Source organism: Cydia fagiglandana, chromosome 8 (genome assembly GCF_963556715.1).
Source record: "Cydia fagiglandana chromosome 8, ilCydFagi1.1, whole genome shotgun sequence".
NCBI classification, from domain to species: domain Eukaryota; kingdom Metazoa; phylum Arthropoda; class Insecta; order Lepidoptera; family Tortricidae; genus Cydia; species Cydia fagiglandana.
Window position 1 is genome coordinate 12874547 of NC_085939.1, and position 72089 is coordinate 12946635.

General features: G+C 36.7%; 3 protein-coding genes across 4 annotated transcripts; 2 read left to right on the forward strand and 1 right to left on the reverse strand.

Moving 5' to 3' along the window:
• Window positions 1-21419: 21419 nt before the first annotated feature.
• On the forward strand, window positions 21420-34591 carry LOC134666832 (uncharacterized G-patch domain protein DDB_G0278987-like). The gene is made up of 6 exons (XM_063524149.1): window positions 21420-21498; window positions 21736-21832; window positions 23430-23469; window positions 25175-25273; window positions 33596-33724; window positions 34365-34591. The coding sequence occupies exons 2-6, from the start codon at window positions 21759-21761 to the stop codon at window positions 34404-34406; spliced, it is 384 nt and encodes a 127-aa protein (XP_063380219.1). The 5' UTR covers window positions 21420-21498; window positions 21736-21758; the 3' UTR covers window positions 34407-34591.
• A 12268-nt stretch (window positions 34592-46859) lies between these two features.
• LOC134666671 (growth-blocking peptide, long form-like) lies at window positions 46860-47573 on the forward strand. The gene has a single exon (XM_063523898.1). It carries the CDS (start codon window positions 47073-47075, stop codon window positions 47553-47555), a length of 483 nt encoding a protein of 160 aa, XP_063379968.1. The 5' UTR covers window positions 46860-47072; the 3' UTR covers window positions 47556-47573.
• Window positions 47574-49392: 1819 nt separating this feature from the next.
• LOC134666796 (basic proline-rich protein-like) lies at window positions 49393-64688 on the reverse strand. Of its 2 annotated transcripts, none has more exons than XM_063524093.1 (2): window positions 64432-64545; window positions 49393-50138 (listed from the first exon to the last, which is right to left on the reverse strand). In XM_063524093.1, the coding sequence occupies exon 2, from the start codon at window positions 50007-50009 to the stop codon at window positions 49599-49601; it is 411 nt and encodes a 136-aa protein (XP_063380163.1). In that variant the 5' UTR covers window positions 50010-50138; window positions 64432-64545; the 3' UTR covers window positions 49393-49598. The 2 variants fall into 2 exon arrangements, with proteins under 2 accessions (XP_063380163.1, XP_063380162.1); XM_063524092.1 differs by lacking the exon at window positions 49393-50138 and adding an exon at window positions 50885-52152 and having other exon boundaries at window positions 64432-64688.
• Window positions 64689-72089: the final 7401 nt, after the last annotated feature.

Genomic DNA, 72089 nt, shown 5'->3' on the forward strand with positions numbered 1-72089 from the left:
TTCCTACAAGTTTCAAGTGTCGCACTGAAAAACTAGTTGTCTTGGGACTACAGCTATTACGTTCTACTAGAAAATAACTGCGTACCTTTTTTACTAACCGCCTGAGGTAAGTGGCAGACCTAGGTATCCTTACATATTATATTCAAACCGTTCCGTGGAAACACCTCCCGAGTTTAAATATAGATTACTACACGGCGATGAATGCGCTTTGTGATTGCATTATTACTGCCTTTCCCCCGAGCGCCGTTTCAGTTCTAAGTACGCATAAAAACGTAGGCAATCAACGAGCCAGATGTTTTTCCGGGGTCATAAACGGGCAAAGCGTAAACTGTCAATTAAGTTCGAATTTCAACACCTTCACAATACCGATACGTGTGTGCTCGTACTGTAAAACTGAACCTTACTTGACCAAGTTTTAACAATGTTTTCGGTCTTAGCACTCTTAGCGTACTTTGGGATTTAAGGCATAGAGGGGTAGGAAAGCCAAAGCATGAGAAAATCTCGATATCCTTCGGCTTCCGCTTGTTTAGTTCCGCTTCTAACTAGTCGAAATATAAGTAGGTAATGTTTGACTATTCACTACTTACCTACATTACTTACTCACTCACTGTAATATATATAATATAAATTGTCTGCTATCAATTGCTTTGTGTGTGTTGGTAGCTATAAAATCTTAACTTGTTTTAATATTGGCATTAGTCGCCGCAGTGCTTGGGCTTGATTAAATATTTAGATATTACTTACGTACCATGTACGAGCAGCATTAAGTCCGCTTCATTCGCTATTTTCATTGGGTCATTTAAAATTATTCCCTATCTGTTTGTTTCCTTTCACACTGTATATTTCTCGATGTTTTTTGATGTCACGGGCTTGTGAACAGTTTGTGTAAATACTTAATCCCCTTTTGATATCGTCTATTTATTTCGGGCCCTCTAAAGCACCGATAAAATGTAATGACATTGGGAACGAACTTAAGAGTTTTTTCGTTTGCGGTGTCTCCTATATATTTTTGCCGACCCTGAGGTCTATTCAGATAGAAATTTAGTTTTATTTATTTGTAAGAGGTACATATGAGCTGTTAGCTTTCAAAACCGACATCTATCTAATAGTTACTATTGTTAAATGTATCCTTTGTGAGGTGGAAATAAATACATTTTATTTTATTTTATTTGTTGAATGAATATGAAATATGAAAGAGGCTTAGGACCCCGACAGAGCCCTTAAGTAAGAATAAGAAGATGATGGTAATCTAAAATAATGCTGAACCTATAAAACCGTGAACTAGGTATGAAATTTAATAATTTAATAAATTGGTGATATTCTAATGATTTAATAATAATTTTATTGTGTCTGAGGGATTTTCTTAGTCTCTTTGTACTAAGTCTAACTTAATTAAGTGAAGTAAAAATTAAAACAACAGATTTTCAGCGTTTTGATTGGAGATAAGGTTAATTATTAATTACTAGAAGGCTCGCACAAAACAGTGATTAAAATGGATTCGGCTCGAGACAATCAGATCGCGCTTAATCGAGCCCGCGGCTGTTATTTCTGTTTGTTTACTTTTCAACTAATCTCCCTGATAAAGGTACCCATACACGTTCAGGTTTCAAATTCATAGCTAACACAGGAAATAAAGTAAATTAAGAGTGACACTTGAAAATGAGAGATTTGTCGGACATGTTGGGGAAGCGAATCAAGCGAACTGCCATCTAGTATCTGGGATGTAAAAACAAGGATTACGTATCAGCTTATACTACTTATACGAGTAGTATCCGGGAGCAGATGCCTCAGCCCGCGAGGAAAAAGGGAATTGTGCTAACGATACTCCGCGGAAGATACAAACAAAGTAAGAAATATTTATGGAGGTTTTTCCGAACGGGATCCCCCAGGATACCGGCGCGACGGCGTGCCTCGAAAATACGGGAAAAACACGTTTCAAATCCCGCGTCACGCATAACTCTTAATACGGGGATTAAACATTAGCTTACAAAAATCTTGGGTGCCAAGCTAACAAGCAATTACAATACACCGTCAAACCGAAAAAGTCGTTGAGTCGTCGCGTCCATATTAGCGAACGCGTGAAATTATGTACCAATACTTACAGCCGTTGTGTGGCTTTCACTTAATTCAATAAACCTCCTTGGAGAATAACTTTCTATAGATTCTACTCTAAATTTGTTCGTTGCTCCTAAAACTTATATATTAAAATCAGCCCCGATGAGGTACTTACCTTTTCGTTTTTTTTGCGTTCACCTGGGCCTCGTAAATTTTCCTCACGACCATAAAATGCATTAGTAAAGAAAGTCTGTTTTGAATAATGCCGAGATCGTGTGCTTTTATCTGACTATGTAAGTATTTCAGTCACTTAAGTCGGTTACTTGTATTTTAAAAGTAGGGACATTTACCCTATACCTATGCTTTAGAATAATGTGATATCACCCAAAATAGGTAGGTAATTCATATGATAAACATTGAGATAATAAAAAAAAATACGCCAGAAACCACGCCTAGCATGCTTACGAGTATATAGGTATGTAGTCAAAACAACCTTGGACATAAATATATTGGCAAATACATTATTTTTATTTTATTTCTTTATTTTTTATTGGAGTAGCAGATACTCTAACGGTAGGTAGAGTTAGACCAAAAAAATCTGCAATGATTTTGATAGCAATCGCAGTGCAAGTGTTAATATCATAGAAGTTTCAAATATCATAGAAATTTGACGTTTAATATAACACCTGCACTGCGTGTACTATCAAAATCGTTGCAGACTTGTTTTGGTCTATGTTAATATCATTTTTCTTCCTTAGTTTTAAACAGAAAATAAAATAGAAGGTTTCGTGTTTGAGATTGGAGCCAGTTGTCTCATAATTGAAGCAGAAGGGCATACCCCGGTGGGTCAGCATGAGTAATGCTAATTAAGTAATGGATCCTCGGGGAGAAGTCGCGAAGGGCCTTAATTAATTAATGACCACTCATGCCTTTCAATAACTTTGATATGACGAGTTTTAAGAGGAAAGGGGACGATCGATTCTCCATACAAACGTTATCCTCCCTGGATATTTTTGTACAGTATTTTATGTATTTTAGTCATAGTTAAAACATAAAATTCGGGCCGTTTGATTATTGTCGTTTTTAGGGTTCCGTACCCAAAGGGTAAAACGGGACCCTATTACTAAGACTTCGCTGTCCGTCCGTCTGTCCGTCTGTCTATCTGTCTGTCTGTCACCAGGCTGTATCTCACGAACCGTGATAGTTAGTTGAAATTTTCACAGATGATGTATTTCTGTTGCCGCTATAACAACAAATACTAAAAACAGAATAAAATAAAGATTTAAGTGGGGCTCCCATACAACAAACGTGATTTTTGACCAAAGTTAAGCAACGTCGGGCGTGGTCAGTACTTGGATGGGTGACCGTTTTTTTTTTCTTTTTCTTCCGTTTTTTTTTGCATTATGGTACGGAACCCTTCGTGCGCGAGTCCGACTCGCACTTGCCCGGTTTTTTGTTTATTATTAATATATAGAAGTTAGGAGCGAAAAACAGGTTTCATATAATTTTTTTAACCCAAAAAAAGCAAACGGTAGCTATGATTAAAATACATCAAATTATGTAAAAATATTTTCAATAATGTTAATATCCAGAGAGGAAATTGGGGACTACGTTTGTATGGAGACGGTTTCGGGACGATTATCCCCTTTCATCTTAAGTCCACATAAACATTCGGGCAAGGTGTTTGCTTCAAATGCAAAGATTAACTGATAGCCGAGGGTTGATTTTGTGAATAGAGTAACTTTTCACAGTAGTTATGAGTACCTAACAACCCGATCCGAACCTTATACAGCCTGATTCAAACTTTAAGATACGTCAAATATTACAACTACATTGATACGACATTGATTAGATATGTCAGTGTCAAAAATGACGTTTTTGTTTGAAGAAATGTCACTTTTGTCCGTATCGTATCTAGTCGTAATATTTGACGTATCCACATAATAAAATTAAATAACAGTACTAGGTACAGAAGACTCACTCTCTAACAAAACGCGTCTGTTACGATCAGCACAGATATGGCCGCTAGGTGGCGACAGCGCCACGCGCGGCTTATGGCTTGCCCCAAAATTGGGGTGCGAACGGATGTACTTTTAGCTACCTGTAGCAAAGCGATGAAATTGCGGAGTGAGCTACGCCTGACGTATCTTAAAGAATATCGGGCAGTAATAAATATATTGCAGCGCGAAATTAATGTAGGTACAAAATTGTGGATTGGGAGACCAGACCATAATAGAGTCTGACCAAGAAAAGTCTGCAGCGGATTTGATAGCCCACGCAGTGTAAGTGTTATGTATACGACATAATTTCAGAAAATTTTGGCTTTTAAAATAACACGTGCACTGCGTGGGCTATCAAATCCGCTGCAGACTTTTCTTGGTCTGACTTTATATCATTTCTTTTTGAGTAATGTATATTTTCTATATTTTTATTTTTGTACACAGGTGAGTAAATACAGTCACTTGCAATAATTTCTAAAAGTGCACAATTCAATCAGGTTTCGATGTTATGATTAACTAATAGAACATGAAATAATATATACTTTTGTATAAAAACGTTTATTAGCTCAACAAACAGTTTTCACCGTGCAAACAGACAATGGCAGCGTCTGTCGCCGGTCGATGCCGTCACCGCTGTTTACTCGCAGTCTTTACGGCCCAGTAATTACTACAATTAGTTAACTGCCATCCCTCCTTTATAACGCCTTGGTATATTTCTTTGTTTAGTTACGTAGCCCGTAGGCACGTAAAAAGTTCGGCTAATACTTATAAAGGTAACGTTCGGATTGAGACTACAGCTGCAGTTTTGCGGCGTGACATAGCTACCGACTGCACTGGTGCCGCAAATGTCAAAATCGATGTTGCCATTGCAGCTTTTTGTAGTCGGCAGCAATGTTGCGCTGCAATGCTGCAGCAGTAATGCTGGTGCAGTTTGAATCCGAAAGGTACCTTAAAACTTTAGGTTAAATCCGATTAAACAGGTTAGGCAACAACTGAACACGAATGGTATTGAATTTATACAAATAAAAATGCAATTATTGCTCGAAATATCGGTTGCAAAGGACTTATATACATAAAATATACATACATTTTCAAATCAACTAAAGACTCATAAAACCATGTGAGCTATAGGTATACCTGGACAAGTAGGTAGACAGTGTGATCCTACTCTCATATTATTTCACCAAGTTACGGGCGTATTCGAACAATGATTCTAAGTTATCACAGCGATACGATACCGACCTGTTAGTGTCAAAAGTGACATTTCTTCAACCAAAAAGTCACTTTTGACACTGACTGATCGGTATCGTATCGCTGTGACATTTTAGAAGCATTGTTCGAATACGGTCGACATTTAATCGCTTGTAACTCGGACACAAATGAAGTCTGCTTAGGTACCTATCTGTTAGTTTTTTTTTTAAATTACTATTTACCATCGTTTGTTTGGTTTGTATGAATTTATATCCATATCAAGTTACCTTCAGCTTTTTAGCATTAATTGTCACTGATCAAAGCCGCGGAGAAAAACATATATGTAGATACAAAAGGACACGGTGCTAATACACTTAAATAAGGGAATCCTAAAAAAGATGCGCCTTATAAAAATATCCAAGCTCGATAGAATTTTATTACGGATCGCTTCTGAAAATATTGAAGAAGTTAAGATTGAGGAAGTGACGACATTGTTATTATCGCCTCGTCTCTATCCTGCAAGTGCCCTGAAACAATCTTTGCTCTGCTCCAATCGGATGTCGGGCAGTAAAATCTCTTGTTATGATTTCCATCGACGATTTTCGTTTTTCTTATTATTGACTATTTTCAAAGATTCCTTTCTTCCCCTAGATATAAAACGCCAGACCTTATGTCGTAATGTTTATTACAAGATTGTATTATTGCTTAGATGAAGAAAACGTAGCGTGGGTTCTATAAGAAAATTGAAGGCTTTCAGAAGTCTAGCTAACGAGTAAATCTAATATATTACTGTACTGTACATTATATTAGCGTTCTTATGCCCACTCGCCCTGTTAACTAAACAACGTTTCGAAGTAAAATTTCATTTTTTATTTAAACAGCACTCCATACCGAAACAAAATATTCAGAGCAAAACAATTGGCCGTACTTTAAACACGGCTCCTCGCAACTCAAGAGGGCGGATGCGGAAATTTTAGCTTTTCACAGTGAATTTTTTGTCGTTCTTACTCCTAAAACAAAGCGTAATGACCCACACGGCACGCATTTGTTCGGGAACAATCCGAATAGGCCATTTTTCATCTCGAACAATTGAGGGCGGCACTCCGACACAATTGGCAGAGTATTTTGTCAAGCATTTGTCGTACGAGCCTCAAGTGCACAATATAAATAACAAGTGCACTCTGTACTTCGCGTGTTATTTGAGAGAAAAACAGAACGTTGTGGGAAACAAAGTTTTAATAGTTATGTTACACACAATTTTAGTAGGTATTTACACGGTTGTAGATTATATTCCTAAGGTACGCCCTCCCGTTGCATGCCTCAATCATAAAATTTAAATTCATAATTATTTTAAGGGAGGTTAAATAAATGACCTATAAAAATTAGACGTAGGACCTTATTTATGCAACTTTTAGCTACCTACGGGTAAAGTTCATATAAGTTTTGTGGTACTTACACTATACGTATACCTACGCAATATGCGAATGTTTAGCTATTGTGAACTGTGTATTGAATGAATATGTTGTAAGGATGCATGGAATATTTTTTGTTGGTTTACTTACGTTATTTTATTCTCTTCTCTCCATATTTTCGCCAAAATATATTAAAGTAAACTGTACCAACGGGAAACGGCATAATTGCTTATTCAATAAGTACTTTCATGTATGTCTAGCCGCTAGACGTAGGGAATGTTTTGTGCTGTTCGTCCCAACATGAATATTCAGGGATCGAATAAAATGGTTTTGCTTGTATACAAGTGGCTTGTTGATGGCTCGGATGAATAGCATAACAGGCAATATTCATATCTTTCCTTATTTTGTACTAAAATTTTGATACTTTAGTAATAAAAATCTAACTGGATGTGGATAATATTTGTCAAAATATAATTATGTTTTGGAAATGTGTGTCAATAAGTTATATACCTATAGTATTTAGCTATAGATTTTATCAAAACAAGACTTTTCGTGATTTGATACAAAATACAATAGTGACCCTAAGGATATTTCGAAAGTGTTGGTTTCAATTATGCACCAATTATCATTGCAACTCACCGATAATTAATTACATTTTAGGTAATCTTTACTTTCTTGCTATTGCTTGCTATTGCATGCAATTTGGCCTTGTGTTTGCTCGTGTGTAGACTAATCAAGAAATTTCTGGAATGAAGCTCTCACCGATGTCAATAAAAATCTGGGCCATGATTTTCATGGCGGTTGTGGCAGTGCGTTGGAATTTTTCGTTTTATTTTATGATGGCGCGCTCTGTCGCGGAGAAATATTGGCTCAGCGAAATAGCTCGTAAAGAAAGCCGTTTTCTTTCCACGGGGCTACGCACCGGCGGCCGCATCACGTGTCGCCGTTTGTCTGCTACATGTTTTATCCTAAGGTCCGTCATACAAGAAAACTTGGCAGTTGAGTTTGAAATCAAAAGTGTAGGGAAATTTGGATTAATTTCTTTCGTTTTAAAATCGAACGAAACAAGAGAAATGCAACTTTGATTCAAAAAATCCAACAAGTAGAATCTTGGGCCTAAGGACGTTAGGTGACATTAGGTTAGTGAGTGTGTGTTTTCCCTAGTAACCTAGTTCGCGGAATATGTTCGCGAAAGCTCTTCTCGGAAATGTTCTTGCTCTTTTGATTTACTTCACCCTCCTTTGTGGAATACCTATGTTTTATATAGTTGCTTTCTTTTTTTGGACCTACTGTAACTTTACTCTCGTTGCGAATTTCCTTTTTTTTGCACTTGTATCGTAACTTTCCAATAGGCAACGGCAATGTAACGCAACGGCGTTATATGCGCTGCTATTGAAATCAAAGTTGCTGTGGGTAAAAAATTATGTTTTCACGACACCAGCTCGGAAAGGCTTAATTTGCACTTCAAAAACTGATAGCAAAGTTGCATTTTATTCATATGTGAGGCAAAGTAATCAAATGCAAATTTTGAGTTGTTTTCTTATGTTTGCTGGTAGGATTGACTTTTATGATGATTTTGGATGATAAATAAATATTTAATAACATTCATTTGGATTTGATTAGGTTTGATTTTGTTTGATATTTTACATTTAATATTTGCTTCGGGTTGGTGTGGTGAAAAATTTTGTGTTTCACTCGGGAGCAAATTTTGTTTAACCCTCGTGCTTTGAAACCCTCGCAACGCTCAAAATTCCATTTTTCGAACCACTCGCTACGCTCGTGGTTCAATTTTGGAATCTTTCCCTTGCTCGGGTATCAATATTAGCACGAGCGGTTAAACAATAACTTTGCCCCCTTGTAAAACAATAGTACATTACTACAGAGGCCGGGACAAAAGGGGTTGCCGGCCGAAGACATATAGACGGCCGAGCGAAGCGAGGCCGGATAGGTCTGAGCGCGGGCAACCCCATTTCCCGCCGAGGTATGTATAGTGCTTTTCTCAAACATGCAATGAAATAAATAAAATAAAAAATCCACGAAACCCAAGTTTTATTTATAGAAAAAACTAAAAGTAAACTACACCCAAAATATAACCAACACGTACCTATATCATTATCACGCGTATGTTTTACACGAGTCGTGTATTTTTACTACCCGTATATTTTCATATATCATTGATTTTTTCGCCTTGTATCCGTCTGACTGTCGTTTTCGTCACATACGTTTACATAGTCTTTCATGTTGATATCATGTTCCACATACATCTTTGCTTTATGCATGGAGTAAATAAGTATAATTTCCAAAGTGTTGACGAATTTGTAGTTACATTCATTTAAAATATGCCACAAAACAGTTTCTAATAAACTGTAAGCCATTTTTCTTCGTTTCTCAAATAATAAAATTGCCATAAGCAACCATATACATACTTCGTCTTTGACTTGGCGGTAGAGGCAGCAAGTTATTTAAAATCAATTCTGCTTACGCTACGATTACAATTAATATTAATTTCATTATTTCGTCGGAACTCATATTAAAGTACAAAAATCAACAACGCACCATAAATCCAATAAAACAGAATTAAAATTTTTCATCTTTACCTCCATAACAATTTAAAAAAAATAACTACGCGTGTTTGAGTAGACCTTTTTACCGCTAACGTTTAGATGAAATATTTTAAATGTTTTTATTTGTGTAGTTAAATTTATAATTTAACACTATAGAATTTGGTTAATAATGTATTATTTATTAAGTTCATGTTGATTTCATACAAATAAAACTGCAAATTATAGCAAACATTGGTTTTTGTTTTTTTTTTATTGGCGTAGTGGCAGAGTGTCATTACGAACCATAAAGCAAATACTGCCTCTAGTTTTTTTTAATGGATGAATGCCACGATGCTGTGTCACAAATATCTATGAAATGAAAATTAAAAAAGAGGACTTTGCCGGCCTAGGCCTGTTGTATGAAATTCCATTAACGACCTTTTGTCCTAGCCGCACCTGAAACGTCATACTTCGCAGCCTATTATAAGGAACATAACATCAATATTTCATTGCATGTTTGAGAAAATAACTATTATATATGTAAACAATTCTATCGCCAAAAAACTATAATGCAGTTAGTCAAAGCTGTGTGCTAATTGTTTACGTATAAAAAGAGGTAGTGTTGCGAATATTAAAATTCCTAATATTTACTCGACTAAGAATATTAAGGTCTTATTCATTTGCATCTGTTGAAATCATCAATCAGACAACATATCACATCTGGTGTCAGAGAGAAGCGTGAGAAGCGCTCCTCAGGGAAATGCAATGTGATGTGATTGTTGAATTTTCGCAAATGGTCGGTTCGTCGTCGTGACAGCGGGGGATTTGGGACTTTACTTAAGCTCTACTATACATTGCTTATTTTACAATTGTTATCTACTTTCTTAATCTACAGGTTGTTCTGTATGGCTCAAACAAAGGCCCAATCTAATAAAGTTAATACGTTTCACAGTTCACGGTACGGAACCATTAATTTTCTCTGAGCATAATTATTATGAGAGCTAAAACGTAGCTCTTATTCCTCTGTCATTTGATTTGCGTGTCACATATTTTTGGCCTTCGAAAAGTACTTACCTTATTGTACTAGCAGTATTACAGTCTAGTCTAGCGGTTAATATTATGCAACTACTTTTTAACCGACTTCCAAATCCCAAAGGAGGAGGTTATCAATTCGGTTGTATGTTTTTTATTTTTTTTATTTTATTTTTTATGTTTGTTACTCCATATCTCCGTCATTACTGGACCGATTTTGAAAATTCTTTTTTTGATTGAATGTATATGCATACAGATTGGTCCCGTTTCTATCAAAACCCAGTTCTGATGATGGGTTCCATGAGGAATCGAGGGAAGTCCTCAAATCTTAAAGGCATACATATAGTGATTTTTGGGTTTTTATCATCAAATCAAGCATATACATCCAAAAAAGTGACATTTGATGAAGTGGAACTGCTGATGATGACCAGAACGGAACTCCTCAACGACGCATAGTTCACGGTTGGCGATTTGTCCTCTTCGTTATGTTTGTTAAGCAAGTTCAGTTTTTAAGCTACATTTTTGTCAAGCTCGAGTTCTGATGATGGGATCCATGAGGAATCGAGAGAACTCCTCAAATCTTAAAGGCATGCGTATAGAGATTTTTGTATTTACATCAGAAAATTAAGCATTTTCATTAAAAACTGTCACATTTGATGAAATGGAACTGCTGATGATGACCAGAGCAGAACTCTTCAACGACGCATAGTTCACGTTTCGAGATTTTTCCTCTTCGTTATGTTTGTTAAGCAAGTTAAGTTTTTAATGCACATTTTTGTCAAGCTCGAGTTCTGATGATGGGATCCATAAGAAATCGAGGGAACTCCTCAAATATTGAAGGCATGCGTATAGAGATTTTTGTGTTTACATCAGGAAATTAAGCATTTTCATTAAAAACTGTCGCATTTGATGAAGTGGAACTGCTGATGATGATCAGAACAGAACTCTTCAACGACGCATAGTTCACGTTTGGCGATTTTTCCTCTTCGTTATGTTTATTAAGCAAGTTAAGTTTTTAAGCCACATTTTTGTCAAGCTCGAGTTCTCATGATGGGAACCATAAGGAATCGAGGGAACTCCTCAAATATTAAAGGCATACGCATAGATTTTTTTGTATTTTCATCATAAAATCAAGCATTTACTTTAAAAACTGTCACATTTGATGAAATGGAACTGCTGATGATGACCAGAATAGAACTCTTCAACAACGCATAGTACACATTTGGTGATTACGAATTTCGATTTTGACTTGGACTGGGTCCCGGACTCGGACCCAGAACCGGACTCATACCCGGATCCGGTTCGGACCCGGACCCGGACCTGGACTCAGACCCGGGCTCGGACCCGGACTCGGACCCGGACTCAGACCCGGACTCGGACCCGAACTCGGACCCGGACCTTGACCCGGAAAACCACTATGATACCTTAACTAAATAAACCACTTTGATTACCTACCATAAAATATGTAAGTATATAAGTATGATGATGCCAATCTTACTAGCCCCTCCCGCTTAAACCCCCGTACACCGCAACGCATGCGCCGTTAAGTGGGTTAGGTTAGGTTTGAACTGCGATCCTCACAGAACCGAACTGCTATCAGAGAAGTGGGTTAGGTTAGGCTAGAACTACGACCCTTACAGAAGCGAAATGCTAGTAGAAAAGTGGGTGGTTTTACCTCCTTTTCTACATAGTAGGTATACCATCTACAATAATCTTTCACCGGCCCCCATAGAAGTCGGTTTTTTTTTCTTAAAAATTATTTATTAACCGACTTCCAAATCTCAAAGAAGGAGGTTATCAATTCGGTTGTATGTTTTTTTTTTATTTTTTTTATGTTGTCGGGGTGACTCCATAACTCCGTCATTACTGGACCGATTTTGAAAATTCTATTTTTGATTGAATGTATATGCATACAGATTGGTCCCGTTTTTGTCAAAATCCAGTTCTGATGATGAGATCCATGAGGAATCGAGGGAACTCCTCAAATCTTAAAGGCATACACATAGTGATTTTTGTTTTTTTATCAACGAATCAAGCATATACATCCAAAAAAGTGACATTTGATGAAGTGGAACTGCTGATGATGATCAGAACAGAACTCTTCAACGACGCATAGTTCACGGTTGGCGATTTGTCCTCGTCGTTATGTTTGTTAAGCAAGTTAAGTTTTTAAGCCTCATTTTTGTCAAGCTCGAGTTCTGATGATGGGATCCATGAGGAATCAAGGGAACTCCTCAAATCTTAAAGGCATGCATAGAGATTTTTGTATTTACATCAGAAAATCAAGCATTTTCATTAAAAACTGTTGCATTTGATGAAGTGGAACTGCTGATGATGATCAGAACAGAACTCTTAAACGACGCATAGTTCACGTTTGGTGATTTTTCCTTTTCGTTATGTTCGTTAAGCAAGTTAAGTTTTTAAGCCACATTTTTGTCAAGCTCGAGTTCTGATGATGGGATCCATAAGGAATCGAGTCCTCAAAAATTAAAGGCATACGTATAGATTTTTTTGTATTTTCATCATAAAATCGAGCATTTACATTAAAAACTGTCGCATTTGATGAAGTGGAACTGCTGATGATGACCAGAACAGAACTCTTCAATGACGCATGGTACACGTTTGGTGATTACGAATTTCGATTTTGACTTGGACTGGGACCCGGACTCGGACTCATACCCGGATCCGGTTCGGACCCGGATCCGATTCGGACCCGGACCTGGACTCGGATCCGGATTCGGACCCGGACTCGGAACCGGACTCTGACCCGGACTCGGACCCGGACCCGGACCCGGACTCGGACCCGGACTCGGACCCGGACCTTGACCCAGAAAACCACTATGATACCTTAACTAAATAAACAACTATGATTACCTACCATAAAATTAATGTAGGTATAAAGTACGATGATGCCAATCTTACTAGCCCCTCCCGCTTAAACCCCCGTACACCGCACGGCATGCGCCATTAAGTGGGTTAGGTTAGGTTTGAACTGCGATCCTCACAGAACCGAACAAGGATTAGGTTAGGTTAGAACTGCGAGCCTTACAGAAACGAAATGCTACTTGAAAAGTGGGTTTGATTAGGTTCGAACTGCGATCCGCACAGAACCGAACTGCTATCTGAGGAGTGGGTTAGGTTAGGCTAGAACTACGACCCTCATGGCTCCTCTTCACGATGGGCCAACGCCGGCCACTCCAAGGGACGCATTTATGCGTTAGAGGGAGCAAGTGATAGTGCATGGCTGCGTCCCTTGGAGTGGCCGGCGTTGGCCCATCCTGTAGAGGAGCCATTATACAGAAGCGAAATGCTAGTAAAAAAGTGGGTGGTTTTACCTCCTTTTCTACATAGTGTACCATCTACAATAATCTTTCATCGGCCCCCATGGAAGTCGGTTTTTTTTTCTTAAAAATTATGTATGTCGTTAACAGCAGGCACTTCTACCGTAAACTGTATCTAAGTACCTATAATTTCTAAAGACTTCGATAAAACTCAACCACATCCTGAACCTTATCTCTCTAGTCACGTATGTATGTATGGCCGCTGGATTTTTGTTACTCATCCACTAACCTGACCGGCCTGTCCACTTAGCTTGAATAATGATCTGCGATGAAATGGATGTGAGTGAGCCCGCGAACTGGTCCGCAAAATCTGCACCTCGCAAACCCAACATATACCTACCTAACCTTTTTGAATTGTATTCACATAGATAATAATAAACTACGAAATAAAATAACACCAATGGCTCAGTTCGCTAAAGGCGAAAAGGTATGTATTACAGCAAACACAGAAACATTGTCTGTAGACCATTAAGTTAATGTTTCTACTGACCTGAGAAATGACCCTCGTGCCCGCTAGACACGCTCTCATAAATTAACACCTACCTAATGATTACATATTGCTCAGCTTATTATCTGTTAGATGGTTATAGACATAGGTAGGTAATAATTATAACCAACCAATACGTATACACTAGCTGCAGTCAGGAGTAGAAATAGGTAAGCGGGCCAGATATTCAGAATGATCTAAAAAAACTAAACCCAAAAATATTTATTTACATGAATAATATAAGATAAAAGTTAGAATAGAAGATGAACGCGGGTTTTATAGTTTGTAAATGCCGACCTTCGCTTTGTAGGTACGAACTCCTCCAAACTTTTCCGCGTATTCTGAAATTAATGTAAAACTTACGCCTTGTGGTACTAAATTTATAAAAAAGCATTTACACGTAAAATTATATTATGCACGCTGTTTTGCTGGTCACTATTCAATCCGCAACACCTATGAAACACGCCTCTCCGCGTCTCCCTCGCAATTCGAAAATTATTTGTACCGTAAAACGGGGTGAGTAGGTTTTGGCGGGGAGAGGTGGGTTATGAATGGGGAGATAAGGTTTGAGAGGGGGGTGAGAATAAATTTAAGGCTACTGCTACAAAAATAATGTATTCCAATTTAAAATGGAGCTATAGTAATACGCATAATAAAAAAAATCGAACCAACAATCTTCCAAAATCACCTTTGTATGAAAAACCCTCTCACCCCAAATACGAGGCACTACAGGGTGAGGTGGGTTTTCCTCTTTATCGTCAAAGTTATGAAATGGAACTACCCAAAATAAAATACAAACGTCCGAACCACTTATCATATACACCATTCAGTTTTCACATGTAAAAATAAATTTTTTATCGAGGTTTGAAAGTCAAATTTCACCCAACTCACCCCATTTTACGGTATTTGAAATCGGAAATCTGCCGCTGGGCACCCCGTATAACTCACCTAGTTAGTGTAGGTCGATAGATTGATTTGATTAATAATCTATACTCGTAATAACGTTAGTCGGGAATTGAAGCGTAAAAAATAAAGCTTTCATCCATAACTGGCATCACAGAAAAGTTTCATTACAGTTCACACCGTGTAATTTTACTGCTCGTAACTACACGAAACTGTACTTGTACATACGTAAACCAATATCATTACGGGCTTTGCACGTTAGTGGCCACTAACTACAAATATTAACCCAGATTTTACATGAGTATTCGTGTTCCATTTTCTCTGCACTTACCTGCCTTTTAAATAACTTGCTCGCGTTTTTCCATTTGAACAAACACGGGAATTTGTAATGTGAAACTAATTTTGGTACCTGATGTAGATTTAATGTTAATCAGGTTCAGATTGTTCAGAATCTATACATATGATCTAGCAAAACTTATCCCCAATATTCCTATCGGAATTGTCGTTTTAGAATCCAAATTGACCCTAATCTAGACGAACATTACTACTTTATCGCTAACTTTGTGATATCACGGCCGACCTTTAAAATTTTCAATAATGATAGGCGACATGACTATATATCTATTGTGAGTGATATAGGTGCCACTTTCTTAAAAATAAATTGTGCTATTTTTAACCTATTTGTACAGACTTAAAGTGACATTCCATTTCCAACTGCAGCTGCAATACTGTTCATTTTCTATGGAAATTGACAATGACAGCGACGCGTTTCCATAGTAAAATGAACAGTATTGCAGCTGCAGTTGGAAATGGAATGTCACTCTTAATCGAATCATAACTTAATACACATTAACACACATTCGCAGTTTAATTCTTCAATTACCGAAACTTCGTTAAAAACATTCCCCAGAAGAAGCTATGTAGGTCCTAGAAAACTAGCGCGACACAATTTCGCAAATTGAATTACATCGGACGTTGTTTAACTATTAACTTAATTGACTGCCTTTTACATTTTCATTTTTATAGTTAAAGAACTAAAGTTTATTCTCGGCTTTGCTTACTTTTCCTAACAGCGCAGTTCTGAAGTTCAATTAAAATAGTAGCAGTCGATTTATAGTTTGAATTGATACCGTCGGATTTAGTTGACGGAGGAGGTTTATTCGTTTACGTGAACTTTGAGATTGGCTGTAACAAGGCAGGGAGAGGCGGGGAGCGCGCCGGTGATTTCTACTCTTAAAATCCAATTTAAATGCATTCCTCTGTGCCACAGGAGGCCACGTCGATACGCTCTGGAGGCCAATTAACTTATTCATCCTTAACATTTCATTGCTCAACTAGACTAGCTATATCTATACTACTTTTTTCCACAATACAACAGAACTTAATAATTACTCAAATCGGACTACGGGGCTAGCAACACCTAATCCACAAAAGAGATAGGTACAGAAGTCAATCACATGTATGTACTTTACTTTTCATACCTACGCTCGGCGGTCGCTCTAGGGTTGCAATTGTTGCGCACTATGACTTATGCACAAAAAAAAACTATCGTGGTAGTGGCACTCGTATCCATCGTATCGTATCTCGTATCTAGTTGTTTGATTTATTGTTGAGGATGAAACGGGAAGAATGGAAATATAAATTAATAATAACATTAATAACTCAATTAGGTATTTGAATTTTAATGTCATTGTTATATTACAAATTTGCCACAGAAAATATTTTGCGATGATTTCGAGATTGGCAAAATGCACGATTATTATATTTTAAAGTGTAATTAATTCGCATTCTCATGTACGATGTAATAAATTCGCATACGCATTCTCTCTGAAACCACTGGTAGCTTAAAAAACGACAATTCACCGGTTAATGTTGAATTTAAACAACCGTCCACTGTACAGTTATAATAACTTTTTATTTTGTTTCTCCATTATTGCACACAAAGTTCACAGACGCGTGTCTCAAGCGGATGGCACTCGCGCTCGCACTGGTCCCAACTGGTCCGAGATATCGTGTCCGTGAGCAGTGTCTATGTGTGCGTTGCTTGAGCGCGCTTTGTATGTAGATTGATTTCTGTACCTATCTCTTTTGTGCCTAATCGGTGAACATACGTAAAAACATACTCGTAGCCCATTGGAATCGAAGTTTTGTAGATTTTCGGACTGAACCCAGATATTACATAGACAGGTACCTAAATGATTTTTTGGCGTAAACATAATTCGAAAATAAGTATGCTCGTTTTCTTCATTACATGATAATGAGCCACGTCCATGCCTGTGAAAAGAAAAACTGTTCCTACCTTTCCGAAGTTCGGAGAAAGTCATTTAAAATGCAATTTAAGCGCCCTAATAGAAACGTTCGCACTAAGAATTGTTGCCAAGTGTAATGGGTTCAGGTGAAATTAACGCAGAAAAATAGGAAAAGTTAGAACGAGTTTCCCGCCAAGGTTTTTTGCCTCGACGAAGTAGCGCTGTGATTGTAAACTGGTGAATTTATAATGCTATTTTCGAACTCTGTTCATCGAGAAGTTTTAAACCAGTTGGTAATTTCATTCGCGGGTAATGCGTTCAGCACTTATTGGAGGTAAACTCCCGTAGGAAAGTTGCCGGAAAACGATAATACGAGTAATTTATGCTGCTAATAATTTGCTCTTTAATTGATTACCCATTGGTAACGTTGCGGACGGATCTCCATGGTAACGTTACGGCCACGTTTTCTTATGACGTTATCACGCAAAATTATCGTCCGTAAACCTACTTTACAGACAACCATATTTTTTTGATATTTTTTCTGTCATGACTTCGGTACCACTTTTTACAAAATTTTTTTAGTTTCATTTATTGCACTTGTAAAATTTCAATAAGCAGACAATTAGGGCCTGTTCTTGTTTGTTTGTATTGGTGCGCGCTAACAAACTCAATGCTGCCGCAGTAGGTAGTGCTGCTGTCGTTGGAAATGGACTGTCACCTTAAGTACCTATACCTAACTCTGATGCAGTAGCGAACCGCATACTGTCATCACATCATCACAAACATCACAAATCGTCACTTATTTTTGCCGCGGATCTCTTATGTAGGTAAGTATTAAGGATGCCAAGATGGGAGGGCAACCCAAAAAAAACATACCACATAGATTAAAAAATCTGGCATCATTTTATAAATAACCTCTATCAAGACTGTGTTCGTTATAATCGCATCAGACGCCTTTGAACTTTGAATTAAAAAATATATTTGCAAAGTATCTTCACCAATATTCTTTCTTGACCCTATTCATTCGAAAAGGATGCGATGAGTCAGCCAGATTTGGAGGATATCTGTGCGCTCTGTGGATTACTTTGCAAGTCTTTTATAGGAGGAGGCCAGTATCATCACTACTTAGGGATATTAAAATCCCTTCTATTTGTGTAAGAAGCTTGTTTTCTCGCTGACAGAGAGGGTGGAGCGTTTATCGAATAGGTACTTAATCCAGATAAAGCAGAATGAATTGCTGTGTTAGTAATATATCCCCTACAGTTGCAGTGAGTTCCGAAATTTAAGTAGGAACTCTAGTTTGTCAGGAAACATAATAGTGTTTGTGTAGTTTTTGGAAAGTCAAGTTTGGTATTATTACGTTCCTACTTACATCGCCGTGTGCCTGCTACACTGCCACATCTCAAAAAACCTTTTTTTCGAGAAATCGCGTCTCAAAGTTGTGAGAGTATAGTCCAGGGTGTTTAATGGGATCTTACTCCTTTAGTTTTAGGTCTATGAATTTAAAATTTAGCTTTTTTTACTCGGAATGATATAACCCTCCTTATGACCACGCCACTTTTTAAAAGAAATGTATATTTTTTAAGATACAAGGTCCGAAAGACAGGTATTTAGTGTTGTGGCCGTATTGCAGAAACGTTTTTTTAAGATTTTGAGATGCGGCCAAATTTAAACACAAAATTATTGGATAAAGGTTACCATGTAAATATAAATAAAAACACCAAAATAGTTAAAATCCCTTTATTTTTACCCTACTACGGCAACGCAAAAGGAGGGTTATGATTTTGACCGGTATGTATGTGGGTATGTATGTATGTATGTATGTTCATTTGTTCCCTCATAACTTCTAAAGTACACATTATAATTTGACAAACGATATGTCATTCGAATTATCTTAATCGTCCGCTGGTTATAGGCTATATGAAGTCACAAAAAAATGAACAAGGTGCCCCTCTAGAGGTCATAAAGTCACGAACGAAAAAAATAAAAATAAGTAATGATTACGTGATGTATATCATTTAAAAGAGCTCAATTAGCACATTTCAAATATATAAATATTGTTAGCTTTTGCACCCGGCTTTGCTTGCATGCACCCGATGAAACATTAATTTATCGGGTAGGTAATTCGAACTACGAATCTACAAGCGCTCAGTACGGTTACCATCAGTTTGTCACTGACATAAACGCCGTCGAGAACGTAATTTACTTTCTATACATCCCGTTTACACTAATATGCGAGTGCGAGCGAGATGTATAGAAAGTAAATTACGTTCTCGACGGCGTTTATGTCAGTGACAAACTGATGGTAACCGTACTGGATTCTATCCGCGTATTACCCGACTACGGCGATACAAGAAGGTATTTGCAAAATAAATTTGTTTGGCCGCTATGAACATAGTGTGTTTTTAATGACCTGCAATATTTTATAACGTGAATAGGTATAAAAGTCCAGATCAGCCAAAATGTATGAAACAGCCGTACAAGAGACGTACGAAGCTCGCTGTACGCGTTCCAAAGCCGGGCGCCTTCGGCGCCCTCATACTAGAAGAGTCGGGCGTAGCCCGACGTACGTGGCGCGCTGCAAGCGGTCCAAAGCCAGGCGACTTCGACTTTCTCATACTAAAAGTGTCGACATACGTGACACGCTGGACGCTTACCAAATCCGGGCAAATGCATGAAACAGCCGTACAAGAGACGTACGGGCACGCTGTACGTGTTCCAAAGCCGGGCGCCTTCGGCGCCCTCATACTCAACGCGTCGGGCGTAGCCCGTCGTCGTACGAGGCTCGCTGTATGCGTTCAAAGCCGGGCGCCTTGGGCGCTCTTATACTAAAAGAGTCGGGCGTAGCCCGACGTACGAAGCTCGCTGTACGCGATCCAAAGCCAGGCGCCGAAGGCGCCCTCATACCAAAAGAGTCGGGCGTAGCCCGACGTACGAAGCTCGCTCTACGCGTTCCAAAGCCGGGCGCCTTTGGCGCCCTCATACTAAAAGAGTCAGGCGTAGCCAGACGTACAAGACACGCTCTACGCGTTCCAAAGACGGGCGCCTTCGGCGCCCTCATATTAATAGTCGGGCGTAGCCCGACGTAGGAGGCGCACTCTACACGTTCTAAAGCTGGGCGCCGAAAGCGCCTCCATGCCAAAGGATGGCGCAGCCCGATATATGTGGCGCTCTGCGTGCATTTCTGTACTGGAGATGCCCTCGTAAAAGTAATATAAAGTGGCTTCAAATAGTTAGTAACGAAGTCATGACCCCAAAATTAATTAAATAAAAAATTAGTTCAAAAACTAAAACCCGACTACTGAAAATCGCGCTCTAAAAGTATGAAACAAGATAGAATTCTTATCTGAAGTTATCAAACAGGAAATATTATAATTTTTTTAATAAAAAAATACAACGTAATATAATTTACTACATTATTTATATTTTTACAGAGATTCAGAGGATAGCTGTGGTCGTATGCCACTTTACCTTAAAGTTTATAATCGTGGCATACGACCATGCACGGCGATCCTTTGAATATCTCTGTAAATATATCAAAAATGTAGTAAATTTTATTACGCTAATTATTATTTTCTAGGACGCAACTCAAAAGCTTAATTGAAAACGTGTGCTATATAGCCACAACTCAAAAGTGGCTGTATTGCAGGGAATTGTCTGACAATTTTGGTCAAATTCATAAGGCCACTTGTGAGAAAAAGGCTCTTAAAGACCTTTTTTGCTATGGCTCTCGAAATAAGGTCGTAAATTGAACAATTTTGAATACGAATCTGCAATAATCCAGAAAAGCAAAAATTTTGAATTGTGGCCGTATAGCAGGCACACGGCGACATATTCGGAATTATAACCGACTCGATGCCTAAATTGTTTATTACAGTAGGTACATATGGCGCTACTTTACCGCACTAGTGCGATAATTAGCACATTACGTAACTATTTCGAAAATTTAAATTGCCATGCACAATGCATGTAATGTTCTATTATGTCGTTCAATGTATTGACCATGAGTTAGACATTTAATAACTATTAATATGTATTAACCACCAACCAATTAACCAGCGACGTGCACTATAAATCAATTGATACGTTGTCAATAAAAGCGACACTATTCTGAACTTATTTTAATGTTGATTCAAATTATTATCATACTGACCTTATTGTTGGATAACCAAAGTTATGTAAATTATTGAGATGTGCTCCAATTCTTGTATCTCACGGGCATTGGAGTCAGTGCAAATATTTGATTCGGACCACGCAGACATTGTATAACGGTTGCTGCATTTAGGTAAGTTTCAATAAAACTTTAAACTTTTGGCAAACTAACTTTAAGACCGACTTAGGTATACAAAACATTACTTGAACTTTTTTAAAGCATTATATTTTACATAAATCTGTGTCCAGCACACCTTCCTATATTTTGACTGCTTTTGTGATTTTATAAGGCAAGTATTATATGTTTATATTATTAAATACCTTGTAACTAAAATAATAAACATTATAAGGAAACCTTTGTCTATTTCAGAAACCTGCTGTAGAAAAATAACCATGAATAAAACTATTGTTATATTATTGGCCGTTCTGGCTGTAGTCGCCTTTGCTGACGCTAGAGCAACATGCAAGTAAGATCGCTTATTTTATTTATTCAGTGTACAAAGTGTGTGATTATAATCACCATTCAATCACCAATTAAATCAAAAACCAATTGAAATTTTATTACGTTCAAAAATATAGTACGTAGTACTTACAACATATATTTTATTATTTATTAATTAAATATACGTGGGTGTACAAGCTATTATTTATTCTGTGGTACCTACAAGCTCTTTGGTGTGGTCGCAAGGATTACGGACAGAACTAAATAAAACAAAATGGAGAAGTAAAAAGCACAACTGCCGTATTCGAACTTCAAGATATTCACAAGAGACGACACATACTAGATCCATTCTAGATACTTTATAGCTTAGATATCAACTACCTAGTTCGCTTTTGCAGCGCAATTCGGGCAACCAATGTCACTTTTACGTTAGATAAAATAGATCTCTAAGTCTATCCTGTGGAAATCGTTCAAGAGTATCTCCAGAATCGCGCAAATGTCAAATTTGACAGGTTAGATCTTAAACATATCGTTTTCGTATCTTGGTGATGTCTATTTCAAAATCCGAATCGGGCCCCTAGTCTACTAAGTCCTACTTAAACACCTACATAAAGTACCACTTTTTGAGCAACAATAAAAATATTTTTACTTTATTGTTCGGAAAAGTGGCAATAGATGGTATACCTAAAGCTTGATTGGAAAGTAGGCCTTAAGGATGACTCACGCTAGACCAGGCCGGGCCCGGGCCGAGGCGTCCGACACGTAATTTTCTATGACGGCTGATCGGTGATCACGTGGTGGTTTCCATAGAAAACGAAGCGCCGAAAGCTCCGGCCGCAGCCCGGCCCTATCTAGCGTGACTCATCCTTTATTTGTGCACCTAAACCCACAGCCCAACAATGTCTTTTTGTAATACACTATAACACTATTAACTATTATAATAGTTGTATTGCACCTTTACAAGTTTATATTCACTTATCGATGGACATTTATTCATTTATGGTATGGTTAAATCAAATGGTATGGTCAAAATATTAGTTTTTAATTACAATACAATACAATACAATACAATTAGCCTTTAATCACTGACTCCGTTATAGATTTGTTTTGTTTCTTTATCATTGATTTTTAATTTTAATTAGTCAGGTTGTCAGGGTCTAACAAAGGCCTCCCCTAAAGCTTCTAAAGCTCTTAAGCTTTAATTAAAAAACTGGGCAAAAATTATGTTGTAATTTTTGTAATTCGTTGAGACGATAAGTCCAATTACGGATTAATTGTAAAAACGAAAAACTGACGGGTCTGCTAACTAACTTTTTCATGAATTGTTCACTTTTTAGCCTCTGCAACTAATGTAAGTACTATTTTCCCCCCACTTTGCTTTTTTTTCTTGTTTGTTAGTCAATCAAATTGCGTAATTGATATATAGGTACATATATCGACCTATACGTACTCGTATACGTATATAAAACCATCAATGGCTTCTTAGATATGACATAGGTAGTTAATAAAAACTAATTAAGACCTCGATAATTGACATCATCCCCCATTTTAAAATCATTTTTATAAATCATTTACTCGTATCCATATTAAACTTAAAAAAAATATATATTGTTTTATTTCAGAGGCAGCAGTCACCATTCGCGATGCGATGATGACGAACAGGTATATACTTTACTTCTGTATTAAATCTACTGAAAAAGGTTCACGCAGCTTAGATGTAAAAGAGCATAAGTGTTACGTGGAGCTTACACCCTTTTATACACTAGAGCCACATAATTTATCTTAACAATTACGCAGAGTACCAATAAGTCATAGATACATACTCTGTCTAGACTAGAACGTAGATTGGCATGTCATTTTTTAATTTTCCTTAGGTACTTACCTACGTTCTGATCGATTTCGGTACATGCGTTTCATCGTAATTAGTGATTTGCATAAAAACTAATTAAATTTAAGCCTGACCAGTAATATATGATCATTGTTAAGAGGGCGCTACTATTTTCATGTACCTATAGGGTGACAGGTTCAGTATAGTATGAGAAAATTAGTTCCAGTGAAATTCCGCAACATGGCGTTTGATCATTTATGGTCACGCTTTACATTTCACGACAATTATTTATCCACCAATGTCATAATTGGAATTATAGCTTAATTCTTGTTTAATTTATAGACGTAATTAAGTGTTGATGTCGCAGTTAGTATTTTGTTTACAAAGTTTGTTATTCACGTTATCAGCACTGACACGATTGGGAATGAATGGCAAGGCTTAAAGGTTATTGTTAAATGTTATTAGTTGTCAACCAATGATAACAAATTTAGATCAGAGCAAGGGTGAAGGAAAAGTGAGGACAACCTTTAAGCAATCACATGCATTAAGGATGTTAAGGATGACTCACGCTAGACCAGGCCGGGCCCGGGCCGAGGCGTCCGACATGTCATTTTCTATGACGGCTGATCGGTGATCACGTGGCGCTTTCTATAGAAAACGAAGCGCCGGAAGCTCCGGCCCGATCTAATGGCTCCTCTACACGATGGGCCAACGCTGGCCACTCCAAGGCACGCGGACGCATTTATGCGTTAGAGGGAGCAAGTCTCATTCTACCATGCGGCTGCGTTCCTTGGAGTGGCCGGCGCTGGCCCATCGTGTAGAGGAGCCATAACGTGAGTCAACCTTCAGTTGTATTTTACTCAGAATATATTTGGTTTGTACGTCAAAGACAAATACCTATACATAGCTGCGGGTTCTACGAAGCTCACCTGCTAGGCAAATTTTGTGTCATGAACATGACTATTTGTTTATGATTCTTCTTCTTCAACCTAGCGTTTTCCCGGCCTAGTATCTTACAATTCTCTGGTTTGTTATTATGCCGGGACCACACTAACGGACGGCAAACGCCGTTGATTATCGCGATAATTGTCAGTTTTCATACGACCACACTGGGATTATCGACGATGTTCCCGTTAGTGTGGCCCCGGCATTACGAAACTCGGCTATGCGTCATTTTGTTAATTCTACTCTCTAATTATAAAAACTCGACTTATATTGACCGGCATATGATCCATGATTACCTTTTGTATTGTTTTCGAGCTCTCGATATTTCGACGCAGTTAAGTACATTGCATATAGTTAATAATAGCTCTAATAACTCTGATGATATTGAAATATCGGGAACTCGAAAACAATACAAAAGGTAATCACGGTTCATATCCCGGTCGATAGAAGTCTAGTGAGACCAACCGTGAATCATTCAAAACTGATATTATAAAAACTCGCCTTATTATTGATACTCGTAGGTATTTTTAAAATTACTTATATTAATATTGATTTTATTATTAATTAGTTGATTCAATCTAATATTTGTTTTAGAAAAACAAATGCGACGACTCGTCTTCTTCCTCCTCGTCCTCCTCTTCCTCCTCATCGTCGTCGTCCTCCTCTGAAGAAGATGACAAGAGATGCAAAAGCGTAAGTAATTATACTCTGGCAAACCCGCTTACCAGTAGATAGAACACGCATTTTTCACTCCTGTTTTGCAACTACTCATTTCTGAAAATAACTTTTGTAAAAAAAAGAAGGCGTTAATTTAACAAAAATATAACAATTGACAACTTATTCCTCCTTTATTTTTTTTTTGGATAAATTAAACTACATGCAAGCCAAGTAAAAAGAAAACGATTGTACCAACATGACCTTTTTACGTCACTGTAAAAATTGTCGGTGCCGTAAATGCCCTATATTTTCTTTATTCCTGGAGTATGAACTAGAAATTATGGTATAACTATTTCTATCATTTCAACTTTCAACGGTTTCAATATAACTCAACAAAAAATTAACAATATAATATAGCTGGTTCGGGAGGCCTTTGCCCAGCAGTGGGACACCAAAATAGGCTAGAAAAAAAAATAGCTGGGGCCCGATTTTTGAATTTCGATCACTCGATTTCGTCACTCGGAAGCCGGTGGATAACGGGGAAATGCTAATTTTTTAAATACGAGTGATCGAAATTTGGAATCTAGTGGTATTGACCACTCTATTTCAATTCTATTAGTAGAATTTAAACGCCTAGTAGTGGAGATATCATTTAACGAAATACACGAAATCGAGTGGTCGAATTTCAAAAATCGGCCCACTGGTCAAACAAGTTTGTCAGTAGAAAAAGGCGCCGGATTCAAATTTTCTATGGGACAATAACACTTCGAGCTTACATTTATTACATTTGCCGCTCTTTTCTACTCACGGAAATTGCTTGGCAGAGTATAGTATAAAAATCTATACTTGAAGGTTATTAATGTTTGAATGGCCATAGTGCACGCAGAACTCTCCAGTTTGTTTTGAGAATGGTTCCCGGCGGGTTTCTTCGAGCGAGCCTCAATTGCGGCTCTAATGAGCAATAATGATGAAACGGTACTTCAACTTTTACAGCATTTTCCTTATTTCTACTCTAATTTGATTTTAAGGAAGCAATGTTAAGTAGGTAATTAAATGGAGTATATTTTGCGTTTTTATTGACTTCCAAGACACTTGAACAGACTTTAGATTAAACTGTTTCTTGAACTTATTGTTTCACTTAAAATTACCTGTGAACAATTATTAAATTTGAATTTAAACAAGTTTCTTATCAATATTTTTTATTAGAAAGACTGACACGGAAGAAGAACCGTTGTTTTAAGACGTGAGAAAATGTTATGATAAAAATTACTTACTACTGCCATTGTTGCCATGGCGCAACTAAACTTTAAGAGCCCTTCAACGTGCACACTAGCGCCACAGCTAAATAACCGTGATTATTTCAATTTAACGAAAGATATTGAAAAAAGGGGGCCGCTACGTACTGTTTTGTGTATTTAAGTACCTTTTGAATACATCAGACTAGTTTTTATGTTGCTGGATTCGTCAACCCATACAACCATTTCCAGTCGCCGTTACGTCGCGGTGTAGACACATCTTGTGTCGACACCGTCTGTTTCGGTCACAATTCCAGTCGCAGAGTCGTCGCCGTGTCGACACAGTTACCAGAAATGGGGAAGGGTCGACACATGACACAAAGTGACATAAAGTGTGGTCGCCGTGTGCACACATTGTTACGAGTTTGCGACTACTTTATGCCAAAATCATTCGTTCATTCGTTCATTTTGTTCCTGTCAAATGGAAACTGTCAGATGGAAAAATAGTTAAATAAAAATAAGTGACATTAATACGCCATCTCTAAAACAGATTACAAGACGTAATTATATATTGTTTGCATTTATATTACAATAGGACTTAAATTATTATGGGGAATTAAACTGCTCGAGTGATTTGATAAACTAAGTGTAATATAATCAACGCGCCACCACATTGTTTTAGTTTAGCCGGAAATGAAATTGTTTATTTCTCAGTGCCTGTGTTCATAACTATATTATTTGATGCATTTTTAGTACTTCGATGCGTATACTATACTTAAATAACAGAAATAACGCTTTACATACTACGAAACTTGTTAATTATGATGTATAAATATGGTTTAAGGCTGAGAAATATTGCAGTCACAAAGTAGTCGCAAATGTTTCGACTTTGTGTCGACTCTGTGTAGACACATGACACGAGCTGTCAAAAGTAATAACAAAGTTAATGGATTTCCAAAATGGCTCCTTATGTTCATTTGTTTTCAGATATTCTCAAAGTGTAAAAATGCCGTGGTCAGAGATGGGCATTAATAGATTAACTGTTTAAATCCTCAAATTTTAATCGCGATTAGGTAGTTTAGTCGACCTAACATAGATTGAAATTGAATTAATCTGAATATTAATCGAATAAATTATCGATTAAATCTCGGTTGGAAGATGACATGGCCCCCTGTTTTTGTACGTAAAAATAATAGAAATGTCTTGCATGCAGATGGTAGCCAAACACTTTGTCATAAAAGTCGAGATGGGTGTCGATTTATTCGTTTTAGGGAGTGCCGATTTCGAAAATGATGACCATTTTGGAACCCAAAATGGCGGCCATGCACTGTGTCATAAAAGTCGTCATGGATGTCGTTTTATATGTTTTAGGGGGCCCCAATTTTGAAAATGATGACCATTCTGAACTCCAAAATGGCGGCCATGCACTATGTCATAAAAGTCGTCATGGGTGTCGTTTTATAGGTTTTGGGGGGCGCAGATTTAGAAAATGATGACCATAGTGGATTCCAAAATGGTGGCCATGCACTATGTCATAAAAGTCGTCATGGGTGTCGTTTTATAGGTTTTAGGGGGCGCAGATTTCGAAAACGATGACCATTTTGGATTCCAAGATGGCGGCCATGCACTATGTCATAAAAGTCGTCATGGATGTCGTTTTATAGGTTTTAGGGGGCCCCGATTTAGAAAATGATGACCATTCTGAAATCCAAAATGGCGGCCATGCACTATGTCATAAAAGTCGTCATGGGTGTCGTTTTATAGGTTTTGGGGGGCGCAGATTTAGAAAATGATGACCATTTTGGATTCCAAAATGGTGGCCATGCACTATGTCATAAAAGTCGTCATGGGTGTCGTTTTATAGGTTTTAGGGGGCGCAGATTTAGAAAACGATGACCATTTTGGATTCTAAGATGGCGGCCATGCACCATGTCATAAAAGTCGTCATGGGTGTCGTTTTCCTGATTTCGAAAACGATGACCATTTTGGAATCCAAAATGGCGGCCATGCAGTATGTCATAAAAGTCGTCATGGCTGTCGTTTTATAGGTTTTAGGGGGCCCCGATTTCGAAAATGATGACCATTTTGAAATCCAAAATGGCGGCCATGCACTATGTCATAAAAGTCGTCATGGGTGTCGTTTTCCTGATTTCGAAAATGATGACCATTTTGGAATCCAAAATGGCGGCCATGCAGTATGTCATAAAAGTCGTCATGGCTGTCGTTTTATAGGTTTTAGGGGGCCCCGATTTAGAAAATGATGACCACTTTGGAATCCAAGATGGCGGCCATGCACTATGTTAAAAGTCGACATGGATGTCGTTTTATTGGTCATGGTCATCATTTTCGAAATCTGCTCTTCCTAACACCTATAAATCAACATCTATGACGGCTTATATGACAAAGTGCACGGCAGACATCTTGGAATCGAAAATGGTCATCATTTTCGAATTCTGCACTCCCTAAAACCTATAAAACGATATCCATGACGACTTTTATGACAAAATACGTAGCCGCCATCTTGGATTATAAAATGATCATCGTTTTCGAATTCTGCACTCCCTAAAACCTATAAATTGACATCCGTGACGACGCAAGTTATCTTTATTTTCAGATCTAACAAATTGCTACAGAATACAAAGGACAAAAAAAGAAGCGAGGAGGTAATGAAACAAGCAAAAATACAGATGATTCCTCGACGCAATTGGATGCTTCTTAAATTGTGTCCAGATTTTTTTGTCAAAAAAGTTTTTATTTTTCACATATTACTCTCACAAGTTCCGTGACATTTCGACCTTGTAATTTTTTAAGTAAATGTTTTTGTTTATCTATGAGGATCTCACTAGAATAATATAATCAAGGTATGTTTATATTTGATGATTGAAATAGTAACGCAAAAATATATATATATATATATATATTTGTGTCTTATATTCCTGCCGAAGACTTTTATTTTTCCTTTTCCTTCTACACAAGTTTGGCCAAGTACTTAATAAGAATTTAGGGCTCTCAATTTTATTTTGACTTCTACAACAGTAAAGCTACGAGGCCATGTTTGGTATCTTTTACGTATAAATTCGCAGTACCAAATTTAGTTAAGGTATCACATTGACACCATTCCAAAGTAAAAACATATAAACTTATTAAAATACTTTCTTTTAAACTCATCTTCACGCTTAAACTGCTGAACAGTTTAAATTTAAATTTAGTACACATATATTTTGAGTCCCGAGACAGGACATAATAAGTTATCTCAAAAATCATCCTTTAAAGGTGTGAAATGAGGTGTAGGGGGGAATTTAGAATTGACTTCTAGAAGTAAATACTGTTGAAGTTTAGGTTTGAAGTCATGTTTTTTATCATTTTTAACTAAATCAAAGATGTAGACCATCCCAAATTTCATATAAATCGGTTCAGCGGTTATTGATTTCCCGTACAAATTTCCACGCCACTTTTCACACCTTCAAAAGATGATTTTGCTTATAAGGTCTATCCTATGTCCTGCTCCTGTTCCGGGACGCAAACTATTTCTATACCAAATTTCAACGAAATCGGTTCAGCGGTTAAGCGTCAAGAGGAGTTTAAAAAAACCGGCCAAGTGCGAGTCGGACTCGCGTATTAAGGGTTCCGTACATTAAGTCCGACTCGCGCTTGACTGCACATTTCTAATAGGTTTTCCTGTCATCTATAGGTAAAGAACTATTTTGTGTATTCAGACGGACAGACATACAGACGCACGAGTGATCCTATAAGGATTCCGTTTTTTGCTTTTGAGGTACGGAACCCTAAAAAGTTTTTTTTTAATTTTGTGGAATGGTGTCAATGTGATACCTTAAATGGATTCAGCAACCCAGATTTATACGAAAACGATACCATACACGGCCTAGCACCTTCACTGATGTAGATATATCAAGATAAAATTGAAAAATTAAGAGCCCTAAATAAACTTTCAAGAGCGGATACTCAAAAACTATTCAACATATCGAAAAAATTGACTGATAAACTTGTAACAAATGAAATTAACTTTCATTTTGTATAAGTGGCCATGTCGCTAAGATGCATAGTTTCCGAGATATAATCAAAAAACCGGAAAATGGGACCTTCAAAGCCCCCTCTCTTCCCCCCGCTCAAGGGCTACGGCCGGGGACTTTTGATATGTTCACCTCCTAACTTGTCCAAACCAAGTTACGGAGTCAAAAATTGTGTTCCGAGCATTTCCCTCTACAACTTTTTGGAGCATTCGTTGGCTGACCTAAGTAGCTTTAGCCCGGGAAGTAGTGTCATAAGGTGCAAATTTTGGTATCGGATGAATTCCCTTAGCACAGATGTAATATACGTAAAGCTAAGCTAATTGAGCCCGGTAGACATCCGCCACCCCCTGGCAGGTAGGCAGGGGGGGCAGTCAAAGTAATTTGTAATGGATTCAAGCTTTGAACTCCTTTTTAACCCCCTTAGAGGATGAATTTTTAAAAACGCTGAAATTACTTTTCCTGTATTCTAATAATATGCGCATATAAAAAGTTTCAAGCCCCACACTTGAAAAAAATGTTGATCTCCATACAAATTTTCAACCCCTATTTCACCACCTTAGAGGATAAAGTTTCAAAAACGCTGAAATTAGTTTTTTTTGTATTTTAATAATATATCTTTTAACGAAGTTTGAAATTCCTAGCTTAAAATAAAACATGAACTCCATATAAACTTTCGTCCCCTTTTTAACCCCCTTAGGGGTTGAATTTTTTAAAATCGCTTCTTATCTCTTGTACACGTTATAAATGTAACCTGGTGTGCAAATTTCAACTTTCTAGCAATTGTAGTTTCTGCTGATAATATTAATAATTGAATAAAAAATTGCAAACCGATTTTGATTTGTTCGTCAATATTTTTGTTTTTTTCTATTAAACTGTACATTAAATGTCTCAAAAATGAATTCCTTATGCCCGATTTATCTGGAAATGATACCAAACTCGAGGTGGTAGGTACATAGAAGCCGATATGCAGCGTGTAACTTTGGATGCTCCCCTGCTTACCCACAAGGGGGTGGCGTTTGGCTACCGGGCTGGATTGGCTTAGCTTTACGTATACTACATCTGTGCCAAGTGAATTCATCCGATACCAAAATTTGCACGTCCCATACATTGGGTGACACTGCTTACCTCACTACTTATTGCATTTCTTTAAAAACTTTTCTGTAAAAGGTTGACGGGTGTTGGGTGTTTATATGGTTTTGGTCGATTATTATCATTTGCATCGCCCAATGATGACTTACTAGAATTACGAGCACACGAGACACTAATAGTAGTTTGACAAACCTTGGTTTTCAAGAGGTATTTTATATTGACATTTGCTGTCACAAATTTGCTGTCAGATTTAGTCGCAAACCGCACGCAAAGTGCACACAAATGTGTCGACACCTTGTTACGGAAAAGTGTACACACGGCGACGACACTTTGTTTCGAAACAATTCTAGACACATTGTGTGGACTCTGTTACGACACTTCTGACATTTAGTTACCACTTTGATGATTCTGCGACTGGAATGGTTATATGGGAATCTATGTCCAAAGTTAAAACGGCCGTTTTTGTTTTGAGTTCCTAGATCGACGAAACCAGCAACATAAAAACTAGTACTAGTTCAAAAGGTACTTAAATACACAATACAGTACGTAGCGGCCCCCTTTTTTCAATATCTTTCGTTAAATTTAAATAATCACGATTATTTAGCTGTGGCGCTAGTGTGCACGTTGAAGGGCTCTTAAGCAGTATAATTATGCCGCTAGACTAACTCGTTCACTTTACTAAACACTTTTATTGACTTCTAGCAAACATCAGCCCAATAATAGACCAAATGTAGTAGACTTAGACCAAGACAAGTCTGCAACGATTCTAATAGCACACGCAGTGCAAGTGTAATTTTATAATGGCAAACTTCTATAAAATTATGACGTATAAATAACACTTGCACTGCGTGTGATATTAAAATCCTTGCAGACTTGTCTTGGTCTCTCTATATGCATACATGGTGCAAACGGGTGTCGCGGAGCTTGGAATAATATTTAACAAGTACCTAGTATTAAGAGCGCATATTTGTGGAGAACAAGAGTCTTAGGCTGCGTTTCCACCAAAGATGTGCGAGGATGCGAGGGATGTGTTTGTCATTAACCAATAGAAACACTTCATATACCTATTCTCGGTCAGCGCAGCTCTAGTGGAAACAGCTCAGCAGAGCGAGGTTTTTTACATACAAAAGGGAAAGATGTGAGTGAGGAATATATTGCGAGGGATGTGTAGCGAAGTAAGGACGAAAAAATAAAAAAAATCCGTCCCCGCTTCACCGCACCTCGCTAACTTATTTGAAAAGAGCCCAATCCCGCTACACACCATCGCTACGCATCCTCGCACCGCTCAGCTACCTCGCACACCTCTAGTGGAAACGCAGTCTTAATATGTCGCCGGATGCTAAGACTCGCAAACCCCTTAACTCCTTCAAACGGAGTTAAGAAATTTGCAACTTTAGGTATTGTCGGCTAAAGTTGTGAACCTCTTAACTCCATTCGAAGGAATTATGTCTTTAACATTATCCCACGATATACAGAGTGGATTTTTTTTACCAGTCATACTCTGCGTAGTGAATTTATAGGTCACGCTAAACAACTTTTATTATGGCATCAATGGCGATATCTCGAAAGAAAAATTTGGTTGTCCCATAGAAATCGGCGGCACCTCATCAGCCGGAATGTATGAAACAGCTTAACTATTTCGCGATTTCAGCATTGATCGTATAGTAAAAGTTGTTGAGTATAGTATAACCTATAAATTAACTCCGCAGAGTATGGCTGGTAAAAAATTCACCCTGCTTCAGAATGTTAGAATCTGTGCGGAAAGAGAAGAGTCGTGGAATATATTGGAAGGGAAGCAATACATTTCAAGACTCTTCTCTTTTCTCTCTCTCTCTCGCACAGAGGGCCTACCTCGAACCATGTTCGACGTGTTGCCTCCCTGTTCCACTTACGTACGAATTTACAAGTTCGATAGAGAGGCAACACGTCGAACGCGGTTCGTGGTAAGCCCTCTGACTATCGAAGTGCGGATAGTCTGTGAATCAAGAACAATTACATTTCAGGGGCACGGCAAGAAGGATGACTCATCCTCATCCTCATCCTCATCTTCATCTTCGTCTTCGTCGTCGTCCGAGGAAGACAGCAAGAACAACGAAGTGGATTGCGACGATTCCAACGAAAAGAGCCATCACGTCTGTATTGATAGTTGACCTAAGAGGAATCTCACGCAAAGAAGCAGTTTTTGTATTCAATTTTTATACGTCTATCAAGAGCAAATGCCAGGAAAAAAAATGGTTCCTGTAAAGTCGGTTTACGGACGATAATTTTGCGTGATAACGTCATTATGAGAAAACATTGATGAAAAATTACATACTTTGGCCGTAACGTTACCGTGGAGATCTGTTCACAACGTTACCATGGAGATCTGTCCACAACGTCACCATGGAGATCCGTCCACAACGTGACACTTTATCGTGCATGCTACCGCTGTTCATTGATTTATAAGACGTTATCACGCCAAAAACACCCTGAATGTCGTAGTTTTGAATTGTTAGGTCGAGTTAAATTTAATACCCGTATTACACTACCCCTAATATGCATACAGCATTAAATTTCTTTTTAGCTTACGTTCAGAGTAAGATAGGTTTAAAAACAATTTTAAGTTTCTAGTATTTTCAAATTCTTTGGTATTCGATACACGATTTTATTAATTTGATTGTAGAAAAAAATATTTTGCAGTATTTTTAAAGTCTGACTAGATGCCGGTTTAGTTAACCATATTATTTTATATGATAACATGCCACCTCACATAATTGATATTACTTGTTTCAGCACAAGAAGTCGAGACACATGAGGCGATGTGGAAAGAACTAGTCGAAGACAACTTGGTGTCGGTTTTTATCACTTATCAGTTATCCCTTTTCACTGTGATCACTACTACAATCAAAGTTATGCACTTCGTCATTCGTTCAGTTTTGAGTTCACACACAATGAAATCGTTTCGTAGAATAGAAAATGCTATAATATTTTATTAAGCTAGAATTATAATATTATGACGAAAATGCCGAGTGCAAAACTTGAAACCAGAGCTGTCAATTCAATATGATTTGAAATAAACACAATGTGAATAGTTAATTAATGTTTAATTTTAATGTTTTTATTATTTATCTCAACGGACGACTTCAAAAATAAGTATATTTTTTAAATGTAATTAATAATTATAGGTGATGCTCAGATGGCAACTGGAGCTGCATACATTACATTATTGCGATTAAAATATACAGGACAGTTGTTAAACAAACAACGTCACTTCATAGTTCAGTGCAGTATCATGATAGTGATTAAAATATTTTCATGAAAGGGCGGTATTTTAATCACAAAATGCCTTCGTGGTGCCGGTATATTTTGCTCATCGACGTCCGTTCATTCAGAATGTTTGGCAGAGATTGAAAACCCTATATTCAATAATTAAATACAAAAAGTGTCATAAAATTAGATCCATTCTCAGTAACTTAAATGAAATAATTAATAATGTAATATATTTTCACAATTTACAAAAAATAAAGTAATACTACTAAAACAAAATATAAAACGTGTACGGTCGACAACAAAAAATACGTTAACACTTTTGCACTTTACTTCTTTGTAATTATAGGTAATTAAATGCCCACTGTACCTATTGTATTTAATTCTTTTGGATACAGATGTAGTGCATAATTGTTTTCCATCGTATTTTCTCGGAAACGTTCGTATTTGTCATGCAACTTCAGTTAACCTCAGTACTTTTTGTACCGGGACTGACTGAGATAGCAAGACACGTTCGTACGTTTCCGTGAAAATACGATAGAAAATAATTATGCACTATATCTGTACCGACAATGCAATACGCGTAACTTTTTCATTGATTGCCACGTTGTTATGAATGATGTAAGGAACGTCAAATATCTTTACTATATCAAATCTAGTGAATCTCTAATTTATTTCCCGAATCGCGCCGTATAACGGGATGCATGCGTAATACAAATGTTAGTACCTATTTTGAAGGGAAGTCTATTTGGAAAGAAAATAAACTTAAACCATAAAAAAAACTTGTTTACAAAAATGTGGTTCATAAAGTACAATTTCCGTCAATCTGTATTTTTAGTGATTTTGCCAAGGGTCTCCTCTCCCTCGGAAAGGATTCACTCAGGCGAGGCTATATTGCGACCATTGGGGGATTAACTAACAAGGTTTATACAATGATGCATTTATAATTTTTTTATCATTCGTTATTAACGCCGCCAAGTTATTTTGACAATTTATATCATTCGATGTAAACGTCAAAAACCAAAAAGTCAGACCGAGAAAAGTTTGCAGCGATTTTGATAGCCCACCCAGTGCAAGTGTAATTTTAAACGTCAAACTTCTATGAAATTACGACACGTTAATAAGACTTGCACTTCGTGGGCTATCAAAATCGCTGCAGAGTTTTCTTGGTCTAACTCTATTAAATTGTTAGGGTCCGTCTAAGCTAACTCTGCGCAACACATAGTGGAAGTGTCATTATTAAGGTCATTTATGTATTCCATAGGGCGTTTACTCACCTGACCTAATTGCATACGATTATATATAATTGCCGGCTAAGTAGGTGCAACGAACTCTATCAAATGCCGCATTGTAATTGTAAACCAACTGCCGTAATCGAACTTCAAGATATTCACAAGAGACGACACATACTAGATCCTTTCTAGATACGTTATAGTTTAGATATAAACTAGTTCTATTTTGCAGCGCAATTCGGGCAACCAATGTCGCTTTTACGTTAGATAGAGTAAGATATCTATTACATGTGAATTGGATCTCTAAGTCATATCCTGTGGACATCGTTCAAGAGTATCTCTAGAATCACGCAAATGTCAAATTTGACAGGTTAGATCTTAAACATATCATTATCGTATCTTGGTGATGTCCAGGGGTCGCACGGTGGGCTGAAAATCGGCCTCCATAGAAATAGAAACCGAAGTCTTAAATTTGAACTTTTTTTTATTGGAATAGCTTTTGTTAGGTTTTATTATGTCCCAAAATTAATCTTAGCTAATTTGGTTGGAAAAATAATTAATTCTAATTTTTTTTCAAAATCTTTGTATGGCGCGTATCAGAAAAAACGAGTTTTCTCCGAAAATAAAAAGTTAACCGTAATATCCTGACAGATGATTTTGAAACCAATTATTCTTGATTTTTCCACATAATTAGAATTTTCCTACGGGGTGCACTTTTTTTTTTAAAAATTGATATATATAATTTATTTTTATTATTTTATTATTTTATTTTTATACGGTTATACTCGTTATTTTGACTACAAAAAATGAATTTGAGTTTGATCGAACCAATAACTTACGCGTAGTGAATTTTTGTTCTAAGCAAATGTATGGAGCGTACGAGTAAAACGGATTTTTTTTCAAAAATTAAAGGTATACCGTAATATCCTTGCAGATGATTTAAGTACCAATTATTAATGATATTTCGACATAACGCGAACTTTTCTACCGTATGCACTTATTTAACAAAAAATAAAAAACTTATTTTTTCATGCTGAAATAACTTTTTTAATACAGTTGCTCAAAAAGTGCTACTTTACGTAGCTGTTTAGCGTGCGGAAAGTTGGTTATCTCGAACTAGTGCTTTTTACTTTTCCAATTTTTTTAAATTTATACTTGTTCCAATTCACGACTACTTATTGATGAGTGTTAATATTAGTTTCCTTTAAACGTCGTAATCAGTAAAAACCTACCGTTAATGTAAGAAAACGAAAAATATTACATATTTCATATTTAATTACTTACCTCTTCATCATTATAACACGTTTATTTTTTAATATTCAATATTGAAAATTCCGTTCTTAATAAGTTGACTGAATGGAACGGAATAGCTGCCAAACGCCCATAGATATAATATACTTAAAGACGACGTCTAACCGAGCTGTCACTGTTACCACTTTTGTTTAGTGTACGATTAACAATGTTTTTCTTATTTTTTCGCAACTGTATTAAAAAACGTCGTTCGATACACGTGCGGAAATGTCATTCTTCACTCGTCCCGAGTCTATCCCGTCCCGAGTCCCGAGTCCCGAGATATCTCGGTACTCGTGAAGTAATGACATACCTTCCGCACTAGCATCGAAATGTACTATTTCTCATTGTTTTAATCAAATAAATAATAAACATACAAGAGTTACAAGTAGAAAATTGAAAATAAAACCATTACATCCTTTACATTATTACCCTTTTATCCTCTTTATTACATTATCTTTGTACTTAATGAAACAATATTTAACAAATTTGACATATTGAGAACTGATGAGTCTAAAATTAATGATCGTTAATAAGGTCCGGTTACAATCATTAGTAGATACTACGAATTTACTTAATTAAATAAATATCAGTAACATTATCAATAATTGGTTTACATAAAAACAGAAATAAGTATATGTAATGCTATCCTAATTAAAAGTATTCTAATGCTAATATTGGAATCCTGAAAGTTTAGTTTTCCTGGTCGCTTACTTCCGAATCCGTGTCCATTTCAGAATCAGGGTACACATTTGAGGTATCTGTCACTTCTTCTTCTTGAGGTTCCAGACAAATGAATAATTCTAAAGTTTCAGGGAAGAAAGCCTGTTTCTTTTTTCCACTTATTGTTGGCCTCATTGAAGAAAGGACAGGATCGGAAGACAAAAGTAACATATTAAAAACATTCCTGTTCGAATCTTGTCTCATTTTTTTTTGTGAGTGATGCTCTCTGAACATTCTGAAGTCTTTGTTGCGTGCCTCGGATGCTTCTTCAGAGAGATGACCAATCGGTACAATATCATTTTGTGCAATGATATCTGTGCCATGGATCAGCAATTTATGCACTGTTCAGTTGGGGGCGTCTTATACCAACTGTAAAATTTAATATAGTCGTCCGCTGTATCTTTACAATAGGCTTTAAACTTTTCAGTGTCAATTACTTCACCTGATGTGACAGCTTGCAGAATTACAGCAAATCTCCGAATCAGTTGTTTGTCCAGTCCAGTGATATTAGCTGTTTTTTCGGGATCTTCGAAAAATTTGTGTTTCCATCATTCGTTGTTCCAGAACCTTGTTTTACTACATCGACTAAAAGATTTAGTTCGTCTTTGAATACATTATTCTAAATTGTTCTAATTTTTCTGTGTTCCGTTGGCTTTTCTTCCATCTGTCAGTAGCAGCTCTTGTAAATCTTCGGCAAAATTCTTTCAAGGTGTCACGATCTTCTTCTGATAGGTTAAGGTTTGATTTAGTTAGCACTATTTCAAACAAAGCTTCGTGATTTAAACTAGATCCTTGAGATTTTAGGATAACAAACAAGTCCAAGTTCGTAATAAGACTGTCCATGGTTTATGGTCGTGTAAGTTAGCGGTTAAGAAGCTCAAGATGAACTAAAATATAAAATGTATCCCTTACCTATTTATTGCTAGTACTAATGAACACCACCATTCTACGAGTATATCATTGCTATTATAATTAGTTTTACGTCTAATTATAAGCATAATGATTAAAACCTTAATGATTAAACTGCATTCATAATATCTACTAACGATTGTAACCGGACCTCATTAATGATCATTAATTTTAGACTCATAAGTTGTCAATGTGTCATTTGTTAAATACTGTTTCATTAAGTACAAAGATAATGTAATAAAGAGGATACAATGGTAATAATGTAAAGGATGTAATGGTTTTATTTTCAATTATCTACTTGTAACTCTTGTATGTTTATTATTTATTTGATTAAAACAATGAGAAAAAGCTATTTCAGCATGAAAAAATAAGTTTTTTATTTTTTATTAAATAAGTGCACACTAGGGTGGAGCGTCGTTGTATGGAAATAGTAGATTGTTAACCAAGGGTTGAAAGGCATCCATTTCTGTCGAGGTAGTTTGGCGCTCGAACGCAGTGAGAGCGCCAATAGTCCGAGACAGAAATGGTGCCTTTCACCCGAGTTAAACACTCTACTTTTCATATCGAATGCGAGGAAACCAAACAAGACAAGGAAATTTCGCAAAACCAGTAATGGAAGTACCTAATAAATCTACGGCCATGATTTATTTTCCTTAGGACTTACTTGCAATCGGAGATTTTACATGTGTGAAGATTAATAACCCCTAGCGAAAATCATTTAGATTGCAATATTTACGAAAACACACATTTTTTAACAAACTGCAGTAATTTTAAAATGATTGTTCATTATATTATGAAAATTAGCGGGATTGCCTCTTACTTTTTAATTTTATACTTTTTCGTTCAAAAAGCCGCAATAGACTACCGGACCGCACCGCGACCTTGGTGCGCCGTACGTAATAACATAATAAAAGTATTTTAAATATTAAATAACAATTCAATTAATAATATAAGTAATTTTTATCTTGTATTTTATTTTCATGAATATTATAGTGCTAAATAACTTTAAAAATCAATTTAATATCGTACAAAGTAAAGTAAAGTAAAGTATTTATTAATTGTAAACTGTGTACATAAGATGTCATATACAGGAGATATCGAATCAACAGTTGCCCATTTCGAGCATACAATATGATCTTAAAACTACTAACTATACTAGCTTACTGACTAACTTATACTTAACAAACTGGTGATTCCAGAAAAAACTCATTTAGATTGTAAAATACATTTTCAATCAACCAGTTTTTTAATTTAAATTTAAAACGATTTCCCTCTAACATTTTTATTTCAACTGGCAGGGCGTTAAAAACTCGTATTGCAGTATTGAATGTACTTCTGTAAAACATTGAGTTGTTTGATTTTGGACATACAAGATTAAATCTGTACTGCTCTCTGAGATTATCTCTCTGCGAGGATTTTTTCATAAAATAGGCGTCATTATTTTTTACAAAGAGGCAAAGTTCTAGAATGTATATTCCAGTAAGAATAAGAAACCGCTTTTCTCTAAACACATTACGTAAGGATTGTTCAGTGTGCATGCGATATATTGTACGTAAGCATCGTTTTTGGAGGATAAACGTACTCTGGATGTCTACCGAGTTCCCCCAGAAAATGATACCGTATGTTAGCAACGAAAACACATTACCATAATAGGATTTTTTGGCAACATCCTCAGAGCAAGTTCCTGAGAGTATTGACAGGGCATAACACTGGCTCGAAATTAACTTATTTATTTTAGTAATATGCGCCTTCCAATTAAAAAAAGTGTCTATAGTAATGCCAAGAAAAGATATACTATTTACTTCTTCAATCAAAGTCCCATTTTCTGCAACATTCAAACATAGAGAAGGTGTTTTATAGTTTCAAACGTTTAACTGTGGCTGTATAATATTCTGCCTTTGCTCATTTACGCAAGTGTAAGGTTTAAAAAATATTTTTGGTGTATTCCTTTTGGTTCCCGCCTTTTGAGATCGGGTAAATAGAATTCAACGAAAAAAAAATCGAGAATAATTTGTTTTTAACAATTCACTTACATAATTTTTTATAAAAAAAGGATCAACGTGGAATTAGTAAAATTAAACAATTACCAATTGTTCCAGGCGAGGAAATAAAGACACTATTTTTCCATTTTGTTTCCACCCAGTTGTTCGTGAGACGAGGACGCAGAGGAGTACACCACTGTTCTGCACTAGAGCATAAACGTATCACTTTCTGCGCACCTTTTAGAACAACAACGACCCACTTTCAGAGCATGAGATATGAAAAAAATTAAAATTTGATTATCAATGTGGAACCGGTACCAAAAGTTGCATTTTGTCATGTAGATTACAGTGATTATATCAAGTTTCAAAATCAACACTACTTTTAGCCCTCTACTCAGCCGCTAAAGAAATTAACAAAGGTAAATTTTCGTCAATTATTAAAATATACTATTTCACTAATATGTGTACGTTTTATTGAAGTTATATAATATTTAATAAGCGTTTAATAAGTCATTACCAAAATTTTTGTGCAATTTTCAATATTTATGAAATAATTTAATTTCAAGATTTTATATTAAACAGCAATTTCATGCAAAACAAAGAAAATGCTACAGTGTAAAAAAAATATATGAGTTATTTTTTTTAGACATTGTTATGTCAAAGTAACGATGTTATTAATTACGAAAAGTATCATTTTACTGCAAAAAAGGGGTTGCTTATGTGTTTAAATAAGCCTCAAATTTTGCCCTTCGGCGTCGCTTACGCCCTTTTTGGGTCATGTTCACACGTATGTTAGGCATATATATATACCTATATTATTATTCTTTTTATTATCTTATCATGTTCAAAATAGTTTTCACGATTCTGTTATGGGTTGTAAACTCCAATTTCTACACAATATCCGGGTTAAAGGGCTTTTTCCATAAAACCCCTATTTACGTGGTTTTACAGAGTCATAAAAATATACGTTATAAACAAAAATAAGTATAGGAATCGAGTATATCTATAAGAAAAAGATGTTATTTAATGAATAAAACGTGTTATAAAAAAAATAAGAATAAATTAAATTTATTAAAAATATACATATATTGCTATATATAATCGAATAGTAGAGGGCTAAAAGTATATACCAATATTTTTTTAATTATTTTTCCCTTAAATAATAAAAAATTAGACATCCTTTTAGAATGGTTCCATTGCTATATTCAAGAATTTTGGATTTCGCTCCACCCTAGTGCACACGGTAGAAAAGTTCGCGGTATGTCAAAATATCATTAATAATTGGTACTTAAATCATCTGCAAGGATATTACGGTATACCTTTAATTTTTGAAAAAAAATCCGTTTTACTCGTACGCTCCATACATTTGCTTAGAACAAAAATTCACTACGCGTAAGTTATTGGTTCGATCAAACTCAAATTCATTTTTTGTAGTCAAAATAACGAGTATAACCGTATTAAAAAATAAAATAAAAAAAAAAAAAATATATCGATTTTTTTTTAAAAAGTGCACCCCGTAGGAAAATTCTAAGTATGTGGAAAAATCAAGAATAATTGGTTTTAAAATCATCTGTCAGGATATTACGGTTAACTTTTTATTTTCGGAGAAAACTCGTTTTTTCAGATACGCGCCATACAAAGATTTTGAAAAAAAATTATAATTAATTATTTTTCCAACCAAATTAGCTAAGATTAATTTTGGGACATAATAAAACCTAACAAAAGCTATTCCAATAAAAAAAAGTTCAAATTTAAGACTTCGGTTTCTATTTCTATGGAGGCCGATTTTCAGCCCACCGTGGGTCGTACAAAAAGTGCGGATGACGTCAAACCACTTATAGGATGATTTCAAATAGTATTTTTGATTTTCATAAACAATTATCACTTATCATTTATCAACCTCTTTATTGAACGATATCGCCACTTGAAATGAGTAAGTACGTTTTTGACTGACACATTGTCAATCAGATGAACGATAAATTGACTTCGTTATTGTTTGGCTATTGTATCTTCACGATTATATTCAGCTAAAATTTATATTTACTAATGTATAAGAAAACGCTCTAAAATGTCATCTTTACTCGAATATTGTGGCAATTTTTCGTCTTTGGAGGTACGTGACAAACACGTATACTGCTCTTGCTGTAATCAAGATATACCAACGAAGGTAAGCAATATTAAAAGACATTTATTCGTGAAATTTATTTTATTCACTACATCACCCTACCACCTGTATTATTAATTCCATGGATTTATTTACGATTATTTTGTTACTTCATTAATACTACTTTGTTACTACATGTCACACGGAAGTTTAAATACAAACTCAAACATCATCCTGTGTGCAAGATTACGTCATTTTTACGTCGTCCGCACTTTTTGTCCGACCCCTGGTGATGTCTAAAAGATATCTAATAGATGTCTATTTCTAAATCCGAATCGGGCCCCAAATCACATGCAATTATCGCATCGGTGAGGTGATTAGAGGCACATAGAAATTTGACATTTATGATGGCACTTTTATACTTTGGTACTGCAATATCTGTAGGTACTATAATATAATCAGTCGAGCTTTATTTTCCTTTTGTTGTTTTTTTAATGTGAGTTCTGCCAAGGCGGTGCAGAGTTAGCTTAAATAGACAGACTTAAAAAAACTAGTTATCGCCACAAAGTTTGCTGAATCATTTTATCAATCTCTCTGTCACTCTAATTACGCCTTCCTTGTAGTAAAAGAGAAAGATTCCCGCAATTCACGAATTTCGGTTTTCGCATTAGCCCCTCAGCATAGTCAGCATAGTATGCGTCAAAAGTTCATTCTCTAATAGCTTAACAATTTACTACTAAAATTTTATCCTCCCATACAAATGGACCAGAACAATTTTTTCGTGATTTTCGCGGTTGATCTCATAGTACAAGTTGCTCAGTAAAATCCTATAAACGCCCTAGCAATGGGAATTAATGCAGTTATTTTTTTAACCATCCTGTATATTATTATAATATTTATAATGTACACAATTATATAGAACAAATAGAACAATAATTGTTTATTTATTTATTTAACCTTTATTGCACATAAGAAAACACACTGTCGAAATTAATGCCATAAGGCATTGTTCTATACGTATATTTAATTATTAAGCTGTTGCAGATATTTTTGAACGCGCACTATCGAGATAAACTTAAGTATATCTCAATTTCAAAAAGTAATCGAGGCTGGCATATACTTTTGGCGTCTTGCTTCATTCACTAGTCTTGCTGCCGACTGTACCTACAAGCTTCGTAACAGTTTACACAAGTAATAAAGATATCAGATAAAAGTTAGTTATATCCGCTAGCATGACGTAACATTCTCATTCTTGTGAATCACTAAGTAATTCAAAGAATATCACATGCCATTCTACATACGTACATGTAGGTACATAATATCTATCATATTGATTCGTGAGTAACTTCCACGAAAGTAATAAAACTATTTAAAGGTAATGGTTGGGGGACATCAATTTAGTTAGTCGAGGATGGAAGCAATAGGAGTCAATTGATGCAATAAAGCTTACTACTTACAACCTAATACGTGTATTTGACATACTATTATATAGTTCATCTTTTTTTAGCATTAGAAAAAGACTACGCGATCTTGACGTGTCTTTTATTGAAGAACGCTTTTTAAAAACCTGTGACTATTACTAATGAAAGTAAAAGAATGTAAATAATCGTATATGATTAATAATTGTTACATATTTGCCGTGACTGGTTTTTAAAAAGTGTTATTCAATAAAAAGTATCGTCAAGATTGTTTACCTTACTTCTAATGTTAAAAAAACGAACTATAGTAGGTAAACGTATAGTCCCAGTGCCCGTACCATTAGGTCCATGAGTCACTGACAGTGTCATAACTGTCATATACGCTAACGTCTACGTAATTTACTTTCTATACCTCTCGCTCATGAACACTAATACACGAGTACGAGAGAGATGTGTAGAAAGTAAGTTACATTCTTGATAGCGTTTAAGTCAGTGCCAAAGTGGTGGTAGCCACACAGGTTTTTTTTCATTGAAAGTTTTATTAATAATTTCACAAAATTTCGTTCTTCTGACATAATTACAAATTTGGTATTGCAAGATTTCTCTATTATTTTAATTCTGAACCTTATAACAAGGTTCAAGAAGTCGCTATTTGCTTACAATTGTCTGATAAAACATAACCTCAGATTGTTGCCGAGGCCACGCCGTAGGTATGTAAATAAGGAAAATTTTCTGTCTATCACGTCTCATTCAGATAGAAGAGTTGTTAAACACGAAAACCGGTTTTAATAATAGGTATACGATGAGTAAAATATTTATTTACTGATTTAGCTGATCCTATGTAGTTTAAAAATCAGGAAGTAAAATACATTTTGAGTTCCTGAATAACACGGTCATAATTCGGCCTTAATTGTGCCTAGATTAAAGCAGGATGTCAGTTTCCCTTCAAAAAAACGAACACAAGATTCTTGATCAGATCAGCGGTTTACTGATAAAATTCTTTATATATGTAGGTGCTGTAAACATCATAGATATAAAGTGTATGATATACACGTGCAGCAGACTGTTAGTTGATAAAAATTGTGTCGAGACGCGACAGTGAACGATCCTAGCTTTGTAGAATGACACCGCCGTGCGCGCGAGTTGTAGTGTTCGTAATTGTTATTCATTTATTGATACCTGACAGTGCTACTTTTTCTACAAACGATTTTTTAGATATTTTCAAAAATCCGGTGTCTAATTTCATAGATGCGGTTACGCCAAAGAAGAGAGCAGGAAATCTTGAAAGTAGTAGTAGTGAAACTAGTGAAGACAAGACAGAGGGAAGTATGATCGATGTGCCGATAAACACTGAACGTTGTAAAGACGGCAAGGTAAAGGATGTGAATGGTGTTTGCAGAGAGCCTTGGTGATTAGATTTCGTTGCACGATAATATACGCAGTTTACGTGGCGCAGTGGTTTAATCATATTGCGTTAAAATGTACGCTAAAACTGTGCTTGTGTTTTTGACAGTGTTATTAGTGAATTTGGTTTACGGCGTAAGTTTTGATTTTCGTGAGAAACTTCGCAACGCGTCTTTGACGACGAGTACTACGATGAAAACGGACATAGTAACGGGACAAGTAATACGTGTTCCGCTCTTAGATTGTCCCCAAGGATGGAGGCGTGATCAATTAGGACGATGTAGATCAATATTTTAGAGGTACAGTACCTACTTATAAGATTAATTTATATTATATATTTTAGAAACGTTCAGGGACTCAGAATAAAGTTTTATGACCTAGGTATTTATTGTTGCCATTCTTGGGAATTAAATTCCTAGGCAAAATTCTCCCTAGCCGAAACCGGTATAAAACCGTAAAACCAAGAATTTAAAACTTTAGAAAAAATTGTAATGAATATTATATATAAGCAATGGAATATACGTTACTATTGCAAGTTAATTGGTAGCACGAAACAAACAGATCTACTACAAGAGACTAGGAGCCATAAATATGTCAATTTCATTAATATTTAAACCAATATTCTAGCAAGTTATAAGTGCAAAAATACCTGAGAAATTGCAAGATGTAATTTGCGAGTATTTATCTCTCTCTTAGTCTATTGAAATCTCTATTGTTGTCTTTGTAAGCCATTACATTATAACTTATCCCAAATAATGGCCTATTTTCACAGCTAACTTTGACACTGGCACTTGCCACATAAGCCAACTCTACAGTTTACGTCACTTTTCGAGACTTAGACAGGCTTCTAATATTTGTTCCAAACACGTTAGTGTGTCTATTCATGCTAAAAATTAAACTTAGTACTCTACAAATTATCCAATATTCAATATACTTTATTTTCTTTACAGACCCTGTTCCAAGATTTAAGATCCAGACTAAAACTACAATAGCAGTATAATAAGCAAAGAATATTGGAGTTGTCTAAATCAATATCAACATGAGCATATCATGCGAGTACATAACTGATAAGTACAAGAGGTCAAGTCGTTATCTATTTAAGCGTGTGCTCTTAGTAGATATTACAGTTCAGTTTATAATTTACAAGAGGTTACAACGAGTTACTTTCTATAATGAAGCTTCCTATAGCCTTTGTATGCTGTTTTATATCCACAATACTTTATACAGTGGATGGTGGACTGGTCAAAGATTTTTTTGGAAAGGTTAAAGATACAGCAGAAGTAATCCATAAAGATGTACATAGTATCTGGAGACCTGGAAGTGGTAACGTCGACAAGAACAACAAAGAGGAAACAGTGACTACTCCGGCTACTCCTAGTGCGGCCAAGGATGGTCATGACGAAAAAGACGAAAAGAAAGAAGGAGAACAAAATATAGATGAAAAGCCAAAAGATACGAAAGCATCTGAAATAACTCCATCTTCTTCAACCATGGAGACAAAAGAACACGAAACAAAGGAGGATAAACACGAAGAAACAACAACGGCAGCATCTGAGACCACAACTAAAAAAGACGAAAGAGCGAATTTCTCAGGAGCGTGCCAGGCTAATTACAGACGTACCGCTGACGGCCGATGCATGCTTGTTGGTGCTTGACATGTTGAAATGACAAATGACTGCTAACCGACTTTCAGTCCTCAGATTTGCTTGTAATACGCCCGAGGTTTACGGATATATATTGTGTTATTTCTCCAAATCGTTTAGAATTACTTAATCTGCTATATATTCACGGTAATTATTAAGCACAACTGACACATTGGGTACTTACCGGCGGTTTATGTTTTTACACAGAGGGACTTAACGAATACATTTCCAGCGTGAATCATTCATGTATTAGCAGTCTACTCAAAATCACTGTTAAAATATTTTATATATGAAAATATAAATGTAAAGTAAATAAAATAAAGCTGATATGTACCTATGAATATTTTTTTGTGTTTGAGCGACGTAAACTATTTGGTCGGAACTACGGTAACTAATATTACCATCAATTAAAAAAAAAATCTTACACATTCCAACTGATGTGCGGTGCAACTGACAAAACTGCGTGGAATGGTTTTTTATATACTTAATTATTTTTTTATATAATAATGTCTGTTAGGATCTATGAGGTTTTTTCCTGGATCTGCTCGGCAAACTAATCCTAAGACAAAGTTTTTAAGAAAGTGACTGCTATCTGACTTTTCAACCCAGAGGGGAACCAGGGAATAGTCCCATTTCCTCGCGATGTTTTCCCTCGCCTAAAAGCGCTTGTTAAATATATTGTAATGATATTTCGTAAAGTAGAATGCCGTATTTTATTTAAGGAATAGAATCTCCTTATAAAAAACTACTTTAGTATTTTTTACAGAGCATAGATACTGTGAGAACTGCTATCTAAATAAATATTGACTTATTTTTCATATTTTGCATTTTAAGGTTAACCCTTGTATGGAATGACATGACAGCTTCACCGTACTTATGATTTGGTGAAAAATACGAGTACTATAAGTGTTTTTTTTAGCATTAGAAAAAGACTACTCGATCTTTACGTGTCTTTTAATTCAAAAACGCATTTTTTTAATCAGTAATTTTTAAAACTATAATATAAAACTATATTGTATATATATACAGTAAAACCTGGATAAGTGGGATCTCAAGGGACGAGCAAATTTGTTTCACTTAAAGAGGTTTCCCACTTACCCAGGCTCCCAGTTAGCCAGGTACAAATAAAGTTCTGTCTCATTTACAGAGTGTCCCATTAATAGAGGTGAGAATAGAGGATATATCTCAGTTATAGAGATGGTTAATAAGATATTTTGTAATTACAGTGAAACCTGGATAAGTGGGATCTCAAGGGACGAGCAAATTTGTCTCCCTTAAAGAGGTTTTCCACTTACCCAGGCTCCCAGTTAGCCAGGTACAAATAAATTTCTGTCTCATTTACAGAGTGTTCCATTAATAGAGGTGAGAATAGAGTATATTTCAGTTATAGAGGTGGTTAATAAGGTCTTTAGTAATTATCTTTATAAATAAATAAGGTAAATTAAGTCTGTTTAAATATTTCTTCGAATTTATTTTGAATGATTCTCCAAAGGATAGATATTTCAAAATTAAATTAAATTTGATACGGACTTCATTGCGCATTATGAAAATTTATTTTTTCATGTTACTTATCAACATTTCAGCTTTCGTTTCGATAGTTTTAACTATTTACATGTATGTATATAACTTATGAAAGCAAAATAATGTTTTATATAGTATATGATTCATAATTGTTACATATTGGCCGTGACTTATTTTTCAAAAGTGGTTTTCAATACAAAGACACGTCAAGATTGTTTACCTTTTTTCTAATGCTAAAAAACCTAACTGTACCTATTGGATAGGATACTATTATTTCATGACTGGTAAAGCAACATTATACCATAAACGAAATTAAAATGCCAATGTATGTTTTATAACAGTTTAGTTATGTCTGACAATACGTATCTGATTACAGTCATTACAATCTTATCCTTAAACTTACAACGAAAGGCAAATATTTTGACTTAATGATTTGTTTACCAAATTAACTTTCTGGTGTCACAGCAGTGACTTGAAAATGGTAAGGAGATAGATTGTTAGATATTGAGCGATCAGTATTTGCTTCTACGCTACTCAAAGGTTGCCCACCTTTCGGTTCATGACCACCTGAAGGTGTTGTGTTCCCGTCAGGTGTCCCGCGTTCGCTAGCTGCATGCCCACCAGGTGGTGGCCCATTTTCATCAGGTTGTTCGCTAGTTGGTGGATATCCACCAGGAGGCGGTCTATTTTCATTAGGTTGTTTGTTTCTACCAGGGGGTCCTTGTTTGTTAGGTGGCCCGTGTCCACGTGGAGGTCCTTGCCCTTCAGGGGGTCCACGTCCACGTGGCGGCCCTTGTTCCCGCAAGCCAGGTGGCCCATATTCTTGTGGTGATCCTTGTCTGTCAGGTGGCCCATATGCGGTAGGTGGACCACGTCCTCTGTTGTTATTGTATCCTCGATTGCTTGGTGGATCCGGTGATCTTTTGCGATTTGATGGTGGACCATGTGGTGATTCTACATCGTTTGGAAAACTTCTTTCGTTTCCTGAAGGTACGTCGGCTCGAAGGGATCGCTTATTTACATCAGTAAAGCGGTAATCTTGAAGGCTTTGAAGCTCAGTTACTGTTAGTTGGTCTGTAAATAAATGAATATCAAATACATTACAGGTACTGTTATTGCATTAATTAGTAAGTCATAAGTATAATAATTTAAAATCGTAAAAAATAAATATAAATATATATCTATGTCTTTTGGAATTAAACGAAATATTTTGATCTTTTTTGATTTATACAGTTTTAAATAAGTCAAGAGAAATGGAAAGGGGCTCACTTTGTATAAACTGATTAACAGTCCGCCGGATGGTAACGGCCTGTCAGTTGTTCGGAACTGTCAAAATTTTGTTCTAACTGACAGACCGATATCGCCCGGCGGACTGTTAATCAGTGGGCCTCTTAAAAGCTTTATTAATATTAAAATTACCCCTTATTATCTTAAATATATTCGTACAGATACACCTTTCATCAAATAAAAAAAAAGTAACAAAATAGGACGAGCAACTTAATTAAATTGAAGAATCAATATTTTTAGAAATGCTCAAATATTGATGAATCAAATATGTATTACTTACAATACAACCATTAAACATGTATTGTTATGTTCGACGAGTAAAGTAACGAAATGAGTTACGGCATTGTGTATGTACATTGTACAGTCAGCAGCAGAAGTTGCTAAGCGGGTCAGGTGTTCGAAATTACCTCGACACGCTCTTATTCTCTAAACAATAAAGTGGCGTCAAGATCATTTTGAACACCTGGCCCGCTTAGCAACTTCTGCTGCTGACTGTACTAGTATAAATGGAATACAATAAAGAAAAACTAATGTTAAATGCGAGAAATTTATTTTATCCTTACTAAGATTGAGTATACAATATGTAATAATAGCATAAATAATACGAAATTATGTAAAAATATATGATCTAACTAACTTTCTGGTGTCACAGGTACTACTTGGAAAGATTTTAAATAATGAGGCGATTGAGTGATAGTTACTGAATCACTTGTATTTGCATCGATATTAGTAAGCGTTTGTCCTCCTTTGCGTATAGGCTTCTCTGTCCTTAATACTTCAGTCATTTTGCCATCTGTTGTGTCATTTTTAGTCTGATTATTCGGTGCAGTATTATAAAACCCATCCCTGAAAATTAGTTTAAGGTTTTGAAGGATCTGTTCATTTTCAGTATTCTGGGCGGATGAGATACTTGGCGTAATACCGGGTTGCACCCCGTTATTACCATGTGGCCCATGTCCACCGGGTTGTCCGTTTGCACTAGGTTGTCCTTGGCCATTCAGCGGAGGTCCACGATTTTGGGGTGCAAGTTCATAAGTGTCATGAGGTGGACTATGACCATAAGGTTGGCGATAGGCTTCGTTGTCATGGTCAGAGTCATAATTGTTATAAGACTGCGGAGATGGAGGTTTCCGGTCATCAGATGGTGGACCATGGTTGGGCGGTGGTGGAGGTCCATAGTATGGCGAAGGCCCATCGTGCGATCGAGGCGGTGGTCCATGGTGCGGTGGGGATGGAGGCCCATGGTGCGGTGGAGGTGGAGGCCCATGGTGCGGTTGAGGCGGTGGACCATGGTGCTGTGGAGGCGGTGGACCATGGTGCGATGGAGGTACGTGACCACCTGAAGGTGATGAGTTCCCGTTAGGTGGCCCGCGGTCGCTAGGTGGTACATGCCCACCAGGAGGTGGTCCATTTTCATAAGGTTGTTTGTATCTACCAGGGGGTCCTTGTTCGTTAGGTGGGCCGTGTCCATGTGGAGGTCCTTGCCAATCAAAGGGTCCACGGCCACGTGGCGGTCCTTGTCCATCAGGGGGTCCCCGTAAATCAGGTGGCCCATACCCTTGTGGTGATCCTTGTCTTTCAGGTGGCCCATATGCGCTAGGTGGACCATGTCCTCTGTGATCGTATGGTCCTCGATTGCTTTGTGGATCCGGTGATCTTTTGCGATTTGATGGTGGTGATTCTCCATCATTTGGAAAACTTCTTTCGGGTCCTGAAGGTACATCACCTCGATGAGATCGCTTATTTACATCAGTAAAGCGGTAATCTTGAAGACTTAGGAGCTCAGTTACTGTTACTTGTTCTGTAAATAAATAGAATAGAATAGAATAGAATAAAATTTATTGATAATAATTAAGAATACAGGACATGTACAAGAGATATCTCGTAAGCTCCAATCTAGGCTGAGCCTTTATCTTGTTACTCACCAAAAAGAGTATGTAACAGTTAGATAAATTAAATCTGTGAGAAAAATTATGTGTGAGAGTGGGTGATAAGGTGTGAGATTATCATATTCATTGTAGATACCCTTATTGCATTAATTAGTAAGTTAAAAGCATAATAAATGAATTTAAATCTTATCCACGATCATAAAAACTAAATATAAATGCATATATATGTGTTTGCGAATTAAACGAAATGGTTTGATGTTTTATGATTTATACAATCTTAAACAAGTCAAGAGAAATGGGAAGGGGCTCTCACTTTGTATAAAAACTTTATAATTAAATAAAAAACAGTAACAAAATAGGACGAGCCACTTAATTAAATTAATTAATTTCAAGTAAACTTTCATTTTTTTTTTAATGCTCAAATATTGATCAATCAAATACTACAAATCCATTAAACATGTTATGTTAAAAAGTCATTTATTTACATACAAGATATTATAGTGGTACTACTAAACGAAATTAATAACTAGCTTAAATCTAAAATAGGCCCTGCCTCAATGCTACAATGCCTCAAGCATTGTACCAAGGATGCTGGCGGCATTTCCTCGCTGTATCGCAATGCTGATACGTTGTGCGAGGTAGCCGCCAGCTCTTCGGTCACCAGTTACGTCAACCAGATGCTTCACGGTTTCTGCGAACAACTTGTGCGATGTGTGCGCTGGGACCCCATGGGCCACATGGATGGATGGTGTTATGTTTGATGTTTTAAACTAACGTAATGAGTTTTCGCATTGTATATGGAAATACAATAAAAAAAACTAATTTTAAATGCGATCAATTTATTTTATTCTTACTAAGTATGAGTATACAATTTAATATCAATAATAATAGCTAAAATAATACGAATATTATATAAAAAATAAAACCGAACTAACTTTCTGGTGTCACGGGTACTACTTGGAAATAATTTAAATTTTGAGGCGATGGACTGATAGTTACTGAATCGCTTGTATTTGCATCGAAATTACTAAGAGGCTGTCCTCCTTTGCGTTTAGGTTTTTCTGTCCTTAATACTTCGGTCATTTTGACATCTGCTGTGTCATTTTGAGTCTGACCATTCGGAGGATTATTATAAAAACCTTCCCTGAAAATTAGTTTAAGGTTTTGAAGGATCTGTTCATTTTCAGTATTCTGGGCGGTTGAAATTATTGGTGTAATACCAGGTTGCCCCCCGTTATTACCATGTGGTCCATGTCCACCGGGTTGCCTGTTTGCACTAGGTGGTCCTTGGTCATTCGGTGGAGGCCCAGGATTTTGGGGTGCAGGGTCATGAGTGTCATGAGGTGGACTATGACCATAAGGTTGTCGATAGGCTTCGTTGCCATAGTCAGAGTTATTATTGTTATAAGACTGAGGAGGAGGTTTCCAGTCATCAGATGGTGGTCCATGGTTAGGCGGTGGTGGAGGTCCATGGTGTGATGAAGGCGGAGGCCAATCGTGTGATCGAGACGGTGGTCCATGGTCCGGTGGTCCATGGTGAGGTGGACCATGGTCCGGTGGTCCATGGTGAGGTGGACCATGGTGAGGTGGTCCATGGTCCGGTGGTCCATGGTGCGGTGGACCATGGTGTGGGGGAGGTGGAGGCCAATCGTGCGATCGAGGCGGTGGTCCATGGTGAGGTGGAGGTGGAGGCCAATGGTGTGGCGGAGGAGGAGGTCTATGGTGCGGTGGACCGAACTCATCAGGATGTCGGGATTGCCTTTCATCGTGTGGAGGAGGAGGTCCATGGTGAGGCGGAGGTGGAGGACCATGATGAGGTGGAGGTCTATGGTGAGGTGGACCGAACTCATCAGGATATCGGGGTTGTCTTTCATCGTGTGGAGGTGGCGGCGGAGGAGGTCCATGGTGTGGCGGAGGTGGAGGACCATGATGAGGTGGAGGCGGATGTCTATGGTGAGGTGGACCGAACTCATCAGGCTGTCGGGGATGCCTTTCATCGTGTGGCGGCGGCGGTGGAGGGGGTCTGTTGTAGGGATAGTAATATTCTTCCCATTGACGTGGTGGGGGCGGCGGAGGGGGCTTGTAGTAATCATTATTATATTGCGGTGTATAATAAATGTATGATACATTTGGTTGATCTTGCTTAAAATATTGTAATTGTTGATTTTGATTTTGATTTTCTGGATAGTTTATGTAGTCATTAGACGATCCAGCGGTCTCAGTTGTGGAGCCCCGAACCTGCCTTTTTGCTCTGACTGCGGCGCGGTTTTCTAAAGAAAAAATATATTCGTTATCATTCGAGAAATACCTACAAGAACTGTTTCTTATAGCATTTGAAACCATAAATAGGAGGTACATAAGTTTGTACGTATGTTGCTTAGTTAGGCAAGGAAACCGAATCATACAAAAGTACAACTAATGTAACATGGAAAATACACTTTTTTGCTGTTGGATTTTTTATACTGTACAGTCATCGAGTACTGAGAACACCGAGACTTAAGGAAAACATATTCAAAATCGATGTTTTAGTAGGATGAAATAATTAACGGTAGGTACTAAGTAAAATCAGCTAAAAGTAAGTAAGGTCATAGGTATACGTATTACTTAGACTAAACAAAAAAAAAGTACTATGTTAAGTAATTATGATACAGGTTTTTATCACTGACGGTAGGTACTTTTCTTTCAATAGGCTACTAATACTTAGCGACACAGTTGTAACATATCCAAATACAATGTTTCGTTGTTTTATCATTATTATAGAGTTCCTAGGGCCACCTCTTGTGTCCTGGGTGGCTGGGTGGTCCACAATACTGGGTGGATATCGAACCCCTCATAATAATCATAATCAGCTAAAGGTGCTTTGGTGTAAGGTGTAAGATAAAAAAAACTTCTGGCACTATGTTCTTCCTTGCAACTTTATTGGGAACACCATTTTGTGTTCTTTGCCCCCTCAGCTTGTGCCGTGCGCTAAGTGAGAATTCTATGCAAAAATTTTGGTTTGGCACCGACTTCAAAAACTAAGTAATTACCCGGATGATAATCAATTTTCTTATTGTTTTCTAATAATTACTTTTTGGCAGAAATTTGTTTTACGACGGGATATGGCCTGGATAAGGATAGGGGTGGGGTATATAAACAATATTTTTTCCTTTTCAGTGGGTTAGGTATGTATGAATCCATTCTATCATCATTTCAGTTTTCTAGTTCTAAGGATCTAGCTTAGCTGCAGCTGTACAGACCCTATATAAAATTGAAGTAACGAATGTATGAACGAAGAAAACAAATGCAACTTTGTACCTATTGAAATTGATTTATAATTTTATATTTCATCGAACTTAATGAGGCAGTGTTATAAAGTTGGACCATGAGCCGTGGCGTGACGATAGGTACATAAAAATAGGCATAGCGCAACTAAAGGGGTTCCTTGTGGACTAAGGAACCATAAAAATGTTACCCCAAACCATAATTATTATAAGCATAATCGCTTACATTGTTGAGTGTTGACTGTCTTAAATCATGCAATAAATCCTTGTCAACTTCGAACGAATCATACCTACATTTGGGTCAAACACGTTTGATTTAGTATGAGTTAGGGTTATGTGACTGTCCTGTGGGAATTATAAAATAAATGGTATATAAAGCCTAATTTTCTTAGAGGACCCTTATAGACAAGTTTAAAGTTTATATTGCTTCAAATCTAAGGTACTCGTAGTAAGTTGTACCCAAATTGTTAACTTTCTTAATGCCCACCGGGAATACATCCGTTTTCCCGAACGTTTTTGACCCATTTCCGATAAGTTTAAGTTAACTTATTATTTATACACATACGTAATAACATATGTAACAGGAAACGCAACACAGTCATTGCATGTAAATAAGATAGGTGACGTGCTTATTAGTAATATTACGTATTGTATTAATGGCCTCTCAGCCTCGAAGAACACGTATGCTAGATCACTAAAGACTAGGCTAGACTGTATACACAGCCCTCTATAGGTACAAAAAGGTGCAAGCATTAGGTCAGAACACAAACAGTTTGTGTCCTTAATAATACTTTCATAATTTTTTTCCCGATAGCTTAAATCTTTCTTTAACATATAATTATCAAACAGACTTCAGTATACACTAATAGACCAGCGGTGGAACAAAAATGGGTTTTGATAACATTAAAGTTTTTTCTTTTTTGATATGTTATTGTAAGCATGTTAAATAACATTCATGTAAAAAGTTAGAAAATTTCAGGTGGTGCGTTCGGCCATATTTAAATTTTCAATTTTTGCTAAATAACTATGTAAATATAAAATTAAAGTTACAAAAAACTTTAACATATTCAATAACACTTTAATTTATCCACAATATTCGGTTTTTAGAAATCTGGAACAGCTGCTTTCTGGTGAACGTAAAAACAGGAATTATTATGTAAATACAGAATTAGAGTAGCTGCTATTGCAAAATTACGATATTATCTATCAACTTAGTATACATGTAAAAAGTTAGAAATGTAGACAATGTGCTTGTCTAGATATTGATTTCTCGGTAAGCAGTATAGCCAATATTGAATTAAAGTTTGTAGAGTTAATATTACACGGTCATAATAAAGATCTTACTTCTCACACAAAAGATTAGAAATATAAAATCACGGCGACACTAAATACTGACACGTAAGTATGCATTCCGAGCTTATATTAAGTTACATTTCAAACGCGCGGCGTTTGCGCGCGCCGCGCTGTGCGCCGTGGCAGGAGGCAGCGATCGACGGTCGCGGGCTAGCGGTTAGCGCGGTGCCCTTAAAAATACGCAAAGCGTTTATAAAATTATTATCAATGGTAAATAGTTATTTTACACAGTACACTAATGGAAACTTACCTTCCCTTATTTATTTCTATATGTACTAGGGATTGTCCGCGGTTTCGTTTACGTAGAATTCGTTATCGTGTTAAGTATAGAAATAATAGATACATTTGAAAATTATTTTAGGTGCATTGTCATACAGATAACTACCCTTGTTAAAGTATTCTTCAAATTCAATACACAGGTGTCATTTCAATATAATTTTGCGTAATTTGGCGCTTTTAGGTTATAAATGACTAGCGACATATATTTTTTAAGAGCGATCATCTCCGATAATATTTACTTTATCATAAAATCAATTTCAAACTAACGTTATTCAATATTTATCATTTTAAAGTCAATATTACCAACCAACTGATCCAATTTACCTACGGTAACAACTCAAAATTTGCATCAAATTAAATGCCACTTTTCTTATCCGTTTCGAACAATCAAGAGGGCCTTTACGAGCTGATGTGGTGAAAATTTTATTCAACCTTCGTCCCTTGAAACCTTCACTACGCTCAAGGTTCAACTTTACGAACCACTCGCTACGCTCGTGGTTCAATTTTAGAATGAATGAATTTGTGAATGTGCTTCCTGCCTCGCACAGCCAAACTGTGGAATGAACTGTCCGATACGACCTTCAAACCTTCAAAGACCCCCATCTTAAAGGTCGGCAACGCGCTTGCAACTCTTCTGGTGTTGCGGGTGTCCATGGGCGGCGGTAATCGCTAACCACCAGGTGATCCGTCTGCTCGTTTGCCTCCTATTTAATAAAAAAAAAATGTTTCGCTTGTTTGGGTATCAATATTAGCACGAGCGGTTAATCAACAACTTTTCCCCTTGTAAAACAAATAAATAAGGTAGGTGAGGTGCAGGCATATGAGGCCCGGCGGGTAACAAGGCCCAGCATTCAAAAATAACAGTTGCTCCCTATTATTCCCAATTATTCTGAATTTGTACTTGTTGCTAAGAAGGCCCACTGTCAGTGCAGGTAAAAAGGTCTAGTCCCGGGCCTTATTGAACGTATGAGATGAAATATTAGATTAAAATATTTTAAGACAATTTTCAATATTTTTAATTTCTTATTAATAAGGTCGATTTGAAGAAACTTCTATGAAATTATGACTTATAAATAACACTTGCACTGCGTGGGCTGTCAAAATTGCTGCAGACTTTTCTTGGTCTAACTCTAATAATTTTTCACTTGCTTTATTGACCTAAAGACGTTTTAAAGAATCAAAAAGTCTAATAACATTGAGGCACTTATACTTTTTAAAGACAGTAACTAATTACAAGTGACTTTTTTTTGTTAATACATAGGTAGGTATTTACGATCATCATCATATATTTAAGAGTATGACTATTGTCGGTGGAGCAATTTCCATGTTTGGCGGTCCTCCGCCTTCTCTTTGACAGCCCGATACGACACGACGTTGATCTTTTCCTTTATTTGATCCATGTACGCTCTCCTTGGTCTTCCCCTCTTCCTGTTTGCTTCAACTTTCCCTTCTATGATATTTTTGATAAATTCGTCGTGTCGTATCAGGTGCCCAAGCATCCTTCCTCTTCTATTGTCTATAGTTCTTAACAAACTCCTGCTCTATCCTACTACATAGGCCACACGCCACACTGAATGTTTTGCACTACTGGCCACTGGTAAACATTTAAATTATGAATTGTATATTAAAAAAAAATACAGGCTTTTGATTATGGAATGTGACAAATGTTGGCGACAAATCGATCGTCTTTTGTTTTTAATGGCTTGTCAAAGTAAGTCAGTGCGTTGAACGTGGCTTTAACGCGAAAATATTTTTAGAGCTATGATTTTAATATGATTTTAAAAGTTCGCTTACTCCGCAAGAGTGTAGTGCTTGCCTTCAAAATGCTATTGGGATTGAAGCACCACATCTGAGCATCGTGAGGCGTTGGTATGGTGAATTTAGTAGAGACAGTATTATTCTAGATAATGATTTTCGTGAAGGTCGACCGTCCACGGCGATCATTCAAGGAAACGTGGCTACTGTGAGACTACTCATTGAAGAAAACCCACAAATCACCTATGACGAAATTTGAGGACAATTAGGGATAGGTATGAGACAAATACAAAAGATTTTACAAGAATATTTAAAAGTCGGGAAGCCTTGTTGTCTTTGGATTCCTCACGAATTAACTTCAGTCCAAAAACAGGTACTTTTTGACTGGTGCCGAGAAATGCTGCGTAAGTATAAGCAAGGAAGTTCAAATGCTGTATATAACATCGTTAGAGGAGATGAAACCTGGATTTACTGCTACGATCCGGAAAAAAAGGCATTAGTCCAGTCAATGGGTCTTTCGAAGGTGACAGGAGGCCCATAGAAGTTCAACAAGCCAAAAGCGTTGCCAAACATTTTGATCGTCTGTTTTTTTAAACGCGACATTTTTGTACCGTACTTTTAAATAATAAAAGAACGTTAAATACTGAGTAGTACACTACCATTTGTGTGCCCACAGTCATTGAAAAAGACCGCGAGAGACGACTGAGAAGCCGCATCCTCCTGCGTCATAATAATGCGTCCACCGATACCGCAATAAAGGCAAAAACATTTTTTAATTACGAAAACGTGGAAAATGTCTCTTATACGGATTATAATCCAGACATTGCACCCTGTGACTTCTATCTATTTCCCAAAATTAAGGATTTAATTTGGGGTTTGACATTTAAGACCCCGGATAAGGCAGTTACTACGTTTCATCACCACGTCGAAAACATGCAGTCAAGTGATTGGGCCTCATGCTTCCAAAAATGGTCCGAGCGAGTGAATATGTGCATATAATGTAAAGGGAAACATTTTGAGAAGCAATAAATGTATTATTATGGTTATAAATGATTTTATTCAAAAGTTACGCAAAACTTTCAGTGCGGCCCTCGTATGCGTAAAACCTCTTCGTTAGTTTTCTTTTCTTTTACGATAGAATTGCGAAAAATAGATATTTTGCAACGAGTGACGAATTTTAAAACACGGTCAAAGGGAGTGTTTTAACGTGCTTATTATAGCACCGGTCGTAATGTAGCACCAGATGTACTGTAAAAATTATGTTAAAAGATAATACTTACTGTTACGAATAAATATTTATACTGTAAAAAAATATCCCACCAAACACATTTTCATGTAAATTTTGTTGCTAAGACGAAACCATAAGACTCGCACTGTCAAAAAGTTGTCAGATCTCTTGTCGAGCCAAGCTTCAAACTCTACAAGCCCTAACTTCACTAACTCTACACCTTAGTCAAAATATGTGGCTTGGCTGTTTCGCTACCGCCACATGGGCATAAGGTGAAAAATTTATTAAATTCATTATTTTTAGGGTTCCGTACCTCAAAAGGAAAAATACTGAACCCTTATAGGATCACTCGTGTGTCTGGCTGTCCGTCTGTCACAGCCTATTTGCTCCGCAACTACTGCACCAATAAGTTGAAATTTGGTATACACATGTAAGTCTCTAGCCCAAGGACATACATGTAAAGTAAATAATAGAAATTCAAATAAAGGGGTCACTTTTGAGATGAATGATAAATAGAAGAAAAAAAAACTATATCTTGTTATAATTAATATAAGAGAATTAGAATATGAATTAATATAAAAGAATTTTGTTAGAATTTTAATTAGTATAAGATAGATATGTATATTGTCATGTTATTTTCTCGAACTCCCCATCGGCATACAAACCTCCTCAAGGTTTTGCCCACGATGGGTCTTGTAATAATAATGTACTTTATTTAGCTTATTGTTCAATAAATTAAAATATATATATATATAATAATTAATATATTATAATAATTATTATATTAATTATATATATATATCAAACGAAGGGGCTCATTGTAAGAATCTCAGATATATTTTTTCGTAATTTTAAAATAAATAGTTTAGAAGTTATTTAAGAAAATACGCAAAAAATGACCATTCCCCCTCCCCCCTTATCTCCGAAACTACTGGGTCTAAAATTATGAAAAAAAAAACACATATTAGCTCTCTTCCTATAGATGACAGGAAAACCTATTAGAAATGTGCAGTCAAGCGTGAGTCGGACTTAAGTACCTAGTTTTCCGATACCTACGGGTTTTTTAAAGACTACTCACTTTTCTCTAAAAAAAATATATTGTTAAAAATTGTGTAATGTACAGAACCCTTGGAACGCGAGTGCGACTCGCATTTGGGCGGTTTTTGTATTATACTTACATACAATAGTTCTTGTAGAAACGAAACGGCCAAGCCACACACTTTTGGTGTAGAGCTAGTAAAGTTAGAGGGCTTGTAGAGTTAGAAGCTTGGCAAGAGATCTGATAACTTTTTGACAGTGCGAGCCTTATGGTTTCGTTTGGGCAACATTGTACATCAAAATGTTTTTGATGGGATTTCACTTCTTTTTGTAAGTTGTTTATGACAATCTTCCATCCCCTAATTTAAAGGGTTGGGGGTGATTTACTATTAAAAATCCTGAAATAAGTATCTGGGGGCATCTGTTACACAATGTACTTCTTACTGATTCCCCATATAACCCTTCACCCCGTAAGGGTAAACTTTGGGGTTGAAATCTGCCTTCACCCCGTAAGGGTAAACTTTGAGGTTGAAATCTATTCTATATCCTTCCCCATAACAATACCTATCTACATACCAAATTTCAACTAAATCGGTTCAGCGATTATTGATTTCCCATACAAAATTAAACCCCATCTTCATCCCCTTAGGGATAATTTTTTTTTTAATTTATTTGTTGTTTGTGTACTAAAACTATCTTACATACCAAATTTCAGCTTCTTAGAGGACTTCAGGAAGTACCCGGTATTGATGATCATCAAGTGAGTGAGTCAGTGACGAAATCGAAGTTTTTAGATATGAATAAAATCTAAAGTATAAGAGCTATGCAATTGATATGCTTAATAAGTCCGAGAACTTTGTTTAACTGGTATAATCCAACCCCAAGTTATGAGGGTTCCAAAAAACGACGAAGCGCTTCCAGAAAAGGTAGATAGTGCCCTTGCGCTTTTCTCGTCTTGGCGGGGGCACTGCCGTGCCCCCAGATGTTAAAAGATGAGACTACTGTAACTAATAAAGATTTATGTTTAGTTACCTACTATTTTCGCGTAAACTAGACAATTTTTATATCTTTAGTTATTAAGACCCAAAATAATTATTTTCACTTATTATAAATAAATCCTCCTGTTATGAAGTATCAAATATTGTTATTTGTATATGTATAACTCTTAAGTTAAAAACAATAAAATCTGTTATTACCTACAGTCAAAATGATTATTTTTTGCGGGATTAAGTAATACACTGGTAGTGTTCAATAAGGCCCATAATAGGACTTTTATAAAAGGTATATTTTCCAAGAGTATCGTGATATTTTTATAACTATTTTGGTATAATGAAGAAACTTAAATAAATGAGAAACCTATTTGAGTCAGTTTTTCATACTTCATATCCTGTTTATTAAAAAAAAACCATTTTAATTTAAGGTGGGCTGTATATAGGCATATACGGCCCACACGGAATATACAATAAGGTAAGTGAGGCCACTTACCTTATTGTATATTCAGGATGTATACCGTGTAATATTGAGCAGTTGGTTTATAATATACATATTATGATATTGACGTTGAATAGGACAGGACATGACAATAGGAACCAGAAATAGGTATAGTTGGTCAAACCAATTTGTCAGTAAATAAAAACAAAAAACTATATTCATCCTTTTCTTTTGGGTGCTAGTACTAGTGTAAGTCAAAGATAGTATGATGATTCTCCCTGTCTATGTTTGAAATGAGACAGTCCTTTGACAAACTATGTATAGTAAAAAATAGTTGTGAATATCTTGTACATTTTTATTACAATATTAGTCAAGATAATGAAATATAGCTGGTCAAGCAAATCTTGTCACTAAAAAAAGGCGCGAAATTCAAATTTTCTATGGAACGATATCCCTTCGCACCTACATTTTTCAAATTTGCCGCCTCTTTCTACTGACAAGATCTGATTGACCAGCTGTAGGTATTTTTACTTAATAAGATATTTTAATTTCACGTAATGTCCGCATCTAATTTATATATGTGCACGGTAAACAAACAAATGAATGATAAGAAAAGACAGACAGTGTTACTGAGCGGGAGGTGGGGCGAGGGGCGAGGTATAGGTAGGCTATGATAGGCTCTCGAGCGCCGCGCCGGCGACTGACGGACCAGCGCGGCGTATGTATGAATTTCGCGCCTTTTTAACTAGATTTTACTATTACAATGCAAGCTACACACAGAAATTTCTTACTTTCCATAATATGGCTGCGTATATTATTTTATAGTAATAGACTTATTTTTACAGACTCTAATTCAATATTAGATCTTATAGGACAAAAAACGTATATTAATTCTAAAGCATATATCTTATTCTTCTAGCTTTTTAGCTTGCCTATTAACTTATAAATTTAGATATGTTGTTGTGGATTTATTAAACTTTAATTCAATATCGACAAAATAATAAGCTAATTGTAGTTTGACAAAGAAGCACGTTAAAAAAATTTCTAATAATTTTACATTATAAAGCGTCATACATATTATAAACAATGGAACTTAAACATTGCACTTTAATTCAATATTAAAAAATCATTACTAAAAATATATAAATACCTAATTTATATCTAACGCTCGTTCTAACTTTTCATCATATATAGCATATATGCTTAAAAATATGTCCTATATCAGATAAGTATCACTTTTTCAACTTTAGAATTATCAAAACTTTTAGTGCAAAAATCCGGTCCCACTATTGAGCTATAAGGCTATACAAGTAGTTATTTTATTAAATAAATATTAGAGTAGATAACTGTTTATTAAAAATGAAGGCATAATTGTTGATTGATAATAAATAATAATAACTATAAAATAAAAAACCTACCAACTAACAATACATTGCAGTCGATTATTTTATATTTATGAAAATTAAGACTAAAGTATTCGCCCGCATTTTCATATAATCTTAATTATTGACATCTTTGTTAGCTTCATAGCAACTTGACATTATTTTAGCCTCGAAAAATACTAGGTTGATAAATTTCTCCAAGCGGCTTTCTACTAAGTAAACAAGTGCTTTCTGATGTACTTGTAGAGTCATTTCATTTGTTTATATCTCTTTTTTTCATCTAACATATTGTAACAATTCTTTCGTCACTGATAAAATCTGCATGACTTTAATTAGATCCTGTTTCGCGGTAGTATATTTACATAAATAAAACAAGGTAAACCAAACAAAACACAAACATGAATTGGGTACACAAGTCACATGTTAAGACTAAAGGTCAACGAAATAAATTGTTAATAATACCTTCAAAATGTCCATGATGGGATGCGCTGAATGCAAGCGAGACCAATACAGCAAACATCAATACACACTGTGACAACATTGCAACACAATAAAATAACTGACTGATTTTCTTTACGTTAATGATTTGCGCTGCGAATTCTCCGTCTGCCGTTGAACTACTAGGTATTTTATAGATCCAACAAATATGAAATAGACATAACCGGTTTTTGCTATTAGAAGCCGGACCCAGAAAAAAAACGCTGAGGTACGACTGTGGTCAGTAGCGTTTCTTAGGCAGTCTTCACATTTACACATCAGACATCACTATAGTTATAGCGATGTTGCGCTTAGGTACACACGATAGCGACTTGGATCCGCATCCAATGTGAAGACCGCCTTAATGCTAAATGCTCGTCTATTGTACGTTGTAGGTAGGTACGTTGAATGTTTTTATTTTAACAGTTTGGACGATTCTGGATGCTGTTGATTGTCACGTATGATATTCGGGACTTGGGCGGTTTACTGATAACCATGTGACATTGAGTTATTTGAGTTTCGTACCTAATGTTAAGCGTGATAACATAATTTACCTACTTATCCGAGGCCCGGCGGGTCGGTCAACGACACCTTCTCGTAACTCATGAGGCCCTGGTTCTTGCTCCGCGCTAAATTCAATTTTTAGACACTTTTTTTCACGATTTTGGGCCACCGTAGCTATGGAGACACAACCAACGCTAAGCGGTTTTCATAGTCTATGGATATTGCTCTATTAAAGGTGTCATATGCGCGTTTCTTAATTTAGAAAGCAATTGTTTCTACATACAATCTAAAATAAATATTTTTTTTAGCTATCGTTTTGTTTCGTCCTCTTGAAATTATGTAATATGTAGTAGGTAAAAGTAGTTTTTTTTTAAATCAACACGAGTTCTGCGAATTATGATACCTTTTCGCACGTGTATTGTATCTACGTTTTACAGTACATTATGGCCCTTAAAATTTTAGGCATTTGCTAATTACCGCCCTAGACCCTATAGAGGTACTCGTTGCGAATTTCCTACTTTTCGCACTTGTATCGTTATGTATTATTATAACTGCGTTTGCTTATTTCCTTGTTTGCGTTTTTGCAAAGGCAAAGTAATAAATTGTCTTTATGAATATCAAAGCGTGTTCGTACTTCAATGTCTGTAATGAGTAACTAAGTCGTCAATAATGGGTAGGTATATCGTATGCCTATAGGTACGTGATAATCTAAAGACATTTGTCCTACCGATGTTAGTGAGCATTAGGGAATCCGAATAGGCCATTATAATGTCGGGGCGGGTGACAGCGGGCTTAGAGGGTCTCGGTCGGAGGCACGGGACAGGTGTCGGTCGCAACAAATAGCCATTTACCGGAGTGCGCCGGCAACGGTCTGAGCAAATCTGAGTAGGCTCTGATTTGCTCAGTATTTGCACATAGATTTCAAGTTAAAGATAGCTTAGTCATAGTTTAATATAGATGTGATGGTTGCACTTTTGTTGCACTGACAGCCCGCCTTTTTCCGGCAAGGCGTCCCTGCACTGCATCTACTGCCTACATCATAATTATGTCAGAAAGTTATGGGGAAGACGACAACGATAAAAGCGCGACTGCCTTAAGCCTCCATAAGGCAGAACTATACCTAGTTAACCAGCTAGCTCAATAAGTCCATAGTGACTTTTGAAGGCGACTCGGACTTTTTATGTTTCTTTTTTTAAATGACAGGTGTGGTCGGTAGTGCTCTTAGTAGCCAACATACCAGCGATGATGCTCTAAAACATGCATGGTGTGGTGGGTGATGCATTTTTTTTTGAAAAAATAATCTTACATGCGGGATTTAAATGCGCTAGTAACTGAGATGTTTGAAGTCGGTGCCAAAGAGGAGTTCTTTAAATTCCTCATGGCATCATCATACCTAACTAAAGATTCCTATAGGAACCTACTTTTGAACAAAGATATCATTTTCCAAATCGGTTCAGAAACGATCGAGTTCTGGGGCCAAATTCGACATGTACAACTGTTTAATTTCGCATTCCACGTCAAATCAACAGTTGATTTTATTGCATACTGAGTGTTGATTCCATCAACGTGGGATAATATCATTTGGTACAACCAAAACTCAACTCTAAACTAAGGGTGGTTCGGTTTGGTTTGCTTGTCACCCTAACTGTGGATTGTTAATGTCAAATTTTGACATTGTCCGTATTCGAGAACTTATTATTTTTCCCACATCAACGGGAGATCAACACGATACGTCAAACGTCGCTTGTCGAATAGGGGTCCTGGAAAGCTGTACATATGTTAAGCTTTCTAGGGTACTTTATTTAAAGGTTTTCTCCACGAAATATCTTTATTTCCTGCAGATTTCAATGGTGGGCCTACTGTAATTCTCTCCACAGCCGACCCTCCGCGGCCGCGGTGGCTCCGCCCGGAAGATGTTCTCAATTTGTCGTCCGGAATGAGATTGTCGCCGCGTTCTGTATTAAGTGGCTTTTACATTTCACTTTACACCGCCAGCGATTTAAATTGAGTAAATAAACAAATAGGAATTTAATAATTATATTAGGCCTATAGCCCTAAAGGCGACTTAGGGTACTCTTTTGGGAAGTCACAAACTGAAAATGTTACTTGCAAAGAAGATTTAATAAATATAAGGTAAGTATATCGACTATGAGTTGGATAAGTGTTTCTTAAATTTACGACACCTGGACCCCTATTCGACAAGCGACGTTTGACGTATCGTGTTGATCTCCCGTTGATGTGGGAAAAATCATAAGTTCTCGAATACGTACAATGTCAAAATTTGACATTAACAATCCACAGTTAGGGTGACAAGCAAACCAAACCGAACCACCCTTAGTTTAGAGTTGAGTTTTGGTTGTACCAAATGATATTATCCACCGTTGATGGAATCAACACTCAGTATGCAATAAAATCAACTGTTGATTTGACGTGGATGCGAAATCTGACAGTTGTACATGTCGAATTTGGCCCAAGCTCATAGCAGAATAACTCTGGAACAATAATAATGTATTTTAAAACGGGCTTAAGATTACGTACGTCGTCACATCCTGTAAAACTTTTTGGTTTTCATACCAAAAAACCGGGCAAGTGCGAGTCGGAGTCGCGCACGAAGGGTTCCGTACCATATTGCAAAAAAAAAAGAAACAAAACGGTCACCCATCCAAGTATTGACCACTCCCGACGTTGCTTAACTTTGGTCAAAAATCACGTTTGTTGTATGGGAGCCCCATTTAAATCTTTATTTTATTCTGTTTTTAGTATTTGTTGTTATAGCGGCAACAGAAATACATCATCTGTGAAAATTTCAACTGTCTAGCTATCACGGTTCGTGAGATACAGCCTGGTGACAGACGGACGGACGGACGGACAGCGAAGCCTTAGTAATAGGGTCCCGTTTTACCCTTTGGGTACGGAACCCTAAAAATAAAAATAAACTTTCACTCTCACGAAGTTAATAAGTACATGTATATAATATAATAAACTGTCTGCAAACCAAATTAATACGCTCTTGAATGTTTTTCCAGACTAACATCATCAAATCCTAACTTGTTGACAATTGGATGAATTTTTCAACCAAAACAACAAAATCCATCGGGCTTAAAGATCTAGATGGATTGAGAACTTGCTCCCTTTAAAAGTCTATACTTCGTTTTTTTTAGCATTAGAAAGAACTTGCAAGAAGGTAAGCGATCTTGACATGTCTTTTAATTGAAAAACGCTTTTTAAAAATCAAAAACTATTACTTATGAAAGCAGAAGAATATAAATGATCGTATTAGATTCATAATTGTTACATATTTGCCGTAACTTATTTTTAAAATGTGTTTTTCAATTAAAAGACACATCAAGATTGTTTACCTTATTTATACCTTGTCGCGTTACGTGCTCTGCCAATGATTTGGTAGAGCACGCAACTGAGCAGCTGGAAGGATGAAGGGTGAAGAAATGAAAAGTAAAGACTCAGGGGTAGGTAACGTTTATTTTTCCAGGTATAAGTGGTGGGTCAATATGGCACGGCTGGGAACTTAAATTGTCCAACAACACCGGGAAGTTGTAGTAGCGTGGTAGCACGGTGCTCCGGGGTGCAGCGCCTGGGAAACGCGTTCCCACGCACAGGCGCGCGGCGTCAAGGAGGGCGCGATCAGGCGCGCGGCGTCAAGGAGGGCGCGATCAGGCGCGCGGCGTCAAGGAGGGCGCGCACAGGCGCGCGGCGTCGAGGAGGGCGCGCACAGGCGCGCGGCGTCGAAGAGGGCGCGAACAGGCGCGCGGGGTCAAGGAGGGCGCGCACAGGCGCGCGGCGTCGAGGAGGGCGCGCACAGGCGCGCGGCGTCGAGGAGGGCGCGCACAGGCACGCACAGGCGCGCGGCGTCGAAGAGGGCGCGAACGGGCGCGCGGCGTCAAGGAGGGCGCGCACAGGCGCGCGGCGTGAAGGAGGGCGCGCACAGGCGCGCGGCGTGAAGGTGGGTGCGCACAGGCGTTCAGCGAGGGTCACCAAATCAGAGGCTTGTAGTAGATTTGCGTTTGTAATTTATAGTGAAAGTATTTATATAGTAAGTTACGCCAGGAAGAGGAGGGTTTCTTGAAGGTGCGGGGCCTCACTTGGCCCCGCACGGACCCTTAATTTCGAAAATGCTCGGATGAGAGCTGACGAAGAACTCAACAGAATGACGGTTGTTCCGCTTTTATACCTGATTCTTTAGAACATCTAAAGAATCAGATTTACAAGATTTGAAATTTAAAAATAGTCGAGTACCAGTTATGATTTTACCAAAATTTTGAATAACCTTTGCCGAAAGTATACATACTAGTCTTTTTAGTGGTGAAATCCGAACAGTTGAAAGCCGATTGACGGGTTACGTCAATCATCTTACAAAATGTAAACAATGAAAGAATCCCGAAAAATACAGCGATAATATTAACAAAAATTCCCTTAGATTTATATAAAATAATTGGAAAAACCTAAAGGTATGTATTGAGGTGGCTTAGGGCATATGGAAAGTTATAAAAATAATAGCCCGAAGTAAGCACGTCTGTGAATTTCAGATATAGTACAAGGAGTATTTTGATCAGAGCCATAATAAGCAAATCAGAATGATCGGACTTGGAAAGCTAAATGCAGGAATTGGAATAAAGGAACAGAAAAAGGGAGGAGGTAATTCCAAGGTAAATGCTACAACCTAATGCTAAAAAAACGAACTATAATAAAAATACTTACCTACGGGTCAATTAGGTATTCATTTAGTAGGTAGGTGCATGTTCTTAACCTTCGGGAAAAGGCAGATAAGACAAATAATAACGTTGAATGGGTACATTAATATAAATGCATCTATATTACTATTGACTGAGATATCTTCCTAATAATTGGTCGGTAAATTATGCATAGTTTTCCGAGTTGTCTATTCATCTAACATCAAACAGTTTGCATTTCATACCAACGACGTTTAATTTAGAGCCTGCGCGATCAGAATAGCTAGCTTTTGGCTCTCTGTTAATTTGCAGCATTCCGAAATCAGGCGGAAAACTATCGAAGTTCCGGCTAAATGAACAAGAAGTTTCTGTTCTGACAGCTTCTACCACACCGCAGCAGGAGCGATCAAGTCTTCATTTACTAGTTTCTGTTAGTTGGTCTTCCCACTAGTCAAATACAAGATATTGCTGCTGGTTATAAGTTGAGACCTTTCACTTACAGCTTAAACTATTCGTGCAAGATTATACTTAACAAGGTTTGAATTAGACTTTTAGTTCTGCTATAATTGAATCAGAAAATCAATTTATTTTTATCAAAAACATATTCTAGACACTAATCTTAATCCGTAATAACTTCATAATCCGTATGCATTACGGGCGAGTTTTCATTTTACCTCTCATAAAAAACCCCTTCAATCTTACCCCAACGTAGGTACCTATGTCAGGTACATACCTGTATATGTATATATGTACTTACTTTTAAGTTTTTATGAGGTATATATAATTTTTGTTTCCCGTCTTTGTCACGTGTCACGAAAGGATCGTATGTGATTAATTATTACTTATTTCTCTTAATTTATGTTTATTTATATTTAGGTAAGGAAAATGTTCATTGATTAGAAATATTTTTATCAGACACGTTAAATAAAACTGTTTTGACTGGTTCAGCCATTATTTTCGTATAAGTATAAAGTTGTCTAAAGACATAACTTTTAAATAATTTTTGCGTTTTATTTGCTAGGTATATATAACGGTTGGACAACACAGAAAACCTATTTCGTAGGTGTGAAAACTCCAAGATATTCTCCGGGAAGCCATGTGTTAACCCGGTCGTTTGTTAAGCTCTCGAATTATGTGGCGCCCAGGGGAGTTCAATAGTAAGCAACACTAATATTAGGAACCTTGTTTCGTTTGTTTTTTTTCGTTCAAATGCTAAATACGAGTACAAGTATGCTTGACCAGACAGTATTGCAAATATTTACCAAGATTAGACTTTTTATTTGGAGTTTCAATGTCAAAAATAACATGACAAGGAGCTAAAAAGATTCAAGCATTTTTTTCCAAACAGTGCATTCATCAGTTTCGGTAACACGAGTTTGATACGCGGACAATAGTTGGATGTAAAGCAAAATTGCATTGTGCAACTGTCAGTGTGCGGCACAAATGGCTCAATTAAACGAAGCCCGTGCGATACGACCGGGTATCGAAGTAACAACAAATGGAGGAGTCATCTGTCCCCACGCCGGACGAATCGGACGATACATGTCACGTTCTAAATTGGTTGTCTACCATCTATCTAGTATCGACATAGTTAAAAATATCCGATACGATTTATTTGTGTGTATCCACTTGGAATGAACTGTAATAAATACCACAGACAAACTGCACGGGCATCGGAAAACAATGTTGGATATTTAAAAAGGAGAAACATTTTTCATTGGTTAAAAACTATATTGTTATTTGTAGAGAGGTACAATAGTTAATTTGTGTAGCTAAAATAAATAGATGGGAATTTTCTGAAAATAGTGTAGGTACCCAATTAGCGCTAGTAGATATCAAAGTTAACTGTCAGTTTTGTTTTGTGACTACAATTAAGCTTGAAGTCTTTATGGGAATCAACTTTATGCCCTTTTTAGGGTTCCGTACCCAAAGAGTAAAATCGGGACCCTATTACCTACTAAGACTCCGCAGTCCGTCTGTCCGTCTGTCCGTCTGTCCGTCTGTCCGTCTGTCCGTCTGTCCGTCTGTCCGTCTGTCCGTCTGTCTGTCTGTTACTCTCTCCGTATGTCCATCTGTCCGTCCGTCTGTCCATCCATCTGACACCATGCAGGCTGTAACTCATGAACCGTGATAGCTAGACAGAGTAGACAGTTGACATTTTCACAAATGACGTATTTAGGTTGCCGCTATAACAACAAACACTAAAAACAAAATAATAGTACATTACTACAAAGGCCGGGACGAAAGGGGTTGCCGGCCGAAGACATATAGACGGCCGAGCGAAGCGAGGCCGGATAGGTCTGAGCGCGGGCAACCCCATTTCCCGCCGAGGTATGTATAGTGCTTTTCTCAAACATGCAATGAAATAAATAAAATAAAAAATCCACGAAACCCAAGTTTTATTTATAGAAAAAACCAAAAGTAAACTACACCCAAAATATAACCAACACG

Bases quoted from the DNA above. Each gene is read 5' to 3' on its own strand.
- LOC134666832 (XM_063524149.1), top strand. From the start codon at position 21,759: ATGAATAAAACTATTGTTATATTATTGGCCGTTCTGGCTGTAGTCGCC. The intron at 23,470-25,174 runs GTATATACTTTA...TATTTGTTTTAG, and splicing joins GATGCGATGATGACGAACAG to AAAAACAAATGCGACGACTC. The intron at 33,725-34,364 runs GTCTGTATTGAT...TACTTGTTTCAG, and splicing joins CCAACGAAAAGAGCCATCAC to CACAAGAAGTCGAGACACAT.
- LOC134666671 (XM_063523898.1), top strand. From the start codon at position 47,073: ATGAAGCTTCCTATAGCCTTTGTATGCTGTTTTATATCCACAATACTT.
- LOC134666796 (XM_063524092.1), bottom strand. From the start codon at position 64,510: ATGTTGTCACAGTGTGTATTGATGTTTGCTGTATTGGTCTCGCTTGCA. The intron at 52,153-64,431 runs GTATTATTAACA...ATTTATTTACAG, and splicing joins CCATCATGGACATTTTGAAG to AACAAGTAACAGTAACTGAG.